This window comes from Diadema setosum, chromosome 10 (assembly GCF_964275005.1).
Source record: "Diadema setosum chromosome 10, eeDiaSeto1, whole genome shotgun sequence".
In the NCBI taxonomy this organism is placed as follows: domain Eukaryota; kingdom Metazoa; phylum Echinodermata; class Echinoidea; order Diadematoida; family Diadematidae; genus Diadema; species Diadema setosum.
Genome location: NC_092694.1, coordinates 6393886 through 6465974, shown reverse-complemented (window position 1 = coordinate 6465974; position 72089 = coordinate 6393886). Strand labels below are relative to the sequence as shown.

The 72089-nt window shown below is 38.8% G+C and overlaps 1 protein-coding gene across 1 annotated transcript; it reads right to left on the bottom strand.

Annotated features, from left to right (window-relative positions):
* Positions 1–33656: 33656 nt before the first annotated feature.
* LOC140234167 (uncharacterized) lies at positions 33657–44848 on the bottom strand. The gene is made up of 2 exons (XM_072314238.1): positions 43864–44848; positions 33657–35317 (listed from the first exon to the last, which is right to left on the bottom strand). Exons 1-2 carry the CDS (start codon positions 44383–44385, stop codon positions 34664–34666), a joined length of 1176 nt encoding a protein of 391 aa, XP_072170339.1. The 5' UTR covers positions 44386–44848; the 3' UTR covers positions 33657–34663.
* Between the last annotated feature and the right edge of the window lie 27241 nt (positions 44849–72089).

The following is a 72089-nucleotide window of genomic DNA, read 5'->3' as shown; positions in this document are numbered from 1 at the left end:
GTGTGTGTGTGTGTGTCTACAGCCCTTGCCGGTTTATTACGTAGTTTTCAAATAACGATGAAACAACAAGACCAACTCGACATAATCATAGCCATCAGTTGGAGTCGACGACATCATCAAGTCAATCATCTGAGTATTAATACTGACTAATGAAGAACGGTTACTGTTTGGTGAACATTAGATAGACAGAATTCATGATTTCATAACTTCTCTATATAAAATCAAATTTTCACTCGCTTAGCTTAGCTTATCAAATATTAACCCTTGTTTTAATTCAGTCTCACTTTAACTGATCCCGAAATGCCACAAAAGGCAAAGAATGCCCTGACCGAGTGACCATTGGCCTACTGCCCTTTAAATAGATCTATGAATAGAGCATCACGAATAGCAATAACTTCAAAAAGGAACACGTTTAGGACAACATTTTATCAATAAAGCCATACATGCAGCAGAACGTTATAGATCTCCTTAACGTAGACAGATGTATATTAAACTCAGCACTTTAGTAGCGGCAAGCAGCAACAGGCGACATCTCTCAGTGACTTGGGGGTATACTGACGTGTCCGCAAACTATTAAGTAATGCCTAACGCATTTGACTATTGGCACATTGACCCATTGGCTTAACAAAATTTGTGGTCACAAAGGTCTATAAAGACCCAACAAGCCAACATTTTTTTTTTTACTTTTTTAAATTTTGTAATGCAACCAGCAACAAAAAACCCCAATATAAACAATGTACAAATGACCAGCCTATAGCAATAAAAAGGGCTCAGTAAACGAGTCACCTTAAACTATCTGCCATAATGGAATAACAAAAGAAGATGGATGTCTATGAGATATATAAAAGTAGAGGATCAACCATTACAAAAGCATGGACCACTTCCTCATATGACATTGCAATTTACCTTTGTTTTGTGCTTTAGCACATATTCAGTTTTCTGTTTATACTTCACTAATGCCATGAATGCATCAAAATTCAGAGTTCAACCTTGAAATCTACATCTATAAATATAAAACTTAAGACAAAGAAATAAAAAATTTATACATGTACAGAATTCTATGTCATTATTTACACCAAACATCATATTAAAGAGCGTAAAGGTGTATACCTTATTGGTCTTTTCCGCTATAAAATCAAATAATTTTTGCCATAAAGGTAGTGTTTTAGGACATTGTACAAATAAACAAAAAGCAGTTTCCTGTTCTTGACTACAAAACATACACTCTTGGTGTTCTATTTTTTAAATCTTAAATAAGAATGCATTTAAACCAATAATATCATGAAAAACCTTAAAATAAACTGAACGAAGTTGCGTTTCAATAGTACATTTATAGTTATTCATATGAATAGCATCCCACTGAACTGAAGCCAGCAATTATTGATAATTGGAACGATCACCGACCGATACGATCGCTGATCAATATCACAATGTTATAAAACTTCCGCCCACGTCTCATGTTAATTTATTCAAATTGAATTAAGCGTATCCATCCTTCTGACAAGTACATGCAATTGTGTGTCGCTGCAATTTCAAATGGAGCAAACCTAATCAGTAATAACAATAACGTACAAAATATGAGCCCCACAAGATAGAGTTAATCGTAACTTAAATGAGTGCCCCATCTCGAGGTAACACGATAAAAATAACCAATAATAATATTTCGGAACAAACAGTCGACTGCGTCAAAAATCAAACAGTTGTACTTGACCCAGATATTAAGTATCCAGCCATTGAGTGCCACCTGATTGTTGAGCAGTGTATATATGTGTGTGTGTGTGTGTGTGTGTGTGTGTGTGTGTGTGCGTGTGGATGTGTGTACAGGGTGTGTATAAACTTTGTGTCTTCAGAGATCCATCCCTTTAACAGAGAAGAATGAGTAAGGCAATTTGGAAAAAGGCGAGGCACCGGGTGCATGTTACCCTTCACTGTAATAGAATGCGACATGTGTTCAAAGTGTTGGATTGTCTCCTGAGTCCAGTTGCATGACGGGAATGCATTTCCTCCCTTTACACAATGGGCACATGAACTGAGCCATTCGAAACGTGACTCCTAGAGTCGACGATATATCGCCTGCTTATCATAACTGAATGCTTAGTTTTGTTATTGGAGGGGGGGGGAGCAGATGGGGGTCTCGACTACCACCATGCAAAAAAAAAAAAAAAAAGTTTTGTTATGGACTTCGGTATTGTTATAAAGGAGGTTTAATTTGCTAAAATTGTTGATAAAAAGAACATTTATTCGTGCATGCGCTTGCTACAATGAAAATGGTTATCAGCCCCTTTTTTTAAATCAGGACTTTTGAAAGGCAGAGTGATGCATTCGTCTAATATGTCTGCACTCACTGAAGTCACATGTTTATGTTGTATTTGGGTTAAATTCCCAGAGCTTCAGACTGATATATTTTTATTTCTGTGTTGATGAATACTCGGAAGTGTACGGAATTAGAAAACAGGAGACAATGTTATCGCTCATGGTTGCAACAAAGAGTATAAGTTAGCTGCTGTTTATCAGTAGACAGAAGATACTATTGTAAAGCAGCATAGGTGATAGCAAAGTTTGTAAATTTTAAATCTTGTTATAGATTTCACCTTTTTCTTTGTGCAGTGTTAGAAGAGACAATGGTTTAATAATAATTTAATATAGAAATGACCCTTGTCATCTGTATGAACGGAAGCGATGGGTTTTGTTAACTTACTGTATAATGTCTTTCAAACAGGACTCAATAGCTCTTCTTTGAACAGCTTGATGGCTACAGAGAAATGTTATGAAAGCATCGTTTGAAGATGTTAACATAGTTAGATACATTATCATTTGACAACATTTTGGTTGCACATCGCGTCATTACAATTGTATGACTACCTATCTTAAAAAGAAGAATTTCTCCTGCGATGATATGAAAAAAAAACACAAAACAAATGCATGCTGTTGCTGCTGCAGTTTGCTTTTAAAATGTATGTTATATGCAACTACATATCTTGTTGACCTGTTTACAGGTACGCATATTATTCAAGTGTTATGCGTACCTCAATTACATAAACCTGATGTTTATAAAGCTTACTTAATACTTGCTCAACACAGCAATAAAAACTGTATACAACTATAGAATGCTACTACTACTACTACTACTACTACTACTACTACTACTACTACCGCTATTACTACTTCTTATACTTTAGTAGTAATAGCGATAATGGTAATAATAATATATGATAATAATAATGGCAATTTGAATAATTGATAATGAAAAAAACAATAACGATAATGATAATAATGATGATGATAATAATAAAGATATAGTAACAATGATAATAACTATATCGTTAATAATAAAGTCGGCCTTGTAGGAACGTCACTGGGGCGACAAGACCTCGTATCTACAAAATGTCAAATTTTCAGGAGAGCCAAAAAACATGGCAGCCAAAGCACTATACCGAATGGGACAGACGTTCCTTTGACATGCCATGGTGGCTTTATTTTGGGGATAAAACAACTAGGATTTGGACAGAACATTACTTAACCCATTATTTGACCATAAATGCAAAAAAAAAAAAAAAAATCATTTTCACCAGAATTGCAGATACAAGGTCTTGTCACCCCAGCGACGCTATATTCCATTTGTGGTTTCTTCCGTAATTGTCAAACATTTTCTTTGTCCTATGGGTCATGTGAATAGATTAGACATGGGTAAAGTTTCTGGGCAGGAGATATTGAATCTTTTGTCTTCAATTTTTCAGTTTCATAAATCTAAGATTGCAAGAATTTAATTCCTAATCACAAGGCTATAATTATGATGAGGGGAAAAAAAAGCCATGCTACGAGCAATGCCTTTCTTCAGATGAAATAATGTTCCAGAACAAATTGTAAAAGAGTGTATAAGGTTAACGACATGCTTATGTATAACAAGGCTGAAACTTTGTAGAATATCCCTGGCAGATCAGTAACGCCTCAGGTATATATATATATATATATATATATATATATATATATATTAACTATATACATATATATGTATATATATATATATATATATATATATATATATATATATATATTAACTATATACATATATATGTATATATATATATATATATATATATATATATATATACATATATATGTATACTGAAAGAAATTAGACTTGAGGTGGATGTTGCTGTCGATCTTGTTCTCCCTTTTATTAAATCGAGCTTTAAGCCTGTCATCAGGCCTTCATCAGGATCTACCAACAGAACAATAATATCATCTAAATGGCCTAATGTGTCATAATATATAATGCAATGTCATATAATACCAATCTTCTGAAATATTACCTTTATATACACAAATCAATCATTCAATTCAATACGAAAATAAAATCTAACATCATCTCATCAACCGAAATATATAATTTATCAAATTGTTTATTATATGTAAATAAATTATTATATCAAACTACTGAAATATAGTAATCATATTTTATCCTCATTCCAAGCACAATGATTAAAAACAAAATAGCATTATATGCATAGGCATACACTTGTATATATGATACATTCATATATGTCTATATGCGTCACAAAGAGGCACCGCGTACTTTTGGGAAGTGAACTATCTCACGCAGGTAATTCATAGAATGTTGTTGTTGTTTATAATTATATCTGATTCAAGAGTTGATATATTTTGGCAGTGGTTAAGGTTATTATATTTCGGTAATATATAAAAAAAAAATATATATATATATACGTTGATTTAGATAGTATTATATCAACCGGAGTTGTGTGTGTGTGTGCGTGTGTGTGTGTGTGTGTGTGTGAATATGTAAATGTGTGTTTATGTATGTGGGTGTGTGTGTGTATGTGTGTATGTATACATTATATAACCAATGCAAATAGACATATGAACATATGTATATGATTTTGTTTGTAGTTATCATGCTTAGAATTATGAGAAAATATGGTTATTATATGTCAGCAGCTTGATATAAGACTTTATTCATACATATTCTTTGGATATAAGATGTTATTTTGATGATGAGATGAGGCTAGATTGGATTTTTGTATTGAATTGAATGATTGATTTGTGTATATAAAGGAAATAATTCAGAAGATTGGTAATATATGAAATTGCATTATATATTATGACACATGAGATTATTCAGATAATAACTATTCTGTTGGTAGATCCTGAGGAAGGCCTGATGACTGGCCGAAAGCTTGACTGAATAAAAGGGAGACTCAAGATCGAGAGCAACGTCCACCTCAGTTTAATTTCTTTCAGTATATATATATGTAACCAGGCGGCTGGTAACGAGAATAGAATTTTAAATGTATAACATGTTCCCCTTCCCGCATTTTGAATCACTTGTGAACGGGATTCTAGAACCTTCCCTTTCGCCGGTCACGTGATCACATGTCGTCGTGAACCGCCTTTATGAAGCCCTTATTTTATGGTAATTGGTCTGGTATTAAATTGTTTAAAATATGCAAATATCCCCCCACCGGAAGTCAAGAACACCACTCGGCGACTTATCGCAGTTCGTCCGACGTCGATATCACCTTAACCATTCCTCGTCTCTTGCCTCCTGTTTTACAGAGTTATTCTCGTAGCCAGTCTTCTCGTAACAAAGACGGGTTACATTTTGACGTAGTCGGCAGGATTCGGACGAGCTGTCTCTCTGTTAAGCAGGTTGGCACACAATTGCGAGGGGGAGGACACACGACCGTGTCCCAACATTGACCAGGCTGTCTTGGGCTGGATCTTGCTTGCGCCAACGGGGACTGAGGGTCAACGCTGAGGGACTGCACGACATCGAAGTCAACACTGAGGGACTACACGACATCAAAGTCAACGCTATATCCCTGAGGGCCGCCATCGGACGAGCAGAGGAATGAAGGAGACCTCTACTTGGGAGCATAGAAGTTGAAAGCAGAATTTGTATTATCCCTCGAGATCTTTGTCCATGGTTTAATGATTTGTATTTTTATCGTTTTATTGTGTATGCTTGTTTGTGATTGGGCGGATATTAGTGCTTAATCCATGTTCATTTTGCTTGTTCAACGCTAGTTTGACTAGGCTTAATTTGCATTTTCACTTCCTCCCCTTTCTTTGAGGTTCTTTGTTCTTTCCTTTGCCCCCCCCCCCCCAGCAGATTTCCCTTTATTATTAATTGTTAAGTTCAAAGTTAGACATTAAGAAATGGCTACTCGAGCAGAAGCGGAATTGCTCATCGACGCCCCAATCAATCTGTCGACTCAGCAGGAGGTTCCCACGCCGGCGGGCCCAGCCTTCACCCAGGTTAGGGGGGTCCCTATTTTTAGCGGAAGGGAATCAAAAATGGGCATCGATGACTGGATTAGGGACCTGGAATTAGTCTGCATTGACTACCTAAAGTTGGAGAAGTCGAAGGGTGGAGTGGAAAATGTGTTCGTAGTCACTGACCATTTTACCCGCTACGCACAAGCCTACCCGACCAGAGACCAGCACGCCACTACGGTTGCACGAACTCTGTGGAAAAATTTCTTTGTGCACTACGGATTCCCCCGGCGGATCCATTCAGATCAGGGACGCAACTTTCAGAGCAAGCTTATAGCGGAACTCTGTAAAGTTGCGGGTGTGCAAAGAAGTAGGACCACAGCCTACCATCCCCAGGGCAACGGAGCTACCGAAAGGTTCAACAGAACCTTGATCGACATGCTGGGCACTCTGTCACCGGAGGATAAGGCTGACTGGAAGGAGCACCTTGGTCGTCTTACCCATGCCTATAATGCAACTCGGCATGAGTCGACGGGATATGCACCCTTCCACTTAATGTTCGGAAGACATCCAAACCTCCCTGTCGATGTGATGTTCGGCCTACAGGAGACTCAAGAAGAGCAGACCCACGATGAGTATGTTTCTAACTTCCGTGATGGGCTGCAAAGGGCATACGAAGTTGCAGCAGCGGCGTCGGCCTCCTCCAAGCTCCACCAAAAGGCCCAGCATGACAAGAGGGCGAAGTTATCACCCTTGCTCCCAGGTGACCGGGTGCTGGTCATGGACAAAACGGTAGGCGGACGTAAGCTTGCAAACAAATGGGAGCCCATCCCATATGTCATAAGAAATAAGCACCCAGACCTACCGATCTACCGTATAGAGAAGGTGGATGGTAGTCGTGAGAGGACTGTCCACAGGAACCTACTAACGCCGTGCATGTTCCTCCCGGTTGAAGAAGACCTGGATCCTGACCGAAACGTCCCAGAGGAGGAATCAGGTATTTCGCAGGCTGAAGGACCTCTGTCTGTCGCTCCAGATCACGCAAGCCTTGGGATGACTGGGCAGTAATGAGACATAGACATGTTTCCTCACACAGCGACAACCTTCACCAGCCTCCTGAACATCGGGATAACATCCCACAGACCCTCGACAGCCCTGACCGACCTCCAAGCGAACCAGACCAAGATCACGACGACCTCAATCTCACAGAAGCTGTCACCGAATCAGACCCTACCACGCCACACGTTGAAGCCCCTAGATCGGACACACCTTCCCTCCCGGAAGATTGCCAGCCCGCGGGGCGGGAAACTCCTCCGGAGACAGGACAACGGCCTGCCAGGATGAAGGGACCGAAGACACGTTCCAGCCACGACGTAGCACCAGGCACCCAAAACCCATTGACCGGCTACAATACAATGCACTTGGCCACATAAATGCAGTGTCCGTCTACCAACGAAAGCTGGAAGCTGGTCGACGATTGTGGGCGCGTTGGATGAATCTGGCCATGGCTGCCGAGCGAGCCAGACTTGGAATTGTAATTGACCATTGATGATAACTGAATTTAAGGATTTGGCGTTGACCAGAGCTTGTGTTCCGATGGTATTAGTTAATGCCGTGGGAGACATAGTTTCAAAGAGGGGGAGAGTGTAACCAGGCGGCTGGTAACGAGAATAGAATTTTAAATGTATAACATGTTCCCCTTCCCGCATTTTGAATCACGTGTGAACGGGATTCTAGAACCTTCCCTTTCGCCGGTCACGTGACCACATGTCGTCGTGAACCGCCTTTATGAAGCCCTTATTTTATGGTAATTGGTCTGGTATTAAATTGTTTAAAATATGCAAATATCCCCCACCGGAAGTCAAGAACACCACTCGGCGACTTATCGCAGTTCGTCCGACGTCGATATCACCTTAACCATTCCTCGTCTCTTGCCTCCTGTTTTACAGAGTTATTCTCGTAGCCAGTCTTCTCGTAACAAAGACGGGTTACATATATATATGTAAAATATTCCTCGATACTTGTAAATTTGTCTATGTAATTCAATCGTTGATCTCTCTCCGCTTCTCTCTTTCATCACTTAGTCGATCTTTCTTCGAAATGGTCTTCATTTCTACTCCCTGTTCTTCTCACTTTCTTTCTCCCTCTATCTTTTTCCATCGCGTTCCTTTTCACTTATTTATCTCCACTCTTTCCTGAATATCACTCCTATTTTCTTTATTTAAAGGAAATCCTGTTGATGTCATGGTCACTCCTGCTTATATTCTTCGTCACCTATTTTTTGTTTAACTTGACCCAGCGCCAAGTGGGCAGTCATCTGTTCTCTATCGTCCTGATTTTTTAACGGCATGTCTCAATTTTGTCTTTTTCTGTAGCCTTTTTTTTCTTTCAAATTAATTTCCTGTTCACCATGGACTGGGAGACTTCCAAATAAACCATAAGAGCGCCAGAGTGATTTATCGCATGAGATTTTCTTTCCGAAAATCCCCAATTTCCAGAAACACACTGTTCTGTTGTTTTGATTTGGTTGAATAGACTATTCTTCAAAAAAGTATAAAAAAAACCCTCCAAAGCTAAGCAAAGAAAGAAAATATAGGAAGGAACGAGATAGGATAAAGAAAATAACAAAAAATGCGTTAAAGACATATGCATTAAAGGATTTCCCCACTGTCAAGCCCAGTAGTTATTAGTTCGGAAGCATAAGGGCATTAAACAAATTTGCTTGGCAGGGATACCGCCTTTCTGGTTCTTTACACACTGAGATAAACTCTAACCCAATTTGCTGCAATTTAATCGCTATCGATGAGACATTTGCCTGTTTTTATAAGCTCTGTCATCGGCTTCGGGAGCTGTTTTGAACGTGGCCCAGGATTGTAAGATGAGGCGAAGATTATCAGGTGAAAAAAAGTCAGGGGAAGTACTGCAGGAGGGAAAGCTATAAAAGTATGAAGACTTTTTTGCCTTTGTCAGAAATGTGCGATTGTTAACTACAGGAAATCAGATGAGTGCAGTGATTCACCCTGTACGAGCTATCATTTCTCCGTGCTCGAGTAGTGTCGAGGGGGTTGGAGGAGTTTGCCTGGCTGATGAAACTTCCGTTGTAGTGAAACTTCTCCCTTTAAAGGTTTATAGTTTGCCTTCTCTTGCGAGAGTTTATAAAGAGCCGACCTTAGAATATCGTGTTTGCACTGTGTAGGATATTGGGACTACTTTTCTATTTTGAGGATGAAGTTGACAAGTTTTGTGTTGCAGTGGCATTCTTACTTTCAAAGGTGTTTATCAAAGGCAAAGTATAGTCTATGTTCAAGAGCAGTTGGACAAATAAAGTGAAAAACGACGTGAAATGGGAGAATTGTGCGATTATGACATTACTGGCATGTAAACTTAAGTTAATGTTGTCATTGTTTCCAGAAAGCATATGGATATAGTAAATTACATGAAATTCCCATTTTCAAATTCAACTTCAAATTCAAATGAAATTCTATTTCCATTAACACACCTAATGTCTGGTACAGATTCAGAGATTTAAAAAAAAATCTTTCGCCTTTCGCCGGTTTCAATTCATTTCTTTTTAGCACATTATGAAATACCCTGACCGTGGATTAATAAATAGGCCCTACATTTTTTTTTTCTGGCGTGTAATAACATTAATCAAAGTTTGATACTGCAATGTTTTGCTTTTTTAATCATGTTTTATTATTTTCACTGTTGCATTATGATTTAAGTATTCGGCTGGGCTATCACTGTGGAACTCACCGTCACCTCACATTGGAAATGCGTCATCAACGGATTTTTTTTTTTTTTTTAAAGATGGAGCTGAAGACTTTAGTTTCACGATATTTGAACTGTTCAAATTCCGTTATCTTACCTTTGTGCTTTAATCTTCGAGTGCACCTTGGGCGTTTCATTTAATGGAATTGGTGCAATTTATAGATTGTAATTATTCTTATCATAAACACCGCTGCTGTCAATACACCTTCATCAACAACAATATTAACATAAAAACCTTATGTATTTATTACTATGTCTGGGATTCTGTTTCAAAATGTGCTTACGGCGAAACCAGAACTGTAATGATATGAACAAAGGGATAAACTTCAAAGGAAAATATGCTAAAAGTTGTAGATACCAAACGTTGAAACAAACAAAGATGTACGCGTTATAGGACAAAACATTAAAAAGAGCTGTAGAGAATATGGAAGAACTATATTTTAAGGGTAACTTTAACGGACATATTACCCCCACCCCCCCCCCCCCACACACACACACAACACACATTATCCCGAGTGCCAGAATTTGTTGAACTTGATTATCTGAAGATGACTGAAGGGCATGCATTGTTTGTCTTGTCAAAGTTATCCATTTAGAATCGGCCGCATGAAGATACAAAGATACACATAGATACACATGGAAAATACAAAGACATACACCAGTATACTAAACTGTGCAATGTAGGACCCATCGATATATGAGTTTGATAGAAAAAGAAATGGTGAATGAGATTAGTTTGAGTGACAGAACAATGCGAATTGAACGCATTATTTGCAACTGTCATCACAATTATTAATATGGAATACCATTCTTGAAATCAGAATTAGAATAATCATAATCAATTGAATAAGCAATGATAGTGATAATGATGATGATAGTGGGAATGACAATAAATGATAGTAACAATGAAATTGATGATGAGTTATTATAATGATAACAATATTAACAGTGACATTATTGTCAAGAAATCAATAAGTAATGACAAATGATTGGAATCATCATTGATTGACATTTTATTCAACAATCGATAGTATGATTTCTTTGACTAAGTCAAATATCCAGAGCTAGGCATGTGTGTCATCCATACATAAGGCGTCAGTTTCGACGTAACGTATTTTCTTAGCTGAATATCAACGCTCAGGGAAATTCTGAAATGTGCAATTGACTATAAAAAAAAATAAAAAAATAAGGAAACCTAAAAATTATTGATCGACTTTGAGTTATAACAAAAGATTACCGCAGGCTGTCTAGCTTCTTTATCGTAATTTCTGAATGCTTACTTTATAGACGCAGGTAGTCGTTGAATGTACATTTATATTACAAATATGATATCTTGACAGATTTATTATCAAGAGACATTAAAGATTCCATGAGAGTACTGTTAATGATCACTGCATTTGAGATTGACCCAATATTATCTGTGCCTTGAAAGAGACTCGGACCACTGACCAAAGCGTATCAATCAATTATTCTGATATTTCATCGTTCACTTTGAAAAAAACTAGTGTACGTTCCTTATATTCATTATATCTGAGGGAAGATGCTGAAGTGTAAGGATTGACTGGTTTGCCCTTTCGTCATTTTAGCATCTGACGTCGTTCTAAAAGCAATGCATGTGGTCCATATTATTCTACTCTTGCGTGCATTCACCCAAATGTATTATGTTAACCAACATCCCCTGCACAGACACCTGCATTGTTCCACATCATCGCCACTTCCTACCAATATTTTTAACCAACCACACTCGGGTCATCTACCCACTGATCAATATCATCAGCAAAATCTTAAAATCGGAATATGCCAGAATTCTCAACATCAGCACTACCCATGTCTCTACCACATTGCCACCGACACCATGTTGTTGTAGCTGTAAGACGATTACAGTTTACCCGTCTCAGATACTCCCTCTTAATTGCATTATTTGCCATTTGCAGATGAAATTAAACCCGGCTTTTTTTTAGCTTCAAAACAAGAGAGAGATAGGGAAAGAAATGACCAATGTAAACATTTTAGCATTATAATCAGTGTTAAGTATTGTAAATTCTGCACATTGTGAAAAATTATTTTATTGTTATAAATGATAAAACGGTTTCCAGAATAATAAAATACCGTCTACAGTTATTATTTTTTTTTGGAGAAAAATAGTGATATGTACTTGTATCTTTGGCTTTATTGCGAATTTTTCATATGGTAGGATGTTTTGTGATACAACTTGACCTACGCACATGCATCTAATGTGATACCTGAGATAACATTTTTCTTTTTTTTATCACTGCTCCCAATATGGCAAATAGTATCTTTAAAATTGCATTCTTAGCATCTGTGACACGGAAGTCAACTTTGAGATACATACATTCTGCTGAGTAGCATTATGTCCACACAGTCAGTGGTTATATTAAATCAAGACTCCACTTCAATCGGAGATGAGGAAGAGACACACATAGCTAGACTATTAAACACAGCCTTACAGTCACGGTGTGTGCCAGAAATAATACGTGGACATAGTATGTTTATATCATGATAATGACTGTCCTCAAGGCCAAACATTAGGAACACGATATATGGGGAACGTGTCAGGAAATCACACAGCAAATTCTAATTAAACGTGACAAATATAGCCTGACCCTTAAGTGTATAAAGAACCACACCTTTGGGGGATTGTCCGGGAGCTAGTGACATACTTTTGACTGCATTCGAAATCCCTCCCCATCACACACAAACGTGCTTGCGAGCGCGCGCGCGCACACACACACACACACACACTGCTATTGCACAGAGCATGCATCCGTAGAAAGTAAAGAGGATTTCACGAATGGTTTCATTACGCATGATTCAGACTACGCCTTATAGAAACAATGCTTTCATGTAAATTCCACATTTTTCACAATCATGTATAATTATCTTATCTTTTCTATTCGACAATTTGCACATTCAATTTCTGGTTAATATGATTATTGTTAATTTGTAAATGGAATATAAAACAGGGAAGGTCTAGTATTTTAACAACGAATAGTGCCTACCATCTTCGGATCAATCATAACGCAAAAAGAGAAGGAAGGTCAAAGAGAGTTGTTTTAAAAACTAACTACAAAGCAATTTGTCAGGTTTGTGACATTTCATTCGAATATTTAGCTTTAAGGATGGAAAACAGTATTTACAGCATATATCATGAAATATGAAACAAATATGTGCTTCCGAAAGATTACTGAAATGCTAAGCGAAAGTTTAGGAAAATCAAACAATCCGTTCAAAAGTTATGAATTTCAAAACTTTTGGTTAACGTTCCATATGCCGCAAAGAAAGTCTGGAATAATGTGTTGTCATGATAGCACAACAATACCGAGGGACAGAATTTCACAAAATGTGTTTTCGACTTCCATAATGCACTTTTTGATATCATAAAAGCTTATACCTCCTCCTCGTAAAATAATATCTGTAGCAACATATCTCAGTAATAAATCTAGAGATATGCGCTTTACATCAAAGTGTATGTTGTCATCAAATTCATGACTCTACTAGCACTCTACTTTGTTGAAAGAAATCATATTAATTACATAAAACATATGATTTGATCGATATTTGTACCAAAAGCAAACTTTTCCCTATACAAGTCTCTTTTGCTGAGCCATTTCGTATTCACAACAAATATGCAGTCACTGATCGACAAAAAGTAGTATCTTAATTTCCTTTCCGAGAGGAAATTTGATTTGTATGCAAGCGAATGGTAGATATTATAGGCTAGAACAAAATCACGACATATTACTGTGACTGGTAAAACTGCTCGTGGATAAAAAAAAAAAAAGAAAAAGAAAAAGAAAACACACAAAACAACGTAAAATGCATAAGATGTGAAATCTCTTTAACTGTTGGACAAATTGAACAAGACATCATTCTCTTCACTTAAATTTACTGAATGAAGATGATATCATAACCTCATATTTTACCATTAATAAGAGTTTTTCAAATTATATTTTTGATGATGATTAAAAGCTAAAGGTCATCCTTGCTTGGTTATCACAAGACACCAATGATTTTATTCAGCGGGTGCGTGTTTTTGCTCATTGATTTCATGACAAAGAGGGTGATTTAATGATATATTTGTGTCCATGTCGTTGGGAGACTTAAGAGGCTATAGCATCATCAATACTGTCAATTAAGACTGTGGTTGCGAAAAATATCAGTACACTGATACACCTTACAATCTGCACTTTATCGAATGAAGAAGAAGAAGTAAGGAGAAGAAGAAGAAGGAGAAGAGGAAAAAGAAGAAGAGGAAGAAGAAGAAGAAGAGGAAGAAGAAGAAAATAAGAAGAAAGAGGAGGAGAAAAAGTAATACCTATCATTCTGTCAAAGTACGGGAAAGTTCTACACATCCAATACTTTCTTATTCTTGGAGATTGGAGTGAAACTTCTTCCGCTGTGTTCGCTGGTTTTAACTCTTTAGGTTGATGTCAACTTGGACAAGGTGAAAATTGTACTTATTGTTTATATATATTGTATATATATATATCCCATTAACTATGCACCTAACTAACACCTAAATGAGCAGTAGAGAAATGTCTTCATGGTTTTTCATTTTGTTTTCCTTAGCCTGCCGCTATATCTTTTCTTTATTCTACCTTTTTACTTGATGAAAAAAGTGCTGTATCCGGCAATTAGTGACTAGGACTTGACAGGATTCGATCTATGACAAAAATGATGTCCTGGGCATAATCATTTGCAGCTTGGTTGCCATGGATATTGTGAGGTCATGAGACGTTCAGTTGCTGTTCAGTTGCCGCGACACTTGTGTCGTCTAACACGACATGATGAAGAGGAAAAGCTCCGGTGTAGACGCATTACACTCGTGTGTATACAAACAGCCCTGGAACAATTACAATTCAGTGCCTGGAACAGTGAATGGTAGGCCTTATGGCTGAAGAGAAATACCTCTCCAAATTCAAGCTGATATGAATACAATGGTTAAAATCATACACACATAATGGTGGCGATGTAATACTATCGGATGTTTTCACGAAAAAAAAAGTGATTTTCGTCAAAAGCACATGATATGCTGAATCTCCTAATTCAAGCTGATATGAATACAATGGTTAAAATCATACAAACATAATGGTGGCGATGTAATACTATAGGATGTGAGATATGAAAGCTATAGAATTTAAATGTTTTCACGAAAAAGCAATTTCGGTCAAAAGCACATGATATGCTGAATCTAGTGTATAGGGTAGTGATGTCATCGCCCCACACATTTTTTGCTGATCTTTATACAATTCTTCGCTAAATTTCTCCTTTGAAGTAGTAAAAATCGAAATTAAGGGCAAAACTAGAATCCTTTCCATCAGTATGTTGTGTGAGAATACAATGGTGTTAAAGTTATCTAGCATAAACATCATCTTAGAGTTGTTGTTTTTTTGACAAGTGTGATAAACTTATTTTTATATGTGGTATATTTATGCTAAACCAATGAGAGACCTTCAATGTCATTACTTATTGATATTTTCAATTCTGATTAAAGTTCTAGCACTTTGTTCGTTTGACTTCAGTCAATTTGAAATCCAAGTTGAACATAAAGAAATTACAGACAGACTTCAACAGACAGAAAGGAGGGACTAATTAAAAGATCGCTGCACTCTTCTACTTCTTATATTGCCATGGTTCAACTCGTACCGTGATTAAAGATGTAAATTCCGGATTGCCGGATGTGAAATTCCGTATGAAACAAAAACGTATTCAGGGAGTAAATCTCTAAGAACTTTTGATACAAAATGATTCAGTGATACTCTTCTCAGAAAAAAAAAATAACGAAGACTTTGAAACCTCTCCTTCAGTTCCATCACACAAACAACAATTTAACCGTGTCCTGTTATGCCACCTAAAGTGAGTATGGTAAGACTTCCATAATTAGCAATTCCTTGTAAGCCGAGCGTCAATGACGTCACTTTAATTTCCTTATGGTCACAGTAATTGAGCCTATTAAAGATGATGGCTAGTGTGAATATTTCCTGCTCTCTTTATACATTCTATATTTTTCCTCTACTCTGCTGTTCCCTAATTCTATTCACAAGTCAATTTCTATTCACTCATCGCAATTTCTTTCTTTACTGAGTGCTTTTCTGTCTTTATACAATCACAAAGACATAATGTACTCTGATCAAAATATACATCATAACTTCATTTAATACCATACGCCCTTTCTGACCCTGACATCCCTCTCTCGATTTCCTTCCCTCCTTCATTCTTCCCCTCTCGTCCTGTCTCCCTCTCATTCTATCCATCTATCTGCCTATCCATCCATCCATCTATCCATCTATCTATCTATCTATCTATCTACCTACCTGTCTATCTATCTATCTATCTACCTATCCATCTATCTATCTATCTATCCATCTATCTATCTATCTATCTATCTGCCTATCCAATCATCTATCTATCTATCTATCTATCTATCTATCTATCTATCTATCTATCAACCTATCTGTTTTTCTATCTACCTACATACCTATTTACGTTTCTATCTTTCATCTCATCTCGAAACCAAGCGTGTTTGGATGTGGTGGAATATCTCAAGTTATATATAACAGTATGATAGAATGGTGATTGCATTATTGTAAGTGGGCGTGAACATTCATGCATATTTTCATCACAATTTCTTCTTTGTTATTGCTACAGAGGGCAGGGAGCGGAAAGAGACAATCCATATGATGATCCGTATGAAATACGGTCTGTATAAAGTAAGGTGTTTCAGAATTTGTGGTTATATAACTTTTTGCGGCAATTGATTTTTCCATAGTTTTCTGTGTATGTACACAAATATATTTATTTTTTCCCCTCTGCACGTTAAACACATGATGCTAGTTTATGTTGTGATGTATGTCTGGTTCCCTGTATTTTTTGAGTATTCATTTGATGTCTTATATGTAATGTAATATTATTTGCTATTTATCTGTTGTCAATATGTGTTTATGAATGTGTGACAAAATTCAAATTTCCATGCCATGTTTCTATACATAATTTGGACAATAAAGAAATGAAATAAATGAAATGAAATGAAATGAACGAGGGGTTAATAATCATCATTAGTCTTAAAGAGCAAGACCACCTTCATATACATATGGAATGAGTGAATGCAGCAATATTATTAGAACACCTCAGTGAACGTTTGGGGGAAATCGGACAAACCTTTCACAAGTTATGAATCTTTTAAGTGTCTGCTCAGTCACTGCTGGATGAGAAGACTGCTACAGTGTATGATGTCACATGCGTACAACAATATAAGGAAAATACAAAGAGAATTTTACATATTTTTATTTTTTGAAAACAGTGGGCATTTCCTCTAGTTGTCACTGACGTATCATTCCCTCTGTCTTCTGAAAGAGGCAAGTCGAGCGTTCTTTTATTACGCGAGAAAAGTCAAAATATGTGGAATGCTCTTTATGTTTTCTTTATATAGTTGTACACACGTGACATCACAAGCTGTAGTAGTCTTCTCATCCAGCAGTGACTGAGCATAACATTAAAAAAAAAATCATAACTTTTGAACGGGTTGTCCAATTTTCCTGTAACTCTCACTGATGTGTTCTACTTATATTGCTGCATTCACTCAATCCACATGTCTTTGAAGGTGGACTTTTCCTTTAAAGTAGACTGAAATGCAGTCATAAAAATGAGATCAATTCTGTGATAGCAGTCATATTCTTAAACAGACCTCTCCACTCCTCCTCTCCCCTCCCATCTACCCCTCTCCCCTCTCTGCCCCTCCCCTTTCCTCCCCTCCTCTCTACCCCTCTCCCCTCTCTGCCCCCTTTCCTCCCCTCCTATCTACCCCTCTCCCTTTTCCTTCGCTCCTCACTGCTCCCCTCCGATCCCCTCTTTAACCTTCCTGTCTTCCGTACTCATCAAACTTTATTTTGCCACATTCCATAGCCTGTATAAGGGGACTAAACTAATGCCGACATTATTAGATTATAGAAGTAAATTTTAAACCACATTACGTGACGAGACACAACTTACGACTTTATCTGAATCAGCAACTTAAGAATGATGTATTGTAACTATGTAGATTAGAGCCTACTACATTATTACTGAATTTGTTACGCAGCAGATCGAGATTTTTTTAAAGGTCCAGTTTACCTTTGGGAGCAGTGATTTCAAAAATTTTCATGATATCATATTTGATGCATATGTGTAGGTCTGTTGTATCATAAAACATCCTACCATATGAAATATTTGCAATAAAACCTAAAATATAAGGAGATATCAGGGTTTTTCTCAATAAACCGTAACTGTATACGGTTTAGTCTGGAAAATTTTTTATTATAACTATTGTTCACATTTTGTGTATTTAACAACACTTAACATTGATTATACGGATTCAAATTTTGACAGTGGTTGTTTCTATCCCTAACTCACATTTTAGAACTATTTTATAGCACTAATGCTTTCATCTGCAAATGGTAAATTATGCCTTTAAGTTACGTATATACTTATTAATATGACTGTCCTTTGAAATTCTAGACTACACATTACATTACTTTTGACGACCGCAGACGACTCTCACGTCTTCTCCTTATCGTTTGTTATTTATGTACTTCCTGGTTGCTCTACGGCATTTTCAGTAATATGAGAGTTGTTTTTCTTTTGATGACAGCGGTCAGTATAGTGATTAAAAAAAGAATGACAGACGTAACCGATATGTGTGTCAAGTTGCCTAAGATAGAAAGCATCGTCTCAACATGTTCAACGAAGTGTTGTTCCTTATCTACAAACACAGATAGCGAAATGCAAAACCAAATACATGCATCAGCGTGTTGCAATGTTCGATACCCCCAGTGTGCCTTTCAACCCCACAATGTTTTGTCTTTGGTGTGTGTCATCAACAGCGTCTCAGGTTTCGAAGTTCGTTGGGGATTTTTGTTCACGTCACAGGACAGACATCAAGCAAAGAGTGTTGTGAGGTTTATGTCGGGAACGTTTAAGCCTTATCATAATATCGGGAGTGAATTCGAGTGGAGCGCAGTTGTTAGATGGGGAGTAACCAAGTATGTGTCATTGCATCGACTAGGAAAAAAAAAACCCCGATGTCTGCTATCGATATTTGATCGATGCTAAAATCATGGACACAGCTCGTGCTATTCCCCGGTTTTCATAGTCTTATATCCAGCCTGTCAAGCCTGTAACAACAAAGGAAACAGTTTGCAGTCTGTCATGAAATACACAAGAATTTATTTTGCTATGTACCTATAACCATGTTATCTTTGCTCTCCTGTTCAATCTGTAACTATGTTCCTGCTAAATACTGTTTTAAATATCTTATTATAATATCTACATCCTCAGTGGCATTCTTTATCATCTCGCCCTTTTTTTCTGTCTTTCCCTCCGAATGTGTATATGTATAAATACACACACACGCACGCAAGCATATATATATATATATATATATACATATAATTTAATATATATATATATATATATATATATATATATATATATATATATCATAATATTCATATATATTTATATCATTCATATGTTACCACATGAAACATGAAATATTCACGAAAAGATAGATAGAAAGATAGATGGATACATATCACGAAGAGACCAATGTCACTGCAAGTTTGATTGACTCATCGTGATTGCATTCTTTGCGAGTTACTGTTTACAGAAGTAGGATGATAATTAGCATTATTAGCTGTTCCATTTAATATTTCTCCCCTCGAGGAGGTGGAAAGTTATAATTAGAATATTTACACGGGATAAGATTGCAAGGAAGTGCTCACTATGTTTGCACGGGCTAAATTACGGCCGGTGATGAATGCAAAATCTTTCTTTTGACGGTAATTCTTAATAAAACGCCTGATGATGCTGAGAGAAGTGAGAATGTCTTTCAGAGATTCCTTTTTCTATACCATTCGTCGAATTATTGATTTATTTCATTTTTCTCTTGTTGTAATTTTTATTTATCTACAAATTAATTCATGTCTATATTTCTAACTCTATATATTACATATAATTATCTTATATATCTTTCTTTCTATCTATCAATCAGTTGATTAATATATCTATCTATCTATCTATCTATCTATCTTTTTATCATCGTGTATCTATTACTTTATGCATCCTGATATTATATACATATATTTAGTATAGAGTGACATTTCTCTTCTCCTTTTTTTTTACAACCTTTGGTATCATGTATATTCAATGTACATTCCAGTGCTGTTTTGTTTATTAATCTACAGGGTTTCATAGGCTCTTTATAAGTTTCTCTTTTCAATTTCATGCACAATTTATTTTTTTTTTGCCATTACGTAAGTATTTATGATAAACAATGCACATATTATACTTTTTTTGTATAAGAATAAAACTGACTTACTACTAATAGTAACATCGCTTCTTTTACATGTTATAACTACTCACTACTGAATAATTACTGCCATTTTCATAGCAAGCCACTACCATGACTACCAGTAGGTTTTTTCACTCTTTCTACTACCCAAATTACTACCATGACTACATTATACTGCTGTTATGTAGATTATTTACATAATTGTCCTTATTCCTTTTGCCGCTATTCTATAATTCTGTAACTTTTACTCCCTACTACCATGTACTACTACTACTAAATCACTACACTGCTGATAAATACTACTCCACTACTACTATACTACTACTACCACTACTACTACTACTACTACTACTATTACTATACTACTACTACTATGCTACTACTACTATTACTACTGCTGCTACTACTACTACTACTACTACTACTAGTATTACTACTACTACTATTCTACTACTACTACTACTGCTACTACTACTACTACTATACTACTACTATACTACTACTATACTACTACTACTACTACTACTGCTACTACTACTACTACTACTACTACTACTACTATACTACTACTACTATCATTACTTCTATATTACTGAGAGTGTTGATACCTCTGTCATAATATATTAATGTTATTTGGTATTATTTGGACACATCAGTTTCTACATTGTGTCGATATCATTTTGGACTCCAATCAATATCCTAATCACCTCATTCAGTCTTTCATCTTTATTACTCACGTGGACTTTGGGATTATGGTGGAAAATATTCACAGTTTGATACTATTAAAGAAGCCATCTCGTGTCATCAAAGCGACGGGTCGGTTGTCCCAGTGACTGTAATGACAGTTGTAAATGCATGGACGTATTGCTGGTAAGTTTTGAGTTGACTGACGAGCACATCTTCGGCTCCCCGAAATGTCGACTTATCCTACATCACGCTCTCTCGAAGCAGAATATCATAATACTTTAAGTCTCTACGATTTACAGCGTAGGTGAAAGTTGAAATAAAGTGTCTTTGTACCCTATGCATCGTCCCTACCCCCCCCCCCTTTCTTTTTTAATGATACTGCATGCACACTATCGTGCTTACGTATAAGATCAAAGAGGTACTATGTCTAGGCGAGCTCACCTATCATAGCACCTCTTTGCCTAGACATACACACTATACTCTTTTACATTATTAACTTGTACGTCTGAAATATACAGTAAATGATTATTACATACATTTACGCGTACGTACTAAAATATGTTTCATAATATACACTGACAAAAACAGAGTTCACAAGCGCTGCTATGATTATTACATACATAAACATAATCGTATACTAAAATACATTCCATATCTTACACTGATATAAACAAAGTTCAAAAGCACTGCAGACTGTTGAATTATTTAGACCATGATCATAATCGTTATTATGTGATCATATTTACGTTCCTGGTCATGTTCAGAAGCTCCTTTCGGATGGTAGAAATAGGTCATATTCCTCCACATCATTATGGTCATATCCTGTTCGCCAGTACAATGTGCTGAAATACTATAGTGCAAGGAGGAAGGGGAAGGGGAGCCCTAAAGATTTTGAGTATAGAAAGCTTCCTTTTTTTATCATAATCCTTTCATCTTCCGGTAATTGGCTATACCGCGTTGAGCCGATGTCAAATTAATGAGCTATTGTATATCATCATGCCTAGACGTGTGCCAATGTATAGATCTAAAAGTGTAACAGCAATATGGTACTCGATTGTCATCACCCGGTCCCGATAATGATTAATTTCCTAAGCTGATTGCCGTTAGACACGATTATGTTATTTTCGATGGGCTATACGGGGGAGGGGGAGGAGTTGCTATTATAGAGAATAGGAAAAGAGGGTATTCTTCATGTAAGGCAGGGCAACATCGATCTGACAGCATCAGATTCTTGTTAATCTTTTGTTAGTACCAGTAGCGGCTGAAGTCAAGGCAGCATATACGTTTTAATCGATTTGATTTGATATCAATCTATATCTCCTTTGTGTTCACAAAAGCAAGAAAACAAACATAACTGAGTTTCAATGGTTATTACCATATATCATTACTATATACAATGACGCTTTGTCCATCTTTGTGTACAAACATAATCGAAAAAAAAAACTACACTAATAACATCACTTGCAACAAATGGTAGTAATTGTTATACCCCCGTCACACTAATTCGGAATCAGCACGAATCAAGCAGAGCCAGCCGGAATTAAGGATTTTCAAAATTCGCGCCACATTCGGGAGAAAAAATTCAAATTCTTACAGCTTGGTAGGGATATGCTGTTCGAATACTAGGAATGCACTTCGAACCCTTCTCGAATCATTCTTGCTCATTCCGAATGGATAAGCTCTCGAAAGCTGCTCGAATGTACTTGGAACGCTGTAGGAATATTCAGAATGCTGTTAAAATGCGGTCAGAATTGTTAGAAAGCACTTCGAATGCCGCACGAACGCGGTTCAATTGCTGCCCGAAGTCTGATGGTCAGAAAGCGCCTCGAATGCTGTACAATCTCATTTCGAATGCGGTCAGAACGTTCCAAGAATGGCTACCAAATGTACTTTGAATGTTCACGAATTCAAACAGAATGCAGCCCGAACAATTAGAATACACTTAGAATATACTTAGAATGCAACACGAATGTCCCGTGTGTTTTAAGAATGCCGCCGGAATGGTCTCCGATAGCGTATAAAATGGGGATTTTCACCAGTCTCAACCCGATCATCCTTGGACCATGTTGCTTTGCTACAGATTGCTGTCCTCCAGCAAGACCTCCTTGAAAGAGAGTGCCTCGGAAAATTACCCCCTGTTCAATTACCCCGGACCCTTCCCGTGACCCTAACCCTACTCCTAATCCTGGACCTAATCCTAACCCTAACCCAAACTCTAACTCCAAACCTATCCCTAACTCTAATCTTTACTCTAACCTTTTCACTAACCACTATTTAACTGGGGGTAATTGTATGAGCATTTGAGATATTTTGGCGGAATTTGAGGTGCAACACCGTTCCGATTCTCCCTAAATGAGGTCAGATTGTTTCAAATGCTGTTAGAATGCCGTAGGAATATTTAGAATGCAATCAGAGTCCAACTAGAATACCCTTCGAATGCAGATCGATATTTCTCCACTTCGAATGCTCCTCGAATGTTTTAAGCATGGGTAAAACATTCGGGCTGGCCACAAGAATGGGCCCGAATGTTTCGAACGCGCTCAGAATGTCGTCAGAATTTTTAGAATGCACTTCGAATATGCAGGAATTCAGGAAGAATTTTCATACCAACGGCATTCCGGCTCATTCCGCCTCTAGTGTGACGGGGGTATTAAGCCAATCAATCTCAGCCAATCAGACGCAAGGATTTCAGTAGCTTGTAACAACTATCACAACTTGTCATTGATAACAAGTTTTATGAAACGGGACCTAGATTGTAAAAAGATGCCCCCATTAAAGATGGAAATAGGTTTCAGAGAATTTTGATTGCCTATCACTGGCTTTTGGAAGGGAAGACAGCAAAATGACCCCGTTTCACAATGGATTTGTTGTTGTTCTTGTTGTTGTCGTTTTTTAATGGAAGCTATATAGCAAAATTACCCCCTAAATGACGAAAGCGTGCCGAGGTGAGCAGTGTCCGCACTATTCGAGACCCTTACTGATGCTTTTTGGTTATCTATTCAGGATTGCTTGGGAAAGACTGGAAAACACCAGCTAATTGAATAATTTGTATTTCAGAAGAAAATACTAATTGATCAGCATTTCCATGATTTTTTCGGATTTTCCCCTGAACTGAGCCCCTAAAATATACCCCTTTTACCGAAAAATCGCAACAGGTGACAACCTGTGAGTCGAGGTGAGGGTGTGACAATATATTGCAAGAGGCAGGTGTAACATGAATAATTACTAGCATCTGTGTACCGCAGAAGGATTTCAAGTATAGCTTTTCTGACAGCAGCAGTAGGGGCCGAAGTTTTTAGTGTCTGTCTGTCTCTGTCTAGTGTATAGTCGTCATGGTTTACACAGGACCGAGGTGGTTCACATAATACGTGTAGATATTAAAGGTAGGGAATCCCATTTGCATGCCTTAAATGAAGAGTTGTATAAATACAGTGGTATGTCGAAGAGAGTATCATTTTAGAAACTCACATGAAGTATTGAAAGTGGAAGGTAACATTTAGTACATTTTTATTGACCGTTAGATTTTGAATTGAATTTTTTTCGGGGCTCACCGTAAATTCCAGTACATTACTAGGCTACCTTTGCAGACCCATGCACTGCATGTGTGTCCATCATGTATATTTTTTGAAGAAAGTTCATCAAAACTTACAAACATTTCTATATACATTCTTGCCACATACTCTATATGTTATTACATCAGCTCTTATACTTTTAAATTTGTGTTTATAGATAACAAAATACAGAAGACTGCAACAAAAAGGCTTAAGTGTGGCTGACACACAGAACTACTGAGTAGTTGAGTTTTGTGCATTATTCAAATTGTAGATAACTGTTGACTTCCAAATTTCTAAGCAGTGGCCTAAACAAGTCCCCTGAGGTTCATATTTAATGTTATGCTGCATTTTGGGAGGTCTGTAAAAGGTATCCCCTACAACATGCATGACGAAATAGTGTCCTTGTGTCTTCGACGTTTTATCGAAACAGTTGACAAACAAATCAATATTACAATATTGTCACAGCAAAAGGAACGCAGGTGATTTCATATTTTTCATTAGCATGATTAGGACGATTCCGAAGCTCCACGATGATTTACGTATCCGGGAAAACATGAGGACATTTGGAGGAGGATTTATGCATTTTGAAAGATCAAGGCCTCCGGTCTCAAGAGCATTCGGGCAAAGAAAGTAAGTTTCATCAAATCTGGATGACATATCATCAAGCATATTACCTCGTTTCCTTGTTACCGTCGATGCGACATGGTTACAGACCGGTGTCCAGGAACATCTTTCACCAATCTTTCGATGGCGGTTCACTGAGTTATAAAGAGTGCATGGACAACGGAATTCATGACCGTCTCGATTTCTTGTTTATCCCAGGGTCACTTGAATCCATTCCAACTCTCTGACTAAGATAAGGGATTTACAAGAAAAACCTTTAGATTTCTTCCTGAAGAAAAAACAAAACGCAGATGGCAGTGAATGTCGAATTCAAATAAACTGTCCACATGGCTTGATTAGTTCGCTGAAATTAGGTAGAGGCATTTACATGAAGAAATTTTATACAATTATGTGTCAAGTATCATATACGTATACGCCTTTTCATAACGTACATTACTATTAACATGATTAATCAGTTTTAAATGTTCTATATCCATGATAGCTGTACATTTATTCTATGGAAAATGAATAAATATGTTATTTGCATATTTTCTATCGAGGGATCCTCGTTTCCCAAGCTCTGATTTTCAGTCCATCACTCTTTTTCATCATCATATGCACGTGTTTTGTATTCTTTATACTATATAATATGTTACGTTTTTTGCTGGAATGAAAGTATCATTAAATTGAACTGAAATAAAGAAGAATCTTGATTTCATTACTGACGGAATGCTATTCTAAATTCTGTCGCATATTTTGTCCATCCATAATGTTTATATCGATAATCAAAATGATACAATGTGATGTAAAACGCTGTGAAACAACCAAACAGTTCGTAAGAGCGCCATACAAATGCAATTATTGGTATTGGTATTTTGTCGTAAATATCATGGCTTAAATTCATTTCGAACGGCCACTAGAATGAAACTCCTAGGCCTGTTCAGTTGAGGAAATCAAATTCAAACACAGAAACAAAAACGCCTTTAAGGAAGTCTAAAGAAGTTAATGTGGTGTACGAGGAAATCATGTTAAACCATGATTAACAACCAGAGCTGAAAGTGGAGGGGATCAATCCTAGTTTTGTCACCCTGTGGAAAGAAAACGATATATCTAGTGTGTATAACTCCATACTCTCCTTTTTATATAGAAACGAGCGAATAAATGACCCCATAAGCCGAAGTTTGAAGGTGCTTAAGATCGTATCATTATACCGTTATTTCTTTAACGGTGATTTTTACCCAGGGCTCAGTTTTCAATGCTCGTATAGTTTTATACGCGTGTGAGAAGTTATACTAACAAACTTTATGGGACCTTGTGCTATTTTAACTTTGAAGAACCAGAGGGTATCATTATTATTCCCAAAGTTATAATCATGAACAGGATATCCGTGTGCCTTGCAGGTAAGCCGGCGAGAAGCACACATTTTGACACGAAGCCAGAACAGACAGAAAAACTTTGCTGGATGACCGTCTAGCAGTAAAGGCCATATGGACCCGAATCCACAGGGTAGAGTGGAAATCAAATCAACAGTTTTAAAACTATATGTATATAAATGAGAATGAAATAGATGTGCCTTAAAGGGGATGGCTAGTAACTGATCAGTGGGAATCAGTGGGAATGCGGGCCGCTAACGATCGCCCCGTCACTGTAGGCCTACAGGCATGCTATCCTGGAAACATTAAATTGCACATTACTTGAATATGAGACCATTCTGAAGCAAATAATTTTCACACAACAATAGATATAATGTACTCTTAAATGAATCCCTCAAGGATTGGAACAATCATCGCCAGCATTCCCACTGATCAGTTACTCAGCCATCCCCTTTAAATGTGAGCGTGCTGTGTTCGCTTGTTTTCATTATCGGTGGTCTAAATTCAAGCTGTCAGCATTTGCATAATCCGTAGATCTAGATTTGAACTACCTCTTGTAAATATTTGTCATAAGACTGACAGTTATGTCCACAAAATATCAACTGGAGTACTTGGGAGCTGATATACTCTAAACCTAATTATATTGCTATTGCGTAGGACCTATAAAAAGTGACATATCACATTTTGAATGCAGATCTAGGCAACATGTATATACTGAAGCCATCAGAATCATTCATCTCTATCATGGCAAGGTCCATTTGATTTTATTTTTGTTTCTTTTGACAAAAACTGCCATGGCAGACATTAGATATGTTTTTACTTGTTGATCCTTGTTGTTCCTTATGTCACATAATTATATGCAATGATTATTTGATTTTATTTTTCAAGTTTTTATATATTATTTTGTTACAATAGAGGATAATAATTCTGCTCATTGATTAATAAATGGCAAACGTGTGATATCTTTCCATTCAGGGAGACGCTGGTTAAGTTTATTGCATGTCAATAGCCCCGAAGAGCACAAACTATATGCTGGTACTTTTCCACCAGCTTGACCCGGATAAAGAGAAGTAGAGTGTTACAGAAGTGTACTTGCCACTGTAAACGGGGTCCAGCCTGCCTATACCGTTTTTCACTATAATAATTTTAATGCCCATAAAGCTTATACCACCTCAGAGTGAATTTCACACTTGGCGATATAGCCCGACAGAAACTAGCGGTATACTTTAAACTCTTTTATTGTAGTTGTTGTTATCATGGATTGTTAGTATGTTATTACTACTCAAGGTGACTGTGATAGCACAAATCAAGCATTATGATATAATATAATATAATATAATATAATATAATATAATATAATATAATATAATATAACATAACATAATGTAATATGATATAACATAATATAATATTAGAATAAAAAATGAAACATATCGTACAATATCATATCATATTTTATAATAAATGTAATATTTAAAAAAACTGACTTTGATAACTTTCGATGTTGTTTTTATAAATTTTGTCCTTACTTCCGACTCTATATGCGGACTTGCCTTAAAGAATCTGAGATGAAAGGGGATGACGTTACCCCATTGTGTCACTATCGTGAATCACTTGTTCTCTGCACTAAAACTATGGGACTTAGCATCTCGGAGACAACGAGTTAAATCTTCTTTAAATTAGTATGTTTAGTTTAGGACAAATGTACGTTTGTAGAATGTTTAACCATAACCATAGTGCGGGAACTCAGATTTTTAGTGCAGGCCACATTCTATCCAATTCCCTCCCCCACGCACACATAATCATATCAGACACCCATTTCTTCATTGCAACTTAATGCAACTACGTAGTGATAAAGTATGATTTCAATTATACAGACACGGTTTCATTTCCCATTCTAGGCCCCTCGGTCTGTTGTTTCCGGTTGGGAGCGTCGTGGAAATCAAACTTGTACTGTAATTGTTTTTCTTCAGAAGTAACAGGGTTCCTGAGCAATTACTCTCTCAGATTTTTCGTACAGGCCACATTCTATCCAATTCCCTCCCCCACGCACACATAATTATATCAGACACCCATTTCTTCATTGCAACTTAATGCAACTACGTAGTGATAAAGTATGATTTCAATTATACAGACACGGTTTCATTTCCCATTCTAGGCCCCTCGGTCTGTAGTTTCCGGTTGGGAGCGTCGTGGAAATCAAACTTGTACTGTAATTGTTTTTCTTCAGAAGTAACAGGGTTCCTGAGCAATTACTCTCTCGCCAAATATGGAGCGGAAAAATTGTTCAGACCAGCGGGTAAAGGAGGCGACGTATTTTGGTGTCAGGCCAAAAGGAATGATGTCAATTATTATGACAACCAACCTTGTGTTTCCCTTTGAACACCCCCCCCCCCTTACACACACAAGCGCGAGCGCGCACACACACACACGCACATGCACACACACAGCCCTCAGTATATATTTTAAGCAAGTGGAACGGGGTGATGAACTACACAAAGCTTTGGATCTTCAAAGTAAATGTCCTGAATTCGAATCCTATGTCCAGTGCTTCTGCTGCTGGAAATATTAACTCTAAGCATAAATTATGTATTCCTAGTCATTATCAATTTGACTAATTTTTTTAATTCATGATGCAAAGTTTACATTACAAAACAACATTCCTCTAAAAACTTAACTTGTGTAGGGTGCGGCTTCGGATCAGTGCGTTACAAACTGATTATTGTACCCGACAACGGCAGCGCATAAAAACTCTTATTTTTAAGAAGATGTCTTAAGCAGGTTAAATGGATAAAAAAGGTCTGTTTAGTTACTGATATGTCGCCATTTCCTGAGAATGACATCTGTCAAACAACGACCAGAAACAAAAAGGAAAAGGATGGGGATATGGGCAGGAGAGTTGTTTCGAAAGTAATGGTTCCGTTTACTGGTGAAGATAGTTATCATCTACAGGATGTGTGCGCCCCCGTTTCAGGGCAGCGGTTACCGGCAACGGTGTGTTTAGTCAGACTGCAGTGAGATTTGGGCAGATTTGTGTGTCGTGTACGAAGAACTACATTAGTTAAAAGTACTAGAGTTATTCGCCACCATTCGTCGGATAGTGGTTCTGGCTTTTTATTGCCTCCGTGTTACTGTGTAAACTTTACTTTTTCATGTGATATTTAATCACTTGTTTATCGTCTATTTCTACATCACAGCCTTCCATAAGATCATAGTCTGAACATGAATGTGTATAATGTGCTTTGTGCCAATTCACGCAAGGGGCTCAAATTATTTCATATAGTAATGCAAATAAAAAGAATCATTTTTCCTGCAGGATGAACTTTACGACAGAGGTCCCTGTTATGTAGCACAAGAAATATGACTATAAATGCCTCCTTTACAAATATCCCAGAGCCAACTTCATTTTATTATAATTCAAATGTGCAGTACCATTGGTAACAAGCTTGTCTTTTCAAAAGACTCAGTCTTTAGTTTGTTTTACAAACGAATTTACTGTAATAGCTTGTCTCCTCCAAATGAGTAGATTCGAGATGTCGAAATTTGTTCATGGCAACACAACATCTCGTGTCGCTGGGAAAAAAAAAGAAACCGCCATCCTGTTCAAGGCATTATTTATAATTTGTATAAGCTAAGGAAAGGAGAGTTCTACCTAGATGAAATCAATCTCAATTACCATCAAGCATAGGATTCCATGTTGGATCTGCTGAGATGTTTAGAAATTGATTGACTGATTTGCATGTTGTTGTTTATTGTCATCACTATGAATACGACAATAAAGATAAATTTTATATGGTGATAGCAGAAAATACAATTCGTATAGTATAGTTCTATAATATAGTTCTAAGTATAGTTCTATAAAAGCCGAAGCGATTAATCAAGGGAATTAAAGGTCGATGATACAGTTTCAGCGAAGCTTGGTGTATATAAAAAAGGGTTTCATCTTTGCAGATTCAGTAAAGGCAGCTCTAAGTAATAAAAAGAACACAGCAGCGAAGTTTGTTTAAATACAAAAATCTGTTCGAAGATTATGAATGTTCAAAGTGTAAATTAAATCTGTCACGATGGAAGATGTCCCAGTTTGATATCAGACTGATAATATAAAGATGTGGGGAATTTCACAATATATGAAAAATGAATATTTTCTTGACTTTATTACAAATATAATGCGAAGGGTAAATAAATTTCCCCTACCTGCGCTGTCTAACAGACGCACGTAAAGTGCTGAGCTCTTCCATTATGCCCAAAGTGGATTTCTAAACTCTCAATTTGGAACGCGTTGTTCAATTTCATTCAAACATTACTAATACGTTCTGCTAACATGTCCGCAATCGCTGATTCCTCATTATATATTCAAAGTAAATTCCCTTTGAATTGGACGAATGCAAATTAATAGGTCTACACGTTTAAAATGACTTGCTTCCAGAGAAGAGCAGAGGATAAAGGATAAAATATCTATGGTGCGCAGAGCTCCTTCTTCAAATGTATTGCACTTTCATATTAATATATTAATACATTAATATATTAGCATGTTAATATATCAATATGTTGATATATTAATATATTAATAGTGTTATATTTTCTTACTTTGAACAGAAGGGCCAAAAGAAGAAAAGCAAATAATATAACTGTATTTAGATATGCTTTTCATTCCACACAGCTGCACGCCCGTCTGACTTTATCTCACAGCCTGACAAGTCCACCGAGTATAACACAGTGAGGTGATTCCAAGCGGTTATCAACGTATCTTGAATTTCCGTTCGTCATTACCGTTCATGTGTCCCCATCTTGCTCAACATATCCGATCGATTGATACTTTGGTCATAAACATTGGTTTGCGTGGACATTATTACCCCCCTCACTGCACCTCGTACTCTGTCCAGCTGCCGCGGGCTGGCAGTATCGCGATGCCTACTTTGTGAGCTCATCGAAAATGTTGCAACTTTTCTAGACACTTTGGAGCCCCTAACAACTGGCGTTGGAGGCTATGTAAGGGGTGAATTCTATACAAAAAAGAGAATGTAGATGAAGATATTATAGAGCACGTAAAATTATGTCCACTTGAATTTCATAAAATTATCTGAAGTGTGGTATTTGAGGACACTCATGTGACCATGAAGTTATTTGCGTGTTTCTTGCAGAAAGTAAATTCAGAAAATGAAACTTTCCAGAAACTTTAAAAGAATACTCTTCCTCTGAAATGGTGGGGGTTATATGTAATGCTCTTGTACCTAGCAGCTGTTGAAAAGTTGGTCTACTAATTTCTGAGGGGTCTGCAATATATAAGTTAAGCTTCTTTTAATAGCAGTCCCTTCCTTTTCCAACAGTCTGTTTGATACCATCATTTGATACAACGTTAAATGAGTTTATATGACTTTGTTCAAAATTTGTTATCTTTTCATGTGACAATGAAAGAGTTCATTTAAATACATTAAAAGAAAAACTTTGGGTTTATACAAACGAGTAGCAATTATAAGGGTGTACGATTTTTCGTTGAAAATGGAAAACTATATGAAGTGAAATGAAATGGAATGGAATGCTAAATGACATGAAATAAAATAGAATGAAATGATTCTTACGAAATATCAAAGAACTAATAGCCATTTTGAATAACCTGTTTCTATCAACTTATTCACCATCATTTCATCTGTTGCTTATGTGTTCATCATGCTGCTTTCACCCCCGTGGCTGTTGTATTCCCTTGACACTCGATGACGCCAACACGCGGCATCCCGCTCGAGACACGAGCTCCTGGTATACATTAACTCACTGCGTGCCAAATTCCTCTCCTGTCCATGTCCTGTCCTGTTAGCCATGTGTGTGAAATTTGTGAACATTTCGCTCATTGACACAAAAAGGGTTAATGGGCAGGGGAATGACGCACGACTCGCTTCTTGGTTGGGATACTTGACTATACTCTCGACCTCTTATGTCACTTCCTATCTGGTTTTCACAATAATGGGTCTGCTTTGCTCTATGTGACGATGTAGTCATGTTCGTGATTCACCCGTTAGGTGGAGGTGTAGAAGCATTAAAGGGAGGGTTTACCCAACATTGAAAAGTTTCATCTCAGATGGAAAAATAGTGATGGAAATTCATCTGTTAGTCGGGAACTAGATTGAAGCGTAGGAGAAAACATGGAGAGATCTGCCTAGTAATGATTGTAGGACATACAAAACGTCTTGGCGACATCATTGAAACCTCAATAATGCAATCATTCTCACGTTTAGCTATGTTTGTAAATAAGCCCATTTCAAGATACATCCAGAATGTCTTCCCAAACGAAAGCAACAGTAAGAAATATTTCCTATATCTAAACATCCTTCTCCAAAGTTTGAAAGAATCTATAACGGAACCATGTTTCTATCTCCTTCCCTTCCCTCCTCTCTCTCTCTCTCTCTCCCCCTCCCTCCCTATCTCCCCCTCTATCTTTGCTTTCTCGAAAATCTTGTAAAATAAGTTTAAGAGAAGGATGGCAGTCATTGGCAGTGGTGTAGTTACGTAATAGTTTATGCAGGTATAGGGATGATATACGTGATGGCACAATGTGCTGTCTGGGCCATGGTGCAACAGTGTTGGCAGCTGAAAAAGAAGAAGGAGTCGAAAGATGCTATTTCTTACACATGAGAAAAGATGATCTGTTTTTCCTTTCCGTCAAAGGAGCTAGGTATCATGCAGTCTAGATTTAGACATGTTATCATCTTAGACTCTTTAAACCTGATGGCCTCGAAGTAGAATATAGTATATATTGTGCTAAAAAATGACTCAAGTTTGAATGATTTTCCCAGGAACCCTTTGACAGAAGGGACGGGGGGGGGGGGGGAGTTTGCTTGTAAGGCAGGTTGGAAGGTATCTCGTAGGACCAACATTCTAAAATTCCATTGACGTTGCGTCCAATCATGTTGCGCAAGGGAATGAAGAGTTAAACGTGATTTACATAATACATGTACATTTACAAAATACAACACGTATGCATGTGCTTTATATTTTCTAATATAACTTTATTGAATAAAATCTACGTCATATCCTATTTGGTCGCCATTTCAAGATAAATACAACTTTCAAATATAGGCAGATTTCACATAAAGACACAATTCAATGCAGAGTAAAGGCCAACATCTACATACTGACATAAATACTGTTTCAACGTGATTGCCAAATTACCAATAAATCCTGCATGGATTTCGGCATAATTCTCCTAAACAATATTTCGCACATGCCTCGTATTTACAATATTGTTTCAAACATTCGAACTGTAACCACCTGGTAATATCATAATTGTGCAAGATGTCTGCTATTTCATTTTCATGTTGAAGCCCATCGAGTCATACATTATACGAGTCCATTTCAGTGCAGTGCTGTACTCCTTCGCAACCAAGACCCTTCGCCTATTATAATGAATTCAAACGGCTGATGCTGTTATAGGCTGCTCGTGAAAAGCTCATCGGTATATCGTAATTTCGTAACAGTAAAGTGTATTAAGACATGTAGATGATAGTTTTGGGTCCTGAATTTTTACTTCGATGTAACGAGAATTTCGTATTTAACTGTTTTCGTTATAACGGGAGAGCATTGAATAAGCACGCTCTAACAGAAGCTTTACACGTACGCTCCTCAACCACAAATAAACACGTTAAGTATGAAAACTAAAATATTGACTTTGTTACGTTAATGTATGATATTAGGACTTAGCTGATTCGCCAGCGCCTGCTCTCTAAAGCATCGAGGTATTTTTTTCATGGACGTAAAGATTGAACTTGATACATCTTAAGACATCGAATCACTGCGTTATAGCTTGTAAAGGCAATTACAGTGTAAAGGGTCTACATTGAGACGTGACTTAATAATCATGTGGTAATTGTCCACCGGAGTCAAATTTCCGGCCCACGGTTACGTATTATGGTTGAAAGTGTGACTTGTATGCAAGAGAACTCCTTAACCTTGATCTCAAAATCAAATCCTGATTCCTGTGATCAATAACGATTGTCAAGGGTACAAACACCATGCCATTCTGGTGTCTTATCTTCTTGGTATTTCTCGTCTTTTTGTTTCATTTTAATGCCCTCTTTTCAGTATCTTAACTCCACTAAAATCTATTCCAAAATGGCTCGTTCACTTTCCATCCGACCTTTGGCGCTGGAAAACGACATGTACCGCGACCTTGCGAGGTAGCCCGCCACCGTCGGCCGACCGAGGTAATGCGGTGTTACTAGAGACACAGTTCGCGTACGATACTGGGGCATGTACGGGTCCTCGGATAAGGCGGATAGTTTACCACCTGCCTCAGGTATCAGCTGATCGTTGAAAGCTTCAGAATCTTCGTCGTCGAAAAATGAATCGCTCTCCGGCTCGACGTCGGCGAAATACGTGTCCAAATCGAAGTTCGACTCCTCGAGGTGGAGTAAGCTGTTCGTGACTTTGAAACTTCCAAGGTTCGTGCGGGAGGCAGACTGCCCAAAATTCAAATTGTTGCTCGATTTGAATTTAAGAGAAGACAGGTTACCGCTCGACGACATCGACTCACTCGCTGCTGCAAGTGGGTGGAGACTGCTCCGTGACTGTGATTGGACGAGCGGTGCGTTGCCTCGCGCTGATTGGTCACTGCCGAAGTTGGCGCATGACTGCTGTTTGCGCAGGTACGTTGCGCGAAGGCTGTTCTGGGTGCTGCTCCGCTTCAACTGATGTATGGTCGAACGCAGTCCCATGAACTGCCTCATCAGAGACTGGTCTTGTTTCTTCATCTTTGCCTGAAAAATACAAGAAGGGAAAACAGTTATAAGCTTGGAAATAGTACCTTTTAAAATTCATCACCATTACGTAAAAACTCCCTTGGGATTATCATTACTATACACGTTACATTACATGTTATCTTAAAGGGGATGGCTTGTAACTGATCAGTGGGAATCAATGGGAATGCTGGGGATGATTGTTCCAATCCTTGTGGGATTCATTTAAGAGTACATTATATATCTATTACTGTGTGAAAATTATTTGCTTCAGAATGGTCTCATATTCAAGTAATGTGCAGTTTAATGTTTCCAGGTTAGCATGCCTGTACAGTGACGGGGCGATAGTTAACGGCCCGCCATCCCATTTACTGACAGCCTCCCATTTTCGATTATTTTTGTATTTGATCTAAACACGGCTGTTACCGTTTTGATTATTATCTGTCGGTGCATTATTTTGTGCTTGTAAAAAAAAAATGATTTAATAGTGTTTGATTACAGTGGTTTCGATGATTATGGTACATTCAGTTATGCTATAATAATCAACCACCATGCCATCATTTCCCAAGAAATCTCTTTACAAGGGTTGACTTTTAATGAAGGAGCAATACACACTTAAATGAATGGTCAATACTGAATCAAATGTATGAGATTGAAAGGGAAATCGAAATGAGGAAATCCTGACAAGCGGGAGAAAATACTGTGCCATACTCAATGTTAGTATTACTGAGACAAGGAAACCAAAGGTGACAATGGAACTTGACTCCCCATTTGCCTTTGTGTATGCGTGTGTGTGTGTGTGTGTGTGTGTTTTCAGGCGCGTTTCTTGTTGTTGTTGTTGGTTTTTTTTATAGTTATGCCAGGAAGGATATAGGAGTATTCAGAAAAGTCAGACCCGGAAGAGGGTGGGTGTTTGATTAGGGTATACAAATATTTCCGTGTATTGTCATTTCGTTGATAAGTAGTAAGTCCCAATCATATTAGACCTCGTTCAAATGCCACACTGATTTTTATAAAACTGTGTTGTTTGTACATAGACGTGTGTCTTGTATGATCTGCATGTTAAAGAAAGTTTGCGCAGCAGGGTTCTGAAGGGTTAGTCCCTACTCCAAAGACCAATGAGCCCTCTATATCACCTTTTTATTTAAAGTTTTATTATCTTTGATTTTCTTTCTTATCATTTGTCATGGATTTCTGTTCAATTTCTTAAAATAGGTGGTTGTCCCATAATTCCAAATATTTTATTCGCCAAACCTTTCAAGATCTGCCTGAAGGCGGATAGGCCTAGTATACATAGTCAATGTTTTTCATAGAATCATTCTCGCTCTCCCTCTCTCCCTCCCCCTCTCTCTCTCTCTCTTACTCACTTTCTTCATTTCATTTTCATTTTCTTCTGAGAGTACACTATGTCAAAGAAAATATACCCGTGTGCGCTTTAAGTATTTCATTTGATGGAGTTACCGAATCTTATTGGTACATGTACTACATGTATGTTCAAACTATTTTGTATCTACTATATCTTTTATCCTCCTAAAGGGGACACTCTGAAAATATCTACAAACCACTATTCCCTTCCTGCTTCTCACCCCTGTGCGTACCCTGTGAGATTCTAATCATGATATCAGTTTTACTTTCAATATTCTCACGTCGATTTCTATGTACACGCAACACACATCCCCACAAAATATGCAATGTATACTATAACACTAGATAATCATATAGATTGATATAAACTTTCACTTTGTGAAGGCCATCTTTACAGAGTGGTCTGTGTTTTGAAAGCAGAGCGCACAATAATATTCACACATTGATGTTACTTATTACATATGTATACATGTACCAATGTCATATTACAGAGATAAAGGATTTAGCGAGATATATTTTTATATGAAGTATTCATATGCAATTTGTGTGTGTGTGTGTGTGTGTGTGTGTGTGTGTGTGATTGAATCCTCTCTTTCAATAGTAGGAAAGAAGGACGAGAATGATTCGAAGCAAAACCACGGCAAAAGGAAATAAAAAGGACAATCTTTCTGTCATTTTAGCGGACGTGGAATACATACCTTACGCTTTGGGCCAACAACCTCTGTTGGCCTACATCCACTGATTAAAAGGATCGTATAGTTTTGGTAGAGACCTAATTTCAGGTTTCTAACATTTTTTGGTGAGATTATGAGAAACCTCTTATGAAATATGAAAGGAGCATGTCATTCCATGAGGAATTCAACGTTTATTTGATGAAAATTGGTTTGAAATGGCTGAGATATCTAAAACAGAGCGATTCCAATAAAGTGTGGGACCCACACTTTATTGCGATCGCTTTGTTTTACTTTGTTTTTGGATGTTTCAGTCATTCCAAACCCGATTCTCATCAAATAAACTTTGAATTCCTCTTAAAATGGTATGCTCTATACTATTTCATATGTGTTTTCTTGGTATCTTGCAAAAACTAAAAAGCCGAATTTTCATCTCCACCAATACTGTACCATCCCTTTTAGGTTGACATGTATTCGTATATGTGTCTGTGTGTGTGCGTGCATGTGGTGTGTGTTTGGTGTGAGTACAGCAAAAACTTTTCTAAATAGGGTAAATAATACAACAACATGTATTCAGCGTGTATAGTGGAGCTCCGCCTCTTTTTCGGGGGGGGGGGGGAGGTGGACACAGGTGGAATGGTGTCGTGTGCCGACCTCTGGTTCGATTGAATGTTACTCTAATTTGGTTTTAGACTGAAAAGATATTTTGCTTGACTGATGCAATATGAAACTCATGCAACGGGGCCAGGCAAAAAGTACAGAGGATGTAGCGACCAACATGTTTATGAGAAGAATGAACATATTTTAGTTTCAGATGGCTTTCATTAACACTCTTTCGCTTTCATTTCTATTCAAAGTAAACTGAAGTTCTTCACCCCGCCTATGAATCTGTTTTTTGTTTCTGTATAGATGATAATAATATGATTATGCAGGGCAGAGATATAATTGGCATGAAACTTAGGTTATCAATGAATGCAAATGAGTCATTGTTATGATAGAGTGATACCTATTAAGACATCCGTTGACAGACGTACTTTCAATAGTTGTAATCGGATCTAACCAAAGAGAGCTATTGAGGTTTCGTCACCTTCGTGAGAATTATTAAGCTATTTATAGACTACCTGACCAGTCGTCACAAGAGATAATGATGAGGGATTGTGTGCTCAAACAAGTACATTGTACATGTCCATTGTACATTGTGTGTATGTGAATGAAGGTGTGTGTGAGAATGAAGGTGCATGAATTAGGTTTGATATCGTTCATAATATTGCTGGCGTTTGGTTTCATAATTTGACAGTGCAGCTTCATTGCGTCTGTTCGTTTTTGACTTTGTCCGTATCTCTCCTCTTTGCTTTTTCGCTCACGACTGGGCATTTTGCATTTAATAAGAATGACTGCAAGCTACGGAAGTTTGAATAAGTATGTAAGTGCCACCGAAGACAAGGTACTCGGTAGTTTCTTACATTCTCGACATTTTTGGGTCCGTGGAGGCGAGAAGTCGAGAAGACGAGTTATAGATCTCCAATATCACCTTCTTTCCTTCTTTAACTAGAAAAATAGAAAAGGCTAGAAGTTGGCTCGTCTTCTTGGTGGCTTTATAAACTTGTTAGCAAACGCAATAGTTTCCAAAAAAGACAACGAGTTCAGCCTGGCTTGACCTTGCCCCTGTAAAAACCACCGGATTTCAACTGGTTAGAACAAATAGTCTAATCAGATTCAGTCCTTCCTAGAAGGATATTTGCATGTTGGGATAGGATTTTGTCTTCGTTTTTATTCAGCTGTATGAAATGTGGTGAATCTTTGAAAAACAATGATAGAAAAGAATTGTAAAAAGTGTTTACACTCATCGACTTTTTGGGTCACACGCGAAAGCATTTCAAACCTTAAGTGTCAGTCGCAACAAAAGAAAAAAGTAGACATTTCGCTTTGATTTGAAGTTTCATTTCAGGTTTAGTTGTTGCATCGTCTTTAACGATCACTTTTACAATACATTCTGAAAAGATCGAATTGAATAAATTATGTATGTCCTCAGTTGGGTCAATTTAGGGTCTACTATAACATTCCCCTGTTTTCCTCTATAGATACTTCAAACTTACCCAATTTATTTGCGACCTCTATCAACGTAAACATGGATGATGACACGTAAAATGCTTCAACATATCTGCTAGTTTTAAGTGAAAAACGATAGAAATGATTACTTATTGTGGTTAGACTAACATCGCCTTGCGACGGTACCCTTACGTATATCTCTCATCTCTGAATACTCTATAAATTAAAGCTAGAAAAAATGCTTTGTATACAATAACTATGTACGACTACAATGTAAAAAAAAAATAGACAAAGGAAAGAAAGTAAAACAAAACTGATTAGGATAACCTTTAGAAATGTGTCATTATCTAATCAGTGAATGCACATATCCATGAATATCCATACAACATTTGAAGGAGAATTCAACATCATAATACAAAATCATTAATAAAGAGATTACAGGTGAGCTGAATTCATCAGTGGCGGATCCAGAGGAGGGCGCACCAGGCGCGCGCCTCCTCTTTATTTTTGGTCAAAACAAAAGAAATGAAAAGAAAAATGGGGGGGGGGGTACGTGCGCCCCCATTTAATTTAGTCAAGGCGCCTTTCCTTTACAGAATTCCTGGATCCGCCCCTGTTCATGCATTACTTTATTGCGACTGGATACGGTACTATGCCTCTCCAAGCCAAAAAGCATCTAATGGTGGCTAAGCCGAGAGAGTGTAGTGTTTTAGGTCTGATCTTGATACCTTTCCTGTAGATTGTCCATAAAAATGCCGGGGGATTTACTGGATATATATGACGTGACTGTCATTCCACACGCCACACAGGGGCATTTTCCGCCTTAGCCGAATCGCCGTTAAATTAATACCTTCCTTTCAGTCTTAACTCAACACTTAGATAGCTCACCATGCGCAGGCTCTGTACATCTACTATGTGAACGCCCATACACATAATAGGGCCTTTACGGTCAGAGACAAACCTCACTCAGCAGAGAGTTGATTTAGTGGAACTTATTATAAACAATGTATACAGACATAGACCTACTCTAATCGTTACTATACCATCCCGTAGGAATAGACATTGATACTTCCAACTGATGCTTATAGGTATCGCTATCACATCTTCCCCATCTTTTGATGTTTCAGTGTTATTACTTTTTCGGTCCCTAATCTCCCTATAGAAAGCTATTCGTTTTGTCAACACGACAAAGCTTCGAACGTTGACGATGCAATCAACTTGTCGCTCCTGGCGCGAAGTCAACTTCCGGAATAACATCAACAACGCACGGCCCCATTACTGATTAAACTCCGGAGGTAAAGATACGATTGGCGGGGTTGATCCTTTATTGTCTATTTATAAAAACATTCAAGGAGGATGAGGGAGAGTCAAATGTCATGGAGCTTACTGATAATTTAACCCCAAGCTAAACTAGTCCTATATAATAATAACATATATAATAATAACATCGCAACAGTTCGATGAATTCTGTAGCCTATACAGGTGAATATGAAATGCTTTCACCATCCAAGGTCAGTAAGTTCGCTTAAAGCGTTCTGTGAATAAACATCGAATCTCCGCTTTCACGTGCTTTTTGACGTCTCCAAACTAGTACAAGCTTCTTTCGCTTATAAATTCAATTTTCCCTAATTTCTCCATCTTGACAACCGTAGGAAAACTTTTTGCTACGGCTTTGGATAGCTTTCTTACAAAAGAAATGCACCCACTATGTAATCACTGAATTCTTGACCAAGGCGAAATTTTCGAATTCTTTTTCCGGTTCCTTCTATATTTTCTAACTTGTTAAATAAAATATTATTTCACATAGACTTCTAATGTAGACAAAATTCCTTATGTCGTGTTACACACACCCATATATATATATATATATATATATATATATATATATATTATCATTATCATAACTTCAATGTACGGTGAAATATGTTAATAAGTGTGCAGGGACTGTCCACCGAGATTAAAAAAGTACGACCGCTGTAGTTTTAGTAATCAATCAAATCAAATGCTTGAAATTGTAAGGCTTTTAATTATTATCGTCATAAGTTTGACTCTGCCAGGATTACAGCTGATCCGATACGTCTCTGTTCAAGTGTTTCTTAAATGTTTAATGACCTTAATGACATATGTCAAATCAAATCAAATGCTTGAAATTGTAAGGCTTTTAATTATTATAAGTTTGACTCTGCCAGGATTACAGCTGATCCGATACAACTCTGTCCAAGTGTTTCTTAAATGACCTTCTTAATGACATATGTGGGGCGGATGGGGGTTGAGTTGGGGACTACTTTTAAGGAGGGGGTGTTTTTAAGAAGAAGGAGGAGGGGTACTCTTAAGGAGGAGGGGAAGAGTACTTTTAAGATGACAAAGAATGATGACATCATCGCCTTGAATGATCTCCGACTTCTGTTAGCTATCAAGATCTTAAGAGCTCGATGTCAGTTATGTCTTAACGTCCACCTTCTCCCCCGTGACTTCAGCGACCTTAGGCGACCTTTCCTGAACTCTCTTAAAATGCCAACATTGATGCAGACGAGTTTTGTTTTAAACTCATCAGCGCGAATGTGTGAACTTCACGCTAATCATATAGTTATCGAAGAGGTGGGCTCTCAAAAACTTCGTGATATTTGTAAAATCTCTTGCGACTTCTCTTTACATCAAACAACCTTGAAAGGCAAACAAAAGTCGATCTAACAATTTAATCTTTTCATCAGAGGTTAATTTAAAGAAGAACTGCTGGAAAGAACACAGTTGTCCCGCTGTCATCATGATGTGCTCACAAAGTTGACAATGTGAAAACACTCGAATTTATAATTTATTATTTATAATATCACACGGTTTTATGTTTTTTTTTTATAGAGAGTTCACATAGCACGCTGTTTCACACTGTGAATTGATAATTCACACTGGGAGTTGATGATTCACAATGTGTTCACGATGTTAAAACGCTCGAATTGAAAAGTGTGCAGAGATTTCACACTGTAATCACGTTGCGCTCACACTGTGTTTCATATCATATCATATCATCATATCATATCATCATATCATATCATTTTATCATATCATTCACACTGTGTTACACTGTGTTCTATCTAGGCTGTTTTCCTTGTGTAATTTTTATCTTCCATTGAATACTGCTTAATCCTGTCCATAAAGTCAGAACAAGCAGTCAAGGCATTGTCGCACTGCAGTCATTTCTAAATCGAATGGAATGCGAGTCCCTCCTTCGATATAACACGAGTAATAGGCAATGTGTCACTATTGAAATCAGGCTTGTGTTATTAGTAAGTTTAAGTAAGTTAGTAAGTTTAATTTGACATTAACCTCGTGTAAACGTGTGACGAGGGTTGCTCATAATCACGCTATCATAGTCTCGAGTATTTGTCTGTTAGATTCTCTCTCTCTCCCTCTCAACACTGTCTCTCTAAAACGCAAACTACAAGACTCTCGACAATACGACTGGCAGATTGTGGATCCGAAATAAATCACAATAGCCTCGGAATAAACATGCTTGTTTATTTCAGATCCAAAATCTGTCAGTCGTATAGTCGTGAGTCGTATAGTGCGCGGCGGGCTTTACTCTCCCCCATTCTCGGTGTTCTTCTTTCTCTCTCTGAATCCTTTTATATTCATCTGCTCTCGTCGCTCTCTGACTCTGCCCATCACGCGGACTTTGTGCACAACATGAGAGGAACTCACATGATTAGAGTAATTGGACATGAATCAGCTACTTGTGTTGTAGTCGAAAATGCCGTGCTGACAGGTTATAATGTGCTGTATGTGGCACAATCAGCACCTATGGCGTAAATTGGAATATACACCCCGCGTTCCACGTCGCTCGTATTAGGTGACAAAACATGAAGTGACGTCATCATAACCTTAATTGTTATAACAAGTGATTTCCACATTCTTTCTGAGTAGCTGCATTATTATATTTGACATATCGTAAGCTCAGCTATCCTATTGAAGTACTTTGATGTGAGAAGGGTTCACGTGAATCTATCTATGAAAAAAAAAGGAAGAAAAATAGCTGACTGAATTTGACGAATTATCTGCTAGATGACATTATTTTGTTGTATATTTTATATGCAAACCTGTATTCCCTGTGAAAATCTGTGAAAATGCAGGGTACACGAGCATGATTTTATGAGTACATGTGTGTGTGTGTGTGTGTGTGCGTTTGGCACATATTTGTAGTGTACATGACTGTATGCTACTGTAATATAACTGGCAATTCCCTAACTTACGGTAAACGAAAAAAACAAACAAACAAACAAAGAAACCACTGTCTTCCGCGTTCATTGCTTTCGTATCATACTGTCGTTTTTCATGTATAAACTTCTGAGCGGAATTTAGTGTGATATCATTATAGTAGCTTAAATTGTCATTTTGCTATGATATTATTCCCGTGCCTGTACAGGCTAGAATTGTCCCTATCACAAAAATTTATGGATATCTGAAGAAGAAGGGATCTGGAATACTTACTATTTCTTCTCTCAGCCAGCTGATACAATTATCCATTCGTTCAGTCCTCTCCTTCCAAGAAAGTTTTTCGACGTCGACGTCGGTAAAATTCTTGGCAGTCCTCGAGAAATTCACGAATTCTTCATCTTCTTCTTGATTCGCTGCATCTTGCTCTTTCTCAACAGCGCCGTCTACCACGACCTCCTCGACCTCCTCCTCCTCCTCGCGATCATAGTCTCGATGTATCCTGATCTCTATCGGGCTGGGACTGGCGTCGTCGCCCGAACCGATGCCGGAGTCCTTCGAGTTCGAGAGATCGCTGGCGATGCTGAGATCGGTTGGCGGTGTCTGCACGAACCGGACCGTGCCGCGGTGTAAGGAGGCAGACTTTTGCTTGACGATGCTTTGTGATATGTGATTAGAGTTGGTGTCGATTTCCTCTTGGACGGTATAAATGTCGGAATAGAAGGGCGACTTGAGGAGAGGTTGTGAGTAGCTCAGGGCCAGCTGCCCCGGAAGATTGCTACATGCCATGGCAGCCATTTCGAATCCTACGAAACGTTTCACCCTGCAACTTCTCCTACCGGCGAAAAAGCACAGAGCTTGATCCCAACACGTGTGCTCCCAGAGTTTTGCCGAGGGACTTAGGTGAAATTCATTAATATTCCACAGTAATGATTAGAAGTGTGATCCCCAAGATAATGCAATGTATCCACTTAAGTCTCCGTTCTGTTCCGCTCAGAAGTCTTTCATCGCACTTTCTTGCCAAGCACCGATAGCTAAGTAAACATCTGAATGATCTTGAATCCTCATGTCAACGAATGTTCAACCCAGTAGGGTCTGACGGCAACTTGCACAGAATCAATAACTTGATCTAAAATTGTGACTTCGCGATTTATATCGAGGAAAGTATCAACTGCGCTGATCCACTGTGACTCTTTTGCTTGTTCTGATCGTATGCTCAGACCTGGCGCTCAAACTAAAAAGGAAGTCGTTATCTGGGAGGTGTTGACCCCTGAAGATAAGTGACTAACACTCAATGACTTTTGCAGACCTAAATGACTTGTTTGAAGATCTCGTCAGGTCATACCTCTTTCAACTGCTGAGCTGAAAATGAGATCAGAACGTTAGAGAAATACGGTTGAGTTCAAAATCATGTGGATCCACGCGCTTAGCAGAAACCATGTTATCGCCACGACACTGCGTTCTACTGACGACTACTTGTTGCAAGCGCGCTCTTTATCCGCAGACGATCAGCACACACGTTTTTGTTTTTTCAAGTGACAGTGGACACCCGCGCACATTATACCCTAGCTTTCAAGACTAGTTCTTTGATCGGCCTTCCATTAAGGAAGAGGAAAGTGATGGGTGACAGTGAGTGGGGGATAATTATGGGGGCTTTACTGGTCGAACGACATTCCATGAAGTGACGAAGAATTAGACAAACACATCAGACGTGACGTCACGGGGTACTACAAGATGGTTGACTTTATGCAGAATTTAGACGGACATTCTCAATGCAGATTTTCCTTTCTCCGTGTCTCGCTCATTGTTCAAATCTTCAGAAGTAACTGCACAAATCAAAATTAGCAACAAATTTACCTTGGAATAGTAGAATGATGTCTAGGCAGAAAAATGAGAAGCTGTCGATTTCTGCGGACCTTTAAAATCCGATAAGGACGCGCAGATCCCTAAACCAGGGGTGTAAATTATGGAAAAAGCTGTAGTCAAGAGGCCTACACATGTATGAATCGCATAATCAGCATTCATTTGATAACATTACTCAAAATGAACTACACAGTCAAACCTGTATTAGCGACCACTTGTCTCTAGCGGCCACCTGCAGTATACAACCTCTAAAACAATTCCCTTCAATAGAAAAACCATGTTAAAGAACTTGTCTAAAACGGGCACCTGTCTATAACGACCAACTGTCTAAAACGGCCACATTTTCCGTCTCCCGTGAGTGGCCGCTATAGACAGATTTGACTGTATCATGACTTTAATCTCTCGAGCAAGGACAAGCACGCATTTGTCACCTATAGCATCGCCCATTCACGTATCGTGTAGCTCGCTTCATTCACGATGCCACTACGCCTGTCATAATAAGAAAGGATGATCCTCATAACTTACGGTACTCGCACGTTCCTATAGGGATTAATAACATGAGCCATAGCTCGACCACAAGATGCTATTAAATCACGCAGGCCTATGGTCGGATATTTTCCGCCTGCTCTGATGAGAAACACGTGTACAGGTTTATTTTGGAAAAGGTGTGACGGTGATTACCACGTACTGACCTACGTTAGCCGTTGGGTTTGTAGTAAATCGCTTTTACTTAACAGCCCAAAGTTTTGTAAAATCATAAACGACGAATACAATTGAAGGGGTCGGTGCAATATAGTACTAACCCACACAATAGTCATTTTGAGATAATCGCTGTTGAATCTTTGGAAAGTCCATACATTGTACATTAATAAAACACGAATGCATGCATTTTTACAATCTTATTGGTTTAATTCCAATATGATATTTTCACGGATGTTAGAGTGAAGGATAAGGATTATCAAAATGCATGTAACTCAATTTTTACAGAAGTGTGGGTTAGCACTATATTGCACCGACCCCTTCAATTATTCTCTGTAATATAGAAATGATAAATAAAATAGATAAATATCGTTCATAAAGCGCTTATTACAACGTTTCTAAGCGCTAAGCGTCTCATAATGGAGAAAATTAGAAAGGAGAAATTCAGTCATGAAGAAGATAAGATCTCTGAATAAAAATTTACGAGTCTGCACTAGCTTCTAAAGAATCAATGTTTCGAGGAATTTTCTGGATTTACCATATTTTGGGAGAAAAGATCATAGTAACACGGTAATGTTCGGATCAAACGTACGCAGGACTGACAATGAAATTTGAAAGTGAAAATGAAAGTGGCATACAGCTCTCTGTCCTAGCGTTCTCTTGTATTAAACATTTTTTTATACAATTTTCGTTCCATAGATTTTGTGTCATGTACCTCTTGATGATGTTTGCTGATCATGTTAATGTCATAATTTTCTACAAGATATCATTTTCAAACGAGATCTCAAGCAGTTGCTATGTAAGAGCATCAATAGACACAAAAAGAAACAATTTATGGTGAACCTTTCAAAGAGAACTGTCCTCGCCTACTTACCGAAAGAGAAAATAAAATACATCGTATGGCTTAATAGCTAAGAAAAGACAAAGAAATAGATAAGTAGATAGATAGATACAGGTAGATAGATAAATAGATATAGATAGATAATAGATAGATAGATAGATAGATGCATACATAAATGGATAGGTAAGTATTATAGATGAATAGCTGAATTAATGAATATTAAACACTTATATCTTTAGGAAGTCTGTGGGAACTTCCAACCTAAACGGCCATAATACTACTCCACGCGCCCAGATAAGTTTTTATGAAAGATCAACAGCGAGAGAGGGCGCTAGACTGCACAGGTTGAGTGTGACGATCGATGATTTCGAAATAGAATAATAATTATTGGCTTCTGCCGCAGCGGTTTTTCATCCAAGGAGCAGAATGACTTCTCAGCAGTCAATCCTAAGAAAGTTTAAAAGGCAAGAGAACATTATGATGAATTTTGAATATGCGGGTTATTTTTTCCTCTGCAAGAAATGGCTGTTACACAAAAGCGTGTAATGTAATTACAATTTCAATTATCATAAACATGCGAAGTTGGCCCATGACAGGGGCATGATGCACGGCTGTCTCTGTCAAGCATGGGCGTAAATCCCGGGGGGGATGGGGGGGATATATCCCCCCCTGAAATGGAGGAGGGGGGGATGGCCTGTACAATCATCCCCCCCCCCCTGAATTTTGAAAAAAAAAATGGAGGAAGCAGAAATGTGATTGTATCAATTTTGGCATATTGCGTGACGTTTGTACGCCGGCCTCCAGACAGGTAACAGAGCTGAACAGTATTCTATCTTGTAGGAAAATGTATACATAATTTTCTCAAGCGCTCGCTCGCTTCGCTCGCTCGCGAAGAAAGTAACATCGACATAACCGTCGGCCTTATGCCAAAAGGGCCTTAACACCATAGACTTTGTACACTATTAGTGCCCTTTTGGCATGAGGCCGACGATACTGTACAATGTAAGGTATGGCTCAGACGTTGACAACGTCACATAGTATAGGCCTACATGTAAACATGCTATGACGCGAGTAACTTGGGACCATCTGCAAAATATGTACGAAAACAAACAAACAAACAATAAAAAAAAAAAAAACTATATCGCCATAATTGAACCCCTTCCATTTCCTGAATCATTCCTGAGAAACGACAGTGACTGGTGACTCAGTCAGGATACATCTATGGGCATACCCAGGGAAGATCAGGGGCGTCGAATCTATCTCCGGGGGGGGGGGGGGGGGGGGCAAAGGGGCATCTGCCCGCCCCTACGGAAGTGTTTAGGCAGACAAATCATTTATCCCCAAGCAATTCCCGAGATGAGGACAAATCTCGAACCTTATTAATGGAAAATTGTCCAAATATCGCCAGAACTATGCACCAGATAGTTGTATTGCAATCTTAAAACATGCAAAAGCTCCGCTATAAGGATCCCTTTCGATAGACTTTGTACACTTTTGAGATTGACGTATATTTCCCTAATTTATCAAAGAGTGTGCAGCAGATCTTTCACTTAACAAAAGCACCCTCATATGCAGAGGCTTCCGATGGGGGGGGGGGGGGGAATGGTTCCCCCATAAATGTGGGACAAACAAAGCGAAAATATAGCCACAAACGGCAGTTTTTGGAGTGTAAAATGTTCAAAATTTTAAAGCTCGCTCGCTCCGCTCGCTCGCATTTAATCGCTATGCCATTCTCCTGATGTTGCTGCCAGTGACTGACAGCAGTTTTCGCCAGATGCGCCCCCCCCCCTTAATTTCCAAAGCGAAATGATAGCTACAAACGGCAATTTTTGGACTTTGAAATGTCAAAATTTGAAGCTCGCTCGTTTTGCTCGCTCGCATTTAATCATTATACCATTCTCCTGATGTTGCAGCCAGTAATTGCCAGCAGTTTTCGCCAGATGCGCCCCCCTTAATTTCCCAAGCGAAAAATATAGCTACAAACGGCAGTTTTTGGACTTTAAAATGTCAAAATTTTGAAGCTCGCTCGCTTCGCTCGCTCGCATTTAATCACGCCATTCTCCTGATGTTGCTGCTAGTAATTGCCAGTAGTTTTCGCCCGGTGCGCCTCCTTAATTTCCAAAGCGAAAAAATACAGCCACAAACGACAGTTTGGGGGACTGTAAAATGTCAAAATTTTCAAGCTCACTCGCATTTAATCATTATGCCATTCTCCTGATGTTGCTGCCAGTAACTGTCAGCAGTTTTCACCTGGTGCGCCCCCCTTGATATCCAAAGCGAAATAATACAGCCACAAAGGACAGTTTTTGGGACTGTAAAATATCAAAATTTTCAAGCTCACTCGCCTCGCTCGCTCGCATTTAATCGTTATGCCATTCTCCTGATGTTGCTGCCAATAATTGCCGGCAGTTGGCCCGGCGTGCCCCCCCCCCCCTTAATTTCCAAAGCGAAAAAATACAGCCACAAACGGCACTTTGGGGACTGTAAAATGTCAAAATTTTCAAACTCGCTCGCTTCGCTTGCTCGCATTCAATCGTTATGCCATTCTCCTGATGTTGCATACTGCCAGTAATTGCCAGCACTTGTGCCCGGTGCGCCCCCTTAATTTCCAAAGCGAAAAATATAGCTACAAACGACAGTTTTGGGACTGTAAAAAGTCAAAATTTTCAAGCTCACTCGCTTCGCTCGCTCGCATTCAATCGTTATGCCATTCCCCTGATGTTGCTGCCAGTAATTGCCAGCAGTTGGCCCGGTGCGCCCCCCCCCCTTAATTTTCAAAGCGAAAAAATACAGCCACAAACGGCACTTTGGGGACTGTAAAATGTCAAAATTTTCAAACTCGCTCGCTTCGCTTGCTCGCATTCAATCGTTATGCCACTCTCCTGATGTTGCATGCTGCCAGTAATTGCCAGCAGTTGTGCCCGGTGCGCCCCCCCCCCTTAATTTCCAAAGCGAAGAATATAGCTACAAACGACAGTTTTGGGACTGTAAAAAGTCAACATTTTCAAGCTCACTCGCTTCACTCGCTCGCATTTAATCGTTATGCCATTCCCCTGATGTTGCTGCCAGGAACTGCCAGCAGTTGCGCCCGGTGCGCCCCCATTAATTTCCAAACGAAAAAATGCAGCCAAAAACGGCAGTTTTTGGACTGTAAAATGTCAAGATTTTCAAGCTCGCTTGCTTCACTCGCTCGCATTCAATTGTTATGCCATTCTCCTGATGTTGATGCCAGTAATTGCCAGCAGTTGCACCCGGTGCGCCCCCCTTAATTTCCAAAGCAAAAAAATACAGCCACAAACGGCAGTTTTTGGACTGTAAAACCTGGTAAAATGCCGAAATTTTCAAGCTCGCTCGCATTTAATCTCTACACCATTCCCCTGATGTTGCTGCCAGTGATTGACAGCAGTTGCGCCCGATGTGGCGCCCGGTGCGGCACCCCTTAATTCCCAAAGCGAAGAAGTATATCTACAAGCGGCAGTTTTTAGACTGTAAAAGTATTATGTCAAAATTTTCAAGCTCGCTCCCTCCGCTCGCTCGCATTTAATCGCTATGCCATTCTCCTGATGTTGCTGCCAGTGATTGACAGCAGTTGCGCCGGTGTGCCCCCCCCCCCCCCCTTAGTTTCCAAAGCGAAGAATATAGCTACAAACGGCAGTTTTTGGACAGTAAAATGTCAAAATTTTCAATGTAAAAAGATTTCACCGTGGGAGGGGGAAACCCCCGTACCATACCCTCCCCCCTTGCTTGCTTCGCTCCCTCACGATCTCATAACCGCTCCCCCTAAGATCAAATCCTGTCTACGCCGGTGAAAGACCCCACTATTTTGTAAGCCTTCGCAGTGATGTCGCACAGGCGGAGCAAGAGCTGAAATACCACGATTTAGTCATTCAATAATATATTGTGAATATTTCATTTTCTATTGGGTTTTTTTAAGAAAAAAAACACACAAATTTCACCAAACGTGTGCACCAGATCGCTGAATGTCAGGTCTTAAAAATGCAAAATCTTCCTCATGTGGGAGAGGGATATACCCCCCCCCCATACACACCCTCCCCCCGTTCGGTCGCTCCGCTCCCTCTCACAGATATTTCAAAAACAAACTGATTTTCTGCCGCAAGTCATCTGACAAGCAAAAAAAAAAAAGCAACAAGAAGAACAAAAAGTCTTCATATTTTTGCTGCCATTCTCCTCCCACTTTATATTTCTGCAAAAGAGTGGGACATCCGATCCCTGTAAAGTGTGTGTGTGTGGGGGGGGGGGCACAAAGCTCCCCCCCCCCCCCCCCCCCCCCCCAAGGCTGCGCCGGTCCGGTTATGGGCTTGTGATCGTGGTGATGGTGACCATCCCCCCCACTCCTCAGTACGGATTTACGCCGTTGCTGTCAAGGAGTTTGATATGTGTTGTTTTTTTTTTATATAATTTTGACGCCTAAATAGATCCTTGTCATTTGATTGGTTGTTTGACATTGATTATTCGTCCCGTTTCACTAAGACGTCATCACCCGTGCAATTGGATCCGAGAGCTCGGCACAAAACGCTTGCGTTTGCGGTGTGTAAGCGAGACAGCGCGCTAGCGTAAAAGGTGCTCAGTGAGCACTCTCTCAATGTCTGACCCGCACATTCTCTCTTGTTTCTATATAAATTTATGAACCATCAAAAATGAAAGAGGTCTATTGTAGGGTGTTATGTGAAACAAATATTAAATGTTTTTTTATTCGTGCAAGGGACAGAATATTTAATTCGGTGAAAGATGAAATTATTGACCCTTTCAACTCGGCTGCGCCTCGTTGAATGGATCATTTCATCTCTCACCTCATGAAATATTCTGTCCATTGCACTCATAAACATTCATTATTTGTATACTATTAAATATCACGTGACATGCTCTTGGCCAATCACAATTCGATCTCATTCTTAGGTTTTGTATACTAGTAAGCGGCACTAGCACGCACATAGTACGCGCATGCAAACCTCAAATAGGCGCAGCTTGAACTCCCAAGTTCATTTATCCGGCCTGGCGTACCTGCCAAAATATCAAAAATCCTGTATATGGAGGTTGGGGGGGGGGGAGGGGGGGAGGGGGGGAGGGGGGGGGGGGGAGGGGGGGCTTTATTTTTGTTTTAAAAAATAAGAATAGAAAAAGAAAGGGCGCGGGCATCCCCCCCCCTTAATTTTTTGGCACCAGAAAATTGCGCGGCAGATTATTTATCTTTTTTTTTTTGGGGGGGGGGGGGGGCTTGTCAGCCGAAAAAAAAAAATCGCTGAAGCGTTTTTTTTTTTTTATTTATTCATTTACTTGTCAGCCGATAAAACCCGGAAGTGGCACCAGAATTTTTTTAAGCGCCTCCCCCCCCCCCCGTGTGTTACGGAATTTCTCGATCCGCCCCTGAAAGATTTGAAGAAATACGTCGTGTTCAGCAGAATTAAGCCGCACGCAGAACCAAGCTCTGCGTTGCAAATTTAACTGTATGTACAGACCGTGTGTAGTGTGACCGTGTACATTCGCTACGAGTGCACGCAGTAGGCCTACACTAGTAATCACAAAAAAAAATACTCTTGTGTAACTTAAAAAAAAAAATACTCTTGTGTAACTAAAAAAAAAAAAAAAAAAAAACATCAAATGGACGAGATAGTCGTAGATACGAGCCTTAATTTCAGACTTGATATAGATTCCCCTTTAGCTTTCTGGCAAATTGAAATGAAGTCGCAAGTACGTTTGTCTCATAACATGAAAATGCAATACCGTATTCATCACCTCCATACCATAAGACTTTTTACAATAATTATAACTTAAAGAATAATGAATTAAGTAAAACGCAACTTCAGAGTGTGAAAGTATCTAACTTATTACCTTCACTACATCTTGCAGAAACCCTCATTTGATTTGCTCTATTGATCATGGAGAAAGAAGGATCTTTGTAAAACATATTATTATTCTAATATTACTCTAATAATGCTATACAAGGATCCCTCTATGTCAAAATATTCTGCTCTATACTTGACATTGTGGTGAAGATTGTTGCGCCAGTTGCTATGGTATTAATCCAAATACCTTTATTGACAATCGTGGCCGACATCGTAGCAGCCAACGAAGTTAGAATTTATAGCTCAAGTAGCTGGAGGGAAGAGGTTTATTGACGTACCAGTGCCAAGATGAGTTTATTGAGTTTTCATTTCGTTTATGGTTTTTCTGCGTTCCAGATAATTATCGTCTTTTATCACTTTGGAAATATCAATAACAAAATAATATTCAAATAATATTGGCTGCAGTAAAACGTGCCATTTATTTTACTGTCATATAATTGAAAGCTGACCTCCACTGAGGTATTTGCAACGCTTCCCGCGAACAGAACTATAGAAAGCGTATAACCTGTCGGCGCTGTTGTTTAAATGTCTATTGTATGCCTTTGCGGTAAGAACATAATACATAAAGACAGTCGTCAGTTGTATAATAGGGAGCTTTAGATTTTGACGCGCGGACGTTTGAGCCGACGCTTGCGCTGGACGTTCTCCTCTCCCTGCGTCGTGTGGAAAAGTAGCTTTAAATTACGCTGGGACGCAACGTATAAAAAATAAGATCGCGCCCCCATATGATCAGTGCATGAAGAAGCTCTCTACGTCGCAAACTGTGCGGACGTGAAAATAGCCCAGTACGCGTAGTGATAAACTCAGGCGACGCAAGCTAAAAAGAGATTGACTTTACGCGCGCTACTGCGCACGCTCAGAACATGTTTTTTGTTGTTGTTTTTTTTCCTTTGAACGTCCGCGCGTCTAAAATCTAAAGCTCCCTAATATCATGAAACACGTTTTGATATTTTCATGTTCAAAAGCTGTCAAACCTTTCAAATCTATGACAGATTGGTGATATTGGAATGAATAGTTTTCTGATTTGTTTTTATTCTCCCTCCCTGTCACATTGTTTTTCCTCTCCTTGTTTTTCACATCCAGTGCCTTTTAGATCAAATTTAAAGACTTTAAATAATGTATACAATGATAATAATCATATCGTTATATCTTTATTGATTTTGTAAATATGCATGACAATGGCCACGAAAGAAAAGTGACATTCTTGCAAATTGTTCACCAATCTCTTTATCTTTGCTTGCAAAGATGTTCATACAGGCACAAACCATTTTCATTGTTAAGGCCCTAGCTGTCACATCTTTCCGGGCAAGTTACGCGGCTTGTTGCGTGTATGGATTTTCCAGCACGCAGGGTAATTTTTGCGGGCGGACAAGGATTTGGGCGAGTTTCGCTTGCGTCTTACCTGCAGGACGTCTTACCTGCCACTTACGTTCTACTCACGTTGTAGTTGCGGGCAAGTTGCGTGGGAGTTGCCTGCGAGGTGTTCCCGCTACGGCCCTTCTACTGGTGTTCTGCGTGGACATCTGCGGGCAATCCCCGCGACTCACCCCTTAAAGGTTTGAGCATGCTCTAGGGCAAGTGATACATTTCCGGGCAAGCCTTGCTTGTGACGTGTGGGGAACAATTTTTGCTACCCGGAGGTCCCCGCTGAGTCCCCCCAAGTTTTTAAGCATGCTCAAAGCTTTTTCCGGGTGACTCTTCTTCTTCATCTTCTTCTTCTGTAGAAGTGCATCCTTCATAGTTGAAGATCAGCGCACTGCAGAGTGGTATGCATGCCGTCATGGCACTTTGAGAGACCGGGCCCTCAAGGGCCGATCATTATGTACATATACTGAACAATACATTGTGCAGTAATAATCAATTATGTAGGGCCTACATGTGAAGTGCTGCTAAAAATCATCGGCATGACTGGATACTAGATGAGGGCTTCCCTCAATGCCTTGTTAAAGACATCGAGTAATGGGAAGATTGCAGGATCCTTCTTTAGGTTGTTCCATTCTCTGCAGGTGCTGGGAAGGAAGGATGAAGAGAAAACTTGTGAGTTGGAGTGTGGGATCCAGAATCGACTAGCATGGCCTCTGGTATTTGCCGTCAATGGTGTGAGGTGGTCCTTCAAATCAATATCAACTATAGGTTGAACCGTATCTTGTAGAGCATTGCCAGCCGACTGTGCCGACATCTGCTCTGTAGTGTAGGCCAATGAAGATCATTTAGCATGGCGCTGACACTTGATTGGCGGTCATAGTTGTTCATGACATATCTTGCACTATTCCGCTGAGCCTGCTCAACTTTCTTGATGTTTCGTTGTGTGTGTGGATCCCATGCTACGGCTGCATGTTCTACTGTGGGTCGTATGTAGGTCTTGTATGTTGGGGTTTTTTTTTATCTTACGAGGACACCTTCTGAAATTACGCTGAAGAAAAGCTCGAGTGGAGTTAGCTCTCTTGGAAATTATGTCAACGTGGTTGTTGAAGTTAAGGTTGTTGCTGATGTGTAACCCTAAGATATATGGCAGTTGCAGCTTCTGCACGAAGTACTCCATGAACAGGTATAGTAGTGACGTGCTTGCGTTTCTTGGTCATGTGAGGGGGTTGGCTTGGTGTGGTGTGTTGATGGATGATGTGTGGTAAGGCACGTGGGTCCCCACAGGTCTCGCACTGGACTAGGGCACACAACACATCAGGACACACCAGCTTCCGTTGGACGTCATGCCTCTGTTAACAGCAAGCAGAGGGGTCACTTTATTAAAGTGTACCAGCTGTATCAACTGTATTACATAACTCAATATCAACGATCCACACAAGCTGATTAATAACATAAGTACCATAAAGCAGGCACAATATTGAAATACGTCCCAACTTTGAGTCTTCACGTCCTTCAGAACCTCCAACGCTAAGGATCGAACTGCAATGTATTATGAGCATTAAATGATATGTCAGACGTAACTGACTACCTGTGGTACCTCACACAAGTGTATCCTGGCTTATATAATCCAATGCTATTTATATTCATGCACATTTAAAACAACTGGAATTCTTGAAAAGGAAAGAACAATGCTCATCTGTGACACTTCTATCAAACTTCTTCTTTACCGAGGCCTCTACATAACACAAATGTCACTGTACACTACGTAAGCACATCACTAACCCACTCGTTCTACGTAGCCTACAGTTAACCGAACTCACATCGCTTTTTACACCGAGACCCTCATACTACCTAAGTGATCTGTAACACTATAACTATGTATAACCTTCGAAAACATTACGAGACATCAAGTAATGCGATACAAGGATTCCCTTTTTCAATCAAAACCTCGGCTGAATTACAATACAACCCATATGTACAGCATTGTGCCTGTAGTGTGCCTACACTACACATCTTTCTGGTTAAACTTCAATCCGTCGCTGTCACCACGAACTGGCATTTTAGCGCTCTAGCGCACGAACGTTGATTTCGAGTAAATCGCGTTTGAAGTTTTCATGTTTTTAAACTTTATGTTTGAATGCGTTAATGGAATAAGATTACACTGAATTTGATATGTAGTCAATCTACATGACTCAGGCTTTCTATTGGAGTATTCTTTTATGATCAATCATCAAGAATTTCGTCAGAATTAGCTTCCATACAAAAATGTCAGTTCGTGGTGACGAAAGAAATCGTTTTCCCGCTGTGCGCAGTCACCACGAAGTGACATATTCAGTGTTGCGTACGCATTGTCAATGGAGTATCCAGCACAAATCATAAGAAATCGGGCAATCGTTTGTTTGTTCATATTTCTATACTTGAACTTATTGAAAATATTTCACTATTAATTAATAAGAATAAACAGCACACAAGCTTTCCATGGATGTGAATCGTGCTGAAATATCAGTTCTCAGTACGCCAATATGGGCTTCCAAACAAAAATGTCAGTTCGTGGTGACGAAAGAAATCGTTTTCCCGCTGTGCGCAGTCACCACGAAGTGACATATTCAGTGTTGCGTACGCATTGTCAATGGAGTATCCAGCACAAATCATAAGAAATCGGGCAATCGTTTGTTTGTTCATATTTCTATACTTGAACTTATTGAAAATATTTCACTATTAATGAATGAGAATAAACAGCACACAAGCTTTCCATGGATATGAATCGTGCTGAAATATCAGTTCTCAGTACGCCAATATGGGCTTCCAAACAAAAATGTCATTTTGTGAAAACTTCACTACACAGTCCGAAGTTTTGACAAAGAGACATATACAATGCACATTCTCACATTATAACACAGGGTGTACACAGACATTATGGGTACACACAGACAAACACACACACTCACAACCCCCCCCCCCCTACACACACAACACACATACATACCCACAGAAGCTCACACAGCTAATATGCAGAATGACATATTCAGCCATCTCGACTACAACAAAACAAAAAAACCCGTGATTTTTCGGTGATCTTCGGGCGCTCACCATCTCCCCCCCCCCCCACGCGTCATACTATGAAAAAAAAAGCAAAACAAAACAAAAACAAACAAACCAAAAAGGTTTGGGGGAGGAGTCGAGGCACTAAAAATGGTCAAAAATGGTCTGAAAAATAAAAACAAATTTGGGTCGGGCCTGGTCACAATAAAGAAATGTGTGACACATTTACATGTGAGCGAAACACTCTTCTGGTACAATACAACCATATGAGAATGCTGATCATCATTCCAAAGGTAAACAAGTATGCAAATTATTGAAAAAAAATTATGACATTTTCATCAACATCCAAATTGGTTTTATTTCATAACACTGGCTCTAGTATTTCATTAAAAGAATTCAACAGCATATGTTCGCTTTATTGTTGAATATTTCTAAGATTTGATTAAAGAGATGAATGTGATTGGTTAGCTGTACCAAGTTGTTAAAAAGGAAAAAAAAAAAAGATCAGTTTCTGAAACCGAATTATTAAACGGAAGCTATCACTATATCAAATGGAATTTACGAATAACTATCTCCATATCTACAAACCATCCCCATGAGGTTTCATCAAACTCCAACAACCATATCCCGCAGAAGTATGATGAAATTCGTTGCTTTCACTTCTTGAAGCACCTAACAAACTTTTTGAAGTGAAAGTTTCGGGGCTCCATGATTATTTACACAGCACCAGGGACAGTGAAAGCATACTAGAGCTACACATCTAACAAATTTGAGAGACTACAAAAATATAGTAAACAATGTTCTTACGACTTTAAACAGCATATCACCTGTTACACACTCCCAAGACTCCGGCACATAGAATTGGGAAATGTTTCATGCTGAGCTCACATCACGATTATTATGAAATAAAATGGATATATTAATACATAATTGTTCAGCTTTTTGAATGGAAGAGTGAGTCGTTGCACTGCATTGCTACTTCCATCAGGAGAAAAGTCTGTCTCACCCCACACAACTGTTAGAAGCGCCTAGTTACTCCCACTGAAACAGATTTGACCTCATAAGTAGGCACCTATTTTCACTCAAAATGCACAAAACAACATCAGGTAAATTTAATTCTGTGCTTGCCACTGTAAAATTGACACATTTTTGTGTCTGGAGATGAGTACTTTGCTCACACCTTTCCTTTTGTGATGAATTCTGAAATCATGGAATAGAACCAATGTTACTACAATGCAGGTGATTCATGATGGCTATGCAATGGGATAGGTCCATGTATAGTCAAGGGGGCTTGTTTTACTCTTGTTTGCCTCCACCTCTATAGGGTGGTCTGCTGCTGCCCATCCCTTGGTTCCGCAACCCCTGCAATCATGCAATTGCCTTACAAGGTACTTAGGGGTCACTGGGTGATCTTGCCATAGAGACAGGGTGAAGACATGGGGACTCGTGTCTTGCTTGAGCACTCCTAATACAGAAGATCCAATGCCCAACCTTACCTGTCCAGCAACCATCCACAGAGCTATCTGACAATAGGCATGCTGACATTGTTGCCTAAATGCAGCCATAATTTGATTTGATTTGATTTGATTTATTCACAAAATTCATATACATACATTATTCACAAATATGTACATAGTTTTTACATGAAATATGTTATTATACATTTTGTGTGGATCGTCATAAGCTATGAAAAGCTTGACTGGGACGTCCAGTATGGACAAGGTGCACATAATGTACATAAACATCATACAATAAAAATGCATTATACGCATTCAATTGATTCATAGATAGGGAAATGAGAGAAGGAGAGAGAAAGAAAGAAAAAAGGAGAGGGAGAAAGAAGGAGAGGGATACTCTACATCATGGTGGTTAAAGGTATACAAGATCACAATCTGGTAACAACTAACATAGGTGAAAGGCTTCACTGTTCTCGAGGTATATGGGTTTTACCGCCAGTTTTCTCGGAGTGAATGTATCTGCATATGATGTCAAGGGAGCCTTTGAGATCTGTAAGGTGCTGCCTCATTCTCATCAATGCCTCTGAAATCCCACAAGCCAACCTAGATTTCCCTCCCATCACTTGAAAGCTTTGACCCCCCAAACTGGTGGTGCAGATGCTGGTCTGATGCCGTCTCTGATACCACCTAAGTTACCTACAATACTGTCTCTGGCCTGGCAACAAAGCCAAAGGGCTTCAACGGGTGGTAAAGCAAATTTTCATGTCTTCATCCTGTTTCTATGGCAAATGATTACCCTCTGACCCCTGAGGAAGTGCTGAACATCATCAGATGTGGTTGCAATTAAGGCAATTGCAGGACTGATATTTATGCATCTTTTGCCTGAGAATCCTGCAAATTTGGGGCTGATGTCGCCTGCTGCCAAACATCAAATTAAAGAGATCTTTGTAGACAATAAAAAGGACAGTTTTAGTTTTAAGACAAGAATGAATGACCTCATGATGTCAAAGTATATAAATCAACACCTGAGAACTGAGAGAGAATTGAAAAAGGTACCTCACATTGCTCGGTGGTTGATGTTTAATTGATTTGATTTGATTTTATTTTATTGTTCCACATCTCAAAACATCAAACATGATACGATCGATTGAACATAAGATTGAACATAGCTTCGTGATTACAAAGAATACAAGAGAAGACAATTTAACAAACATGAATGTGGGGACCTACTAAAAAGCAAAGCTTGTAATGTATAGGTCCCTGTATAGATGAAAGTGTTGGTCTTCTTTAAACAACCTAGTAACGAAAACTATGAAAGGAAGGAAAGGGACGTAAAAGATAAGAGAGCAAAAAGAGCAAGAGAAAGGAATAAAATATACGAAAGCATAGCGAAATACAAAGTAGCCACCTGAGTTGCGTTTACAAGACTCCTTGTCACCCGAGCAACACAGTTACGTAAATGTAAGAATGCGCAAAAATGCACATGATACATAATGATTCATTAATTCAGGAATAGCCTTGACATAAATGACTCAGTAAAAAGAACGAAAAGCAAACCTGGAATACATAATAAGCAACGAATCTGATAAAGAAGAGGGAGTTCAAATAAAATTGCATGATTTGTTATTAGATATAAGCCTACACAAGTAAAGGGATTTTTTAGTTTACGTTTAAAACAATTCAGTGACAACGATTCAGTAATGTCGGAGTGAAGGCTATTCCAGAATGTCGGACCTGTATGTACTATTGTTTGCAGTTCTCACGGGAGAAAAGTGAAATGAATTTTCCTGTCTTGTAGGGTAGGAATGTATAACTTTATTTTTTACAAACATGGGAGTGAAAGCATAAGGTAATTTAGTTAACTGGAACATAAATATCCCAATGGAGTAAGAATATATATAAAAAATCTTTAAGAGGTTATTACTTTTGAACAGTGGGCTTGTCGGTGCTAAATAATTGGTACAATTGATAATCCTTATAGCTCGTTTTTGTATTCTGAAGATAGACTCCAGGCGTATTTTGAAACAATTCCTCCAGGCCAGTATACTATAATGAATAATGAATATTAATGAATAGTTTGTACGGTATTGCGTTAGGACTGTTTCGTTTATGCCTTCACCGGTTTTTGTTGTTGTTTTAATTCAAGAAGAATATCAAGTTTGCTCGATAATATCAAGGCGGTACTCCTGAATTATATCATATCGCAGTGATGGAGGTTATGATCCATTTCAAACTCGCCTCAGGACCCCCCCCCCCCCAAACTCCTTGCTGAAAAAAGCTACATCGTAAAGGGTTTTTAGTTTTGTCATTTAATATCCGATGTGTTTTTGTCAGCAGCCATGTATCTCTGCATTACTGTATAGGATTTTCTGTACCCTATTAATAATGGTTTTAGGGGAATGCATATTAGAAGCTTTGCTTTCTAGCTTCCCCTCCATTTTTAACATTATTTGATAAATACCATGCATCTCAGCATCTTAATATATTGTGTATGACATTTTTATATTCAACCTGCATGTAGAACATGATGGTATTGATTTTTTGCGTGATGTTAAGTGCACTTTTATTCTTTCAATGTCTTTGTTGAAACAAAATAAAAAATATGAAATTGCGTTAAACATCGTAAGGCTTATGAATATTAAATGCTCAAAACTTCATTCATAACTGAGTATCTGAATATAAGAAAGACCCAAGTCCATGGAAGACCATTTCGAGTAAACTTCAAAAAACTTCATATCTTTTTTATTTGTCCAATAATATTATATTCAACTGTGATGGGAAGGTAACATTGTATATACAAATTAGAACATATTATACTACCTTTGTATTATGACAATTAACATTTACATTATTGTGGAGAGGCCATTTTGTGTGATGTACTTGGGTCGTTATTTGAATCATATACATGATATTCTGCTATAGAGATGAGAGAAGGATGAGAGAGGGAGCTATGATATGAATGTAAGAATGACCCAAGTCCTTCATTCTTACATTCATACTCATTCATTTCAGGTACTTCCGGGGATAATTAGGATTTATCAAATATACACAAGATGAGTCCATGCATAAGCTACAATTTGCTATGTCAAACTGAATTTGGCCAAAAATTGGACTTGGGTCGTTCTTATATTCAGGTCTTCAATTCCTAGCAAGAATCCTAATCTATTTGCTAAATTAGGACTTTTGCATTACAAAAGAATAATTTTTTGTTCAGAACATTCTTCAGATATATGATCAGCACTAAATGTTAATAAACGATGTAGCTGCATGTCAGAAAAAACAAACAAACAGCAAATTGGTTTTCTATTTCCACAAATACTTTTGCTATACATCTTATACAGGAGAATAAGAGTGGCGACCATTTTGAATTTTAGAATTTAAAAGAATAAAAATACATGTAGGCCGTCTATATTGTAAGTGGCACCCAATATATTTCTATTGCACACGCAACACATTATAATAGCGTAGGTACGGGACTGGAAATACAGTAAATTCATTTTATACTTCCATGCATATTTTTGCCATTCATATTGTACATGAGCATAGGAATGGCGGCCATTTTGAATTGAAAATGAGCTTTAAATACTAAATGAACCCTATGCAATGGAAATTCTCTTGCAAATGCAGATGGAGTAACTCTAGGGACATACAGTGTAACTGTACAAAGTTTAGTGGAATAATTGGTCATAGAATGCATATTATTGTGATTATCCCGGCCAAATTAGCATATTTGGCAGCCATTTTGCATTTTGCATTTTGCCGAAAATGCTCAAGGTTTCGCGAGTGGCATCAATCAGATTTGGAATCAGCACCCGAATTGACAAAAAAAAAAAAAACATTAAAAAACATTGTATACATAAAAAAGAAACAATTTTAGGTGCCGTCCAGCCTGGACTAAAGAGGCATTTTAGTGCGCGTTGCAAAGTGTCTCTTTTGTGATATCTTGATCAGTGGATTTAGTTACGAAGTTAATTTTCACAAAGAGACATTTCAGCGCGCGTTGCAAAGTGTCTCTTTTGTGATATCTGAATCCGCGGATTTAGCTAAATGTCGTTTCTTGTGTACGTCATAATTACGTAACCATTGAAATATGAGTCTCCAAATTTAGCAGGAATGTAAAGGGTCTAGAGTAGTATCGAAAAATGAGAAAATCTCGAAAACGTGAAATCCAACCATTTTTCACTAAAATGCCAGTTCGTGGTGACAGCGACGAATCTTTCTCAACTCTTTCACCATAAATGCATTACAAATGCTGCATATTATAGGTCAATTGCTTTAATCAGAGACCATCAACTCAGCTTCCTATTACACTAGGCGCCCCATACTACACAGCACCATGTAATACCAGAGTACACGGATCACGCTAAACGCCCTATACTATTACACTATACCGTAATTGGTCACGTACACAAACTTACGTAGGTCTGCAGTCCTTGCATTGTACTACTACGGCACTACGAATACACTGTGCGTACAAGACTACGGCAGCCGCAACTAACTACGTCCGCACACACAACACACGTCCGTAGACCGACTAAACACAGGTACGCACATATCTACTTACCGTGCATTCCGTGTCATTGAACAAAATCACCATCAACCAGAGACAAATAAAACGGCTTAATTTTGGTTATGGCAAACTACTTCTCACCATAAAATATACCGGTTCGATCCTCAAAACTTATTAAAACGGCTACCAAAAGTAACAGTGGAATATGACAGCAACTACACACTTCATTTTGTGTGTAATTTGCGAGGTTCTTCTTTCCATCGACTCACCTGTTAACAGCAAGCAGAGAGGTGCCCTAGCAAACGCTCTGCTCTAAGCACGCCATCTACAGTCAATTGCAGCCATATGTTGATCGTGTACCCCTTACAGTCACACGCAATACTTAACACTTTGCTGGGTTAAAGCGCGTGTTCCGTGTGCGCTCCCAGGCCTGCAAGCTATCAAGATCGTCTTGGAGTATAGTCTCGCATCATGGGGAGATGATATCCTCTAGTACAGAGCACAGTCATCTGCGAAGAGCCGAGTTGTAGAGTTGTTAACACAGTCCACAAGATCATTTATGAATGCTAAGAAGAGTAAGAGCCCGAGGACACTCCCTTCTGGCACACCACATGCCACAAGCACCTCTTTGCTGACTTCAACTTCAACCTGGACCTGCTGTGTGCGATCTCTGAGGAAGTCTTCAACCCACTGCAGAGTACACCCTCTCACCTTATAGTGTTCAAGCTTGTAGAGGAGCAGTCTGTGGGACACTGTGTCAAATGCCTTTGCAAAGTCCAATAGGATTAGATCAGTCTGCCCTTTGTCCTTTATTCCTCTTGGTAGATCATTGATGGTCAAGACCAGCTGAGTGTCACATGATTGTCCTTTCCGGAAATCGTGCTGAGCATCGCATAGGATTTCATGGACTGTGAGATGGTTCATGATAGCGCTATGGATGACATGCTCACACAGTTTAGATAGGATGGCAGTTAGGGAGATAGGCCGGTAGTTGGCTGGAGATGACCTACTTCCCTTTTTGAAAACGTGAACAATCAACGCCTTCTTCCATGCTGATGGTACACTTCCTTGGTCAAGAGAGGCCTGAAACAGAAGTGTAAGTGCTGGTGCAATATCTTCTGCAATTTTGGCATCTCCTGCAATCCACTCTGGTATGCCTGGATGAGTACTACAGATATCCTCTATGTGATTTGTAAGGGTCGTCATGTACGGCTGCTTACTTCTTGGTGGGCGGTAGAAGGCACCAAGGATGACATGTTGCCTAACAACCCTGCCACAAAGAACTTTTCGTTGCAACAAGTTCAGACTAAGGATCAATCTCTAGTTGCTGGCTTCTAAGACTTGATTTGATGAGTACACCCCACAGCCATCTTTACGATCCTTTCCGTACACTGCATAGCCTGGTGGGAAGATCTCCCCAAGGACTACGCGGGGATTGCCAGCAGAGGTCCACGCAGAACACTAGTAGGAGGCCCGTACCTGCCGCAAGTCACAGGCAGTTAACCCCGCGTGCATGCTGAGGATAAGTTACTGCCTTTCTGCTGGTTAGTTGAGAGTCGGCTGCGGCCAGGGTTATGAGATTCTCTGGGACCCCTGCCAAATAAATATTCCTTCAGAGGAATTCCTTCAGAGTTGTCAGCCTCCACGCGCCTGACACGCAGGTCACGCAGAATACCCGCAAGCAGGACTTAATTAGCACGCGTCCAGCAAGTAAGACGCACGAAAAACTAGCCCAAATTCTTGTCCGCCCTATGAAATTGTCTCGTATGCTGAAAAATTCCCACACGCAACAAGCCCGCGTAGCTTGCCCGGAAAGGTGCTACATGACAGGGCCTAAACATGGCTGCGGGTAAATAGGATTTGCGTGAGCACCTCCGGGCGACTACATACGTGCTAGGTACAGTCATATGCGGGCCGCGTGCGGGCCATCTGCGGGGATCTCCGAGTAGCAAAAATTGCTCTCCGCAAATCACACGCAGGGCTTGCCCGGAAAGATGTGACAGGGCCATTAACTTTAAACTCATCATGAAGATTATATGACCAGACAGCATGGCGGAAACCAATTCATGTTTGGTTTGGGAAATTGAGGAATTATTTTACTCCTGTATGTTTTCCTATTACATGATTTCAAAAGAACAGATCTACAGTCTAATAATCAATGTAGTCCCAACCTTTTCACATATGACTTTTGCGTTGAGGTATACAGTTGTATTCATACGCTGAGTTACTGTACAATAACTATTACTGTTTTTATGATCATCGATTATTCTGTTATTCCTGACACTTCGAGATAGCCCGAGAATTTTTTTTTTTTTTTTATATTGACTAGGTCGCGCGTGCGTGATATCAATACTATTGCATATTGGATGTAATAAAGGGTGTAATAACACGTGCCTCAATTTATTGTCTTCAAATTTATAGCCAGTGAAGAGTGGTCCTGACGTAGCTGACCCAAGAAGAGCCTGATATTCTTTTGATGATGATATTAACTTGTTTAGTTTACTTTAGTACTATGATAATAACGTGACAATTGACCGTTCATATGGGCTGCAGAAAAGTGTGTAAATAAGCAAAACTTGAGAAAAAAAAAGTGTGTGCTGGCTTGATCACGAAAGCATTTCCACCGCTGCCGGCCAACAGAAATAGGAGTGTATCATGTCGGGGAGATTGTTGCTGTCTATTCTGTACCTTTACGGTAAGAACATAATAATACCTAAAAACAATCTTCCATAGTATAACGTCATGAAACATGTAACACGACATTGTTTGTTGTGTCAAAAAATGAAAGAAAAGAAGAGCCGTCAAACATTTACAATCTATGACGGCTTCGTAATTCTGGAGGTAACAGTTGTCTGTTTTCTTTCTTTTTATTTCTCCATGCTGCCCTTCTTCTTCTTCTTCTTTTTTTTTCTGTGGACTCTCCTCATTTTATTTTCCAATATCAAAGGAAGTATTGTAGGTTGTGTAATTGTATTTGATAATTTCATGAATTGTAAGTGTGCATGGTGCGATACAGCTATAAATGTGGTATTCTTTTAGATTAACCATTCTTTGTTTGTTAGTTGTTGTTGGGTTTTTTTTTTCGTGCAAAGATGTCCATAGATACATACACAAAGTAATTTCACTTGCAGTGTATACTGAAAACTAATCATAAAGGTAATGTGACCTGTACCTCTCACCAGGAGACAACTCACGTATGCTTAGGGAAATTGGGGAATAGGTTTCGTTTTTCGATTAGATATAATTTCCAATTAACAAATCTAATCAAACAAATCTAACAAATCTTCTGTCAAGACTTAAAGGACACTAAAGAAAATATATTGATGTGGATTGAGTGATAGCAGTAATATTAACAGAACATTCATGAACACATTAAGGGAAAGTTTGAGGAAAGTCGGACGATCGATTCAAAAGGTATATATGATTTTCGATCCAGCCATTACTGGATAAGGAGACTTCTACAGTTCATGACGTCATTATGAACGACAATGTAAAGGAAATAATGCAGAAAATTGTTTTCACATTTTTTTTTAGCACAATGTACAAGCACTTGACTAGTGCTTCACTTACCTCGTTCAGAAACCTTGGAGAATGATGTAACATGACTGTTAGCTGCAAGTCTACATGTGAAATGAAATTTTGTTGAATTCTCTTTTTATTTTCTTCCTATATTGCTGCCCAAAAGACGTCATGAACTGCAGTAGTCTTTTTATCGAAAACACCAAAACTTTAAACGTTCACAATTTTACAACCTTATTGTCCGATTTTCCTCAAAGAATCACTGATGTATAAATTCCACTAATCCCTGATAGCAGAGGCACGTCAGATTGACGTCATTTTCACGTCAGCGGTGTCGTCAGAAAGACGTCGTAAGCTGTCGGCAACTTTTCGAATTTTTGCTCAAATGGAAGACGTAAAAAAGACGTCGTGTTCAGACGCCAAAAAGGAGTCATATATGTCGTGTTTTGGACGTAAATCAATAAAGGAAATGGACGTCATTTAGACATCTTGAACTGACGTCAAAATGTCGCACTTTTGCTCAATTGGAAGACGTCAAACAGACATCATATTTGTGACGTTTGTCTGACGTCTATAGGTGGTCATAATAAAACGTCTTAATGACGTTTGATTATTATTTGCTTGTTTGTTTGTTCATTTTTCCATCTGAGAAGATGGCTGGATAGCCCATATTCAGCTATGCTAAGCTGGTCTTCCATCATGTCCATGGGGTCCAGTTGGATGTGAGGCGGGACCACTCCACAGGATTAAACACCCTGCTCTTTGCGATGAATGAATGAAACGGGATCTTTTATGTGCATGAGATGTGACTCTTTCACACACGAGACCTCCATTCTATGTCCTATCCGAGGGACAGAGTGTTTTGCCTCTTGCTAGAGGGGACGGTATGATTACACACAACATTGCTCAGTCCAGACTCGGGTTCGAACCCGGGTCGCTTGGGTCGGAGGCAGAAAAAAAGAAGATGTCACGTCAGAATAACGTCATAAACATATCGTTTACACGTCAATTTATGACTATTTAGGTATATTGGTACTGTAAAAAGACGCCCTAAAGACGTACGACATACATAAATTTTGGATGTGTATGTTATTGGCATATCTTTTTAAAATCATTTTTAGCTATACATCCCCGTCTTGCAAGTGGGGCTTTTCGGTAGATCACGCTTTTCCAACGCCACGTTTACTTTTTCAACATTGAAAAACATCCATTGTTTCTCTCATCGTTTATCACATTTTGAATTCTTCTACTTATTTTACAATGTACTTTTTGACTTGCATTTCTTACAATTCATTCTCAGCCATTTCAAAACGGTTTTTCATCTAATGAACTTTGAATTCCTCTCACAACTGTATGCTCTTAAACATCATCCATGTCATACAGTGGTTTCTAAGTATCTTGAAAAAAGTTAAAGACTGAATCCTTACTTCAGTTAGAGCCTGTATATTTCTCCTTCCTTGTCTTGCAAAGGCATCAGTCCCAACGCTGGCATTACTACTCAGAGCACCCCTCATGTGGTTTGGACAGAGTCCAGACATGTTGAAGTTCAGTTAGTTCAGAGAACTATAACATCGACGGAGTCCGCGGCGATCCTCCGATTGTTGAATCTGACGACACAAGAAGCGATAGCTTGTGTAAAACCCTGTAAGTGAGATTTTTTTTAATTAGAACAATTAATACCGACACTTTGAAATCAAAATTTTGACAGCGAGAGCGATGAAAGGAAGTGAATACAGTGCACTCCCATTAAAACGAGACTTTGGCGAAATTCCGGTTACAACGAAGTAAAACTTCACGCCGGTACACTATCCACTCTTTGTATTTTTATTGTGTATTTTTTCGGTTATAACACAATTTCGATATAATAAAAGAAAACTGCCAATCCCGAGGATTTCGTTTAAACGGGAGTCCACTGAAATTATGCCATGAGGCAATTATGATTATTAGTCACTTTATTTGTAATAAAGCAAACTCGTTTTCGACATGAAAGACTTAACCAGCAATATAAGTGTATACAGGCTAACTTGCATGGAAAAAAAAAGTGTATTCAAACCATAAAATAACCCAATGCATTTGGATTTAAGATATTATTATTTCTATATGCTGTCAAACATGAATTGCGTGGAAATGATATGACCATTGGGCATTTGTTGATTGTGTTCAAGACAATGATTAAGAAAGCGACAAAACTTGGAGCGGCGGAAATCAGTGTAACAATTTAGTAGTTTTGTGTAGCATGTCAATCACATGTTTCGGTTTTGCTAAAATTCTTCTTTTGTTTCTCAAGATCCTTGCCTTCGCGAAGGTACATGGAGTGCAGACAATCGCATTTACCACTTCATTTGTACGTCTCCAAAGACAAGAAGGTATTATGAGTGTGAGTTGAACAGATAAAAAGACAATTCAATTAGCAACAATGCAACAGCAAGAACAACTGAATGATAAAAGCAAGAGATTAACGTATGTTTTAGCAACACGCACACACCTACTTATGAAAGTAGGAATGTGGCTATGGCGACTGGTGTGCCCCCGCTATATCGCATGGTTCTTTTAATAAGTTTAAAGTAAATTTTGACAATGTCGTAACGATAGTTTCATGAAATTGGCAAAATATTAAAATGACATGTTTTCTCAGAAATGTTTTGAGTGTTAAATTTCCCTGGACTTGGCTTCAGTCAGATATATGGCTACAATGGAGAGAACATTTGGGAATTGGAGCATTATCTCTTCACCTTTGACCCTTGCCCTTTGACCACATGGTCAACAATTCTTCAAAGAATCATTAATTGTCCATGCAAATACTGAGCTTTATTCAAAATATCGGAAAAGAATGTAGCATTTTAACATTTTCACTTGACCTTTGACAGCATGGCCAAAATTTTTCCCTGCAGAATCATTGTGCAGTAATGCATGTATATGGTTTGATTAAGTTTATGCGTTAAGTAACCTCGAAGGTACTAAGAAAGTGTCACTTAGGCATTATATACACTGTATAATAAAATTTTAACACTTCAACCTGACCATTGCTCTTGATTTCCCCCCCCCCCTCAAAAAAAAAAATAAATAAATAAATAAATAAAAAAATCCGAAGCACGGAGAAAGAAAAAATGAAATTTCAGCATTTTCACTTGACTGTGACACTTTGAAATTTGATACTAAAATTAATGATAGTGACAATAATGTTGAAAGTTAAAACTGTGTTGTTGTTGTTTCTTATTGTAATATATAAACACAGTCTGCCAGATTTCCACCATCATGGACTTAAAAGATGTCAAGGGCCTACATGAACTTGCTCCTGTACCTAGCACAGTACGTCGCTTGAGATTCAGTGTGAAGGGACCTTGCTTCGGTCTGAAGATAGGTGTTGGGCAACTACCTACCTTTCGGGCTTGTAAGATGTTGAACCCCATGCGTTTTGTACTATCAATATGACAGTATAAACGACAGTCCATGTATAAGGCCTATAAATAGTCTACATTATGTTTCTGACTGTTCCCTGATAGTTCCGTAACCGTGAATCTATCAGCTTGTATAAAATCCTCCTTTCCGTAAACAATTTTATATAGCTATCCGGGATTTAAAAAAAAAAAAAAAATGTTGACTTCAAAACTTTCATGGTCAAAGGAATTTCATCTCTGTGTCCCCTTAATTTACCTACTTTTGCCTTTCATCTGATACAATATTCCCTCCCTTATCCACATTGCAAGCCGCAATTTCCGGTTTCGGATCTATCCTTTTACCTATAGACCGACAAAGTTATGAATATCATATCACTCAGAATTCGGTAGAGAAAAGCCAATTAAGTGCTACATTGTATTCTGCATGTTTATCATTTGTTTTCGATATCATTTAAAAGGGATTTTAAGCAATTATTGCAAAGCGGAAGGCAAAAGCATGGACAGTCTTTATAAGCCCCTTTTTACACTTCAAGGGGTCGCTTCACGGCTCATCATGGATTGTAATCCGTGATATTCGGGCGTGCGACTTCACGATTTCCCTATCGATGCCGGTGTGGATACGATTCCAACACTGCGTGTCTACACTGACTAGTAGAATTCGGCGTCTCCACGGAAAGTACGGTGTCTGCACGGACAGAGAAGGTAAGCCCCTGTCACACTTTGCCGGATAGGCCCAGCGTAACAGAAACAGGCAAGATTTTGCTCATCCGTTGTTCAAATGCGGTGGACAAATTGTACATTTTCCTTTTTAGAGGAGCATACATACACGGTCTAGCGGCCGAACAAAACGCACCTTGTGCGATTGTGTACAGGACAGTCCTGTGGAACGCTCGCACATGCATGAGAAACGAATAAGAACCGAATGCCCACAGGACAGAACGCACGAGGAACAAATGGGTGACGCATGAGACGTACATCGAACGTTAGAGAACCTTGCGTACGCGTTTAATGCGCTGTACGTAACCGTTCCATCCGTTCCATTTCTTGCAGCAACGGACTCTACTGGAGGCCTAGCGGATGGAAACGAGAGAAAACGACAAAGTGCAGTACAGATAAAGGAGAAAACGTACAACTATCGGACAAGGGTCAGATCGCGCTATCCGTTTTTGGCGAGGAAAAAAAAAACTTTGTGCATGCACAAAGTTTTCTGGCCGCTCTGACGGAAATCAGCGGAAGATAGACGTCCCTCCAAAGAATAAAAAGGACATGAAACGCATTTTAACGGATACCAACGAATGCCAAAAATCGACATTCGGTTTTAATGCTTTTGCCATATCCGGCAAAGTGTGACAGGGGCGGTAGCACAGCGGATTACACCGGAAACGTATAAGGAGGTTACGCGGACATCTACGAAGAGCACGAATTCAATTGGGTCCCTTCACGGTCCTCACACCGATAAAGTGCTGGTGCAATATCTTCTGCAATTTTGGCATCTCCTGCAATCCACACTGGTATGCCTGGATGAGTACTACAGATATCCTCTATGTGATTTGTAAGGGTCGTCATGTACGGCTGCTTACTTCTTGGTGGGCGGCAGAAGGCACCAAGGATGACACGTTGCCTAACAACCCTGCCACAAAGAACTTTTCGCTGCAACAAGTTCAGACTCAGGATCAATCTCTAGTTGCTGGCTTCTAAGACTTGATTTGATGCCAAGGAGTACACCCCCACAGCCATCTTTACGATCCTTTCTGTACACTGCATAGCCTGGTGGGAAGATCTCCCCAAGGACTACGCGGGGATTGCCAGCAGAGGTCCATGCAGAACACCAGTAGAAGGCCCGTACCTGCCGCAAGTCACAGGTAGTTAACCTCGCGTGCATGCTGAGGGTAAGTTACTGCCTTTCTGCTGGTTAGTTGAAAGTCGGCTGCGGCCAGGGTTATG

Excerpts from the sequence above, each read along its gene's own strand:
- LOC140234167 (XM_072314238.1), bottom strand. The coding sequence starts at position 44,385 with ATGGCTGCCATGGCATGTAGCAATCTTCCGGGGCAGCTGGCCCTGAGC. Across the intron at positions 35,318-43,863 it reads GCTGGCTGAGAGAAGAAATA|GCAAAGATGAAGAAACAAGA; the intron begins GTAAGTATTCCA and ends TGTATTTTTCAG.